Source organism: Castor canadensis, chromosome 1, assembly GCF_047511655.1.
Source record: "Castor canadensis chromosome 1, mCasCan1.hap1v2, whole genome shotgun sequence".
In the NCBI taxonomy this organism is placed as follows: domain Eukaryota; kingdom Metazoa; phylum Chordata; class Mammalia; order Rodentia; family Castoridae; genus Castor; species Castor canadensis.
In genome coordinates, this window is record NC_133386.1 from 135,415,036 (window position 1) to 135,487,124 (window position 72,089).

Consider the following 72,089-nt stretch of genomic DNA (forward strand, 5'->3'; position numbering starts at 1 on the left):
GTAGTATTTTGACAGAGTTTTTGAGGTCTCTTAGGTATAGGATCATATCATCTGCAAAGAGTGATAGTTTGACTTCTTCCTTCCCTATTTGAATCCCTCTTATTTATTGATCTTGTCTTATTGCTATGGCTAGGAATTCCAAATCTATATTGAATAGGAGTGGGGAAAGTGGAAGGCCCTGTCTTGCAGCTGACTTTAAGGGGAACTTGTTCAGTTGTTCTCCATTTAGTATGAAGTTGTCTTTAGGTTTGTCATACATATCCTTTACTATGTTGAGCAACATTCCTTCTATTCCTACTTTCTTCAGTGCTTTTATCATGAAAGGTTGTAGGATTTTGTCAAAGGCTTTTTCTGCGTCTATTGAGAGGATCATGTGGTTTGGGTCCTTGCTTCTGCTTATGTACTGTATTACATTTATGGATTTATGTATGTTGAACCATCCTTGCATCCCTGGAAAGAAACTGACTTGGTCATGGTGTATGACCATTTTGATGTGTTGTTGAATTCTGTTTGCCAATATTTTGTTGATAATCTATGCATCTACATTCAGTAAAGATGTCAGTCTAAAATTCTCTTCCTGGTTACGTCTTCATTTGCTTTCAGAATGAGTGTAATGCTGGCTTCATAGAATTAGTTTAGTAGTGTTCTTTCCCTTTCTATTTCCAGAAATGTTTGAGAACTATTGATGTCAGTTCTTCTTTAAAGGTTTGGTAAAATTTGGGCATGAATCCGTCAGGTTTGGGGCTCTTCTTTGTAGGGAGACTTTTTTTACTACTTCAATTTCATTGCATGTAATGGGATTATTTAGGTAGTTAAGTGCTTCTTGGTTTAATTTTGGTTGGTTATATGCATCTTGGAATTTATCCACTTTGTCTAGCTATTCCAGTTTTCTTGAGTATAAGTTATCAAAGTAGTAACTAATGATTGTCTGGATTTTGTTTTTATTTGTCATTATGACTCCTTTTTCACCTCTGATTTTATTAATTTGGATGTTCCCTCTGTTCCATTTTGTCTTCTTGGCTAAGGGTTTGTCAACCTTATTAATCTTTTCCAAGAACCAAATTTTTGTTTCATTGAATCTTTGTGTAGTTTGTTTGGTTCCAATTTCATTAATCTCAGTGCTGATCTTTATTATTTCTCTCTATCTACTGGCTTTCAGTTTGGTTTGTTCTTGTTTTTCTAGGATCTTAAAGTACATCATTAGATTGTTTATTTGAGAGGTCTTGTTTTTTTAATGTAGGCACTTATAGCTATAAACTTTCCCCATAGCACTGCCTATACTGTGTCCCAGATTCTAGTAGGTTGTATTTTCATTTTCTTTGGATTCTAGGAAATTTTGATTTCTTTCTTTATCACTTCAGTTATCCATCAGTTTTTTAGCACTGTGTTGTTCAGTCTCCATGTGTCTGAATACTTTCTAGAGTTTCTTTTGTTTTTAAGGTCCAGTTTTATTTAGCTGTGATCTGATATAATGCAGGGAGTTATTTTGATTTTCTTGAATTTGTTAAGACTTGCTTTGTGTCCTAAAATATGATCTATTTTGGAGAAAATTCCATGAGCTGCAGAAAAGAATGTGTATTGCCTAGATGTTGGGTGGAATACTCTGTAGAAATCAATCATGTGTATTTGATCTAATGTATGGAGTAGCTCTGAAGCTTCTTTGCTGATTTTTGTCTGGATGACCTATCAGTTGGTGACAGTGGAGTATTTAGGTCTCCCATTATCACTATGTTAGTGTCTGTCTGTGCTCTTAGGGTCAGTAGAGTTTTTTTATGTCATTGGGTGCCCCTGAGTTTGTTGCATATATGTTAAGGATTGATATTCCCTTTTGATGATTTTTCCTTCCATTAATATGAAGTGACCATCATTGTCTCTTCTTACTGATTTTAGTCTGAGGTTGACTTTGTCAGATATGAGTTAGCTACACCTATTTTTTTTATGAGATCTATTTGCTTGGAGAACATTTTTCCACCCTTTGACTCTAAGCCAGTGTTTATTTTTCCCATTAGATGAGTTTCTTGCAAGCAACATATGGTTGGGTCCTGTTTTTCAATCTAATTTGCCAGTCTATGTCTCTTGATTGGGGTATTGAGACCATTTATATTCAGTGTTTATATTGAGAGATACTTGTTGTTCCCAGTTATTTTTACTCCACTGTTGTTTTATCTATTCCTTGTTTACTGGTCTCCTTTCTCAAAAGGGTTTATTCTTTCTTCAGTATACCTGTCTCACTCTAGTTTCTTCTTCTATACATAAAAATTCTTTAAGTATTTTCTGTAGTGCTGACTTGGTGATTACAAAGTTCTTTAGTTTTTCCTTGTGGTAGAAGGTTTTAGTTTCTTCTTCTCTACATAAAAATCCTTTAAATATCTTCTGTAGTGCTGGCTTGGTGGTCACAAAGTCCTTTAGTTTTTCCTTGTGGTAGAAGGTTTTAGTTTCTCCTGCAATTAGAAAGGACAGTTTTTCTAGATAGACTAATCTAGGTTGACAAATACTTTCTCTCAGGGCCTGAATTATGTTTTCCATGGCCTTCTTGCACGTAGAGTTTGAGTTGAGATATCTGCTGTTATTTTAACATGTTTACCTTGATATGGACTTGTCTTTTCTCTTTTACAGCTTTCAGAATTCTTTCTTTGTTCTGTGTGCTGAATGTTGATTATAATGTGTCTGGGGGTGTTTCTCTTTTGATTCTGACAGTTCAGTGTTCTGTAAGCTTCCTGTACCTGGGTGACTCTCTTTCTTGAGGTTAGGGAAGTTTTCTGCTATTATTCTATTAAACAAGTTGTCAGTACCTTTAGTTTGTATCTTCTCTTCTCCTTCTACTCCCATGATTCATAGGTTTGTTTTTTTTCATGGCATCTCAGATATCATACATGTTCCATTAATATATTCTTAGCATTCTTACATGGTCTTTTACTATTGGTCTAATTCCTCTACTTTGTCTTCTGTTCCTCATACTCTAATTTCAACTTGCTCCGCTCTGTTCACCAAACTTTCAGTTGCGATAGTTATTTGGGATATTGAGTTGTTTACTTCAAATTGATTATTTTTCAGTGTTTCCATATCTTTATTGATTTTCTTCTTTTACATCTTAGATTATCTTAATTTCATTCATCTGTTTGTATTTTCTTTGAGGTCATTTAATTGTTTACTCATGTCCTCTTTGAGGTCAAACACTAACATTTTTGTTTCTTCTTTGAGGTAGTTAATCATTTTTGGTATTGTTTTTTGAAATTTATTATTTGATAGCTCTTCTATGAAGGTGTTTGGATGCTTAGTGGTGGAATTGGCTTTTAATGGAGAACACTTGTCTTGCTGTTTCATTCTGTGTTGGGATTTACTGATCTGGAGATATTTTTGGTTATAGTTTTAATCTCTTGTGTCCCTTCAATTGGTGTTTTGTGATTATTTTTGGGTTTTGTTTTTTTTTTCTGCTGGAGTTCCACCAGTGTTCCTCAGAGAAGGGTATGCTGGATATGTTACCCTTTATAGGGTTCTTATTGTGGTGCCAGTTACCTCCTTTCTCCCCTCAGTGAGGGGAATGGAATTTCAGCTCTTTTATAGGGGTAAAGGGGCTCTCTTGCAGTTGCAATAGGAAGCACTGGGGCTCTGCATTGTGGAACACATGGACAGGAGAGTAGTAACTGTCCTGCAGGAAGGTGCAGTGTAAAGTGCTGGGCTTCTGTGTTCCTTTGGGGAACAGAGCTTCTGGTGCCACTTGCAGAGTAGCAGATTACAGCTTTCTTCCCCTCAGTGGGGAATCTCAGTGGGGCATTCTCACTCTTTGATAGGGGAGCAAGGGCTGTCTTCCTGTCAGGGACAGTGGGGAGTTCTGGGCCTCTGTACACTATGGGGATTGAAACCTCCTGGTACCAGCAGATTTGCAAGGTCTGGAAACTGGTTTCACTTGGGTGTGTGGTGGCAGTCTCCTGGCACTCTGTGACAACTTGAGGGTTCCCCTGGGGCAGCAAGGCCAGCAGGTTTGAATCATATAGTGCCCACCATGGAGCAGGGACCCAGGAGTCTACTCTCCTTGGGGCATGAGCTTCCAGGATCCACAGCAGATGCTTCAAGCATCAGATAACAAAGACTGAGGGCAGTGAGAGTTTTGGGGTCTGATTTCCCACAGGGGCTTCAGGGAGTACAGTCCTGTGACACTGCTGCTGACAGGAGAGCCAAGACTGTGGGTAGCAGGAGTTTTGGGGCCCAATTTCCTGTAAGGGCTTCAGGAAGTTCAGTCCCATGGTGCTCTTGCCAGCTCAGGAGAACAAAGCCTGAGGGCATTGGGAGTTGCCCAGTCTAATCTCCTGCACAGGCTTCAGGGAACTCAGCTCTATGGTACTGTCACCAAGGGAACAGAGCCTGCTAGCTTGCATCTTCTGTTACCTGTGGAGCAGTGGGAACTGTGGTACCTGCTTCCACAAGGTTGCCAGTCTCCCTGGCATTTCAAGGTGAATGTAGTAGGTCCTATATTGGGGAAGTGTGAAGCTTCAAGTTCCTGTATGTGCCAAGAAGCAGGACAGCTGAGTAATGGAGCCTGGTGACTTCAGGGTTGGGGATCATGAGTGTTGAGGTGAGAGTCATTCTTCCCATTCTTCCCATGGTTAGTTGTTTATCTATTTGTGTATTTGGAGAGAGCTTTGCTTCTTGCTGCTTATGAAACCCAGTGGGTGCCTTTTGGGGTCCTCTGATCTTCCCTTTTCAGGATACTTGGTCACTGCTGGGCTGTAAGAATGTCAACACTCCATAGTCTTGTCCCTTCTTCTCATTACATCTTAAACTATGCCAACATGGATCCTGACAGCTCTGTATTAAAAAAGTTTCACTATTTTAAAATCACCTCCACACAATTAAATCCAATGGTGAGATCTCATATTTCATTTCAGTTGATCCATGAACTATACTAGGAACAGCTGACCATCCTTTCTTCCTGATACACTTTATGTACTCACTTTGCAATTTATTTTGGTTTTTTTTTTTTTTTTTTGGTTTTCACAAGTCATTCTCTGATATTATTTTTTGTGAGTCTGTTTTTTCTTCCTGACTTTTTAAGTATGTAGCACCCTATGATCTAAGATACATGGATGATGTCAAAAATATACCATCTTTCTCCTCCTCCCCTCAAATGTTGTTAATATTACCATATTACACTTCTGTAACATAGCAGTGGAAGATTAAAAGTAGAAAAAATCTCTTAGCACATGGAAGAGATTGTATTTGAAAATAATATGCTAGTCAAGTTTTTTTTAATATTTCTTATTTTTTTTCAATTTTCTTACTGTGAAATGGGAGTGTATTTACAATAAGAGATGAATATTTGATAGATTTTCATGTTCATAGGTTATTTTTCTTTGAAATCAGTGAAGTTTTCTGTTACATACTCTGAAGAAAATTTAGTAAATATGTAGTTGTATAAAATATGAAACAGGTAAATAACCTTACCTCAAGAGGGATCAAAAGACCAGTGATGTCTCATTCCTGAAAAATTCCAAACCAAAATTAAAATATTGAAATTTGTGGTTCTTGTTATTGATTAAATAAGTAAAGCCAACAATGCAGTAATCTGTAGACTATTGAAAACAGAACAAAATAATAGACCAAAATAATTAAAAAATTTTTATTAATGCATAAGACTTATACTTACAATAGAATTAATTTTGATGTTTGTTCATATGCATAAATATTCACCCATTATATGCAGCCACTAGATATATACTAGTGTGCTTCATTTATACAGAACCACTTTCCACTCTTGTTTTCCTTCCCTCTTCAGTCCCTAGTAACCAATATTCTACATTTGGGTCATTTTCAATTTATTTTCAGTTTCTATGTATGAGGAAGAATATATCATAAACTTGTCTTTCTTAATCTGGCCTATTTTGTCTAATGTGATATCCCTTAGTTCTATCTATTTTGGGGGCAAATGGCAGGATCTTATTATTCTTTATGCCTGATTAATATTCCATTGTATATATACCCAGTGTTTTCTTCACCCATTTATCATAATGTTAGTTGTGTATTTTCTATATAAAGCCTTTTTTATATTAGTGTATGACTCTTCTAAATCTGATTTATTTATGAATTATTTCATAAAGTGATGTTTCATTTTTAAAATGCTTTTTTTTGCATACATTGAGATAATCATGTGATATTTATCTATCATTTTGCTTATGTCATATATTAATTTATTGGTTTGTGTATATTAAATCACCTTTGCATCCATGGCATGAAACCAGTTTGATAATGGTATATGATTTTTTTCATATGTTGATGATTTTTGCCTATCATTATTATAGAAGTTCATCAGAGATATTGGTCTAGAAGTTTTGTGGTGTTTTTTTGTGTGTGTGAGCCTATATGTGTATATTCATGTGTGTGTGTGTGTGTGTGTATGTTAGTGTTTGTATGATATGGTGCCTAGTCAAATTTTGTTAACAAAGTAATGACAATCTCTTCAAATGAGTTTAGAAGTTTTACCTCCTTTTTAACTGTGTGGATTAATTTGAGAAGCATTGCTGTCATTTCACCTTTAAAGACTTGGCAATTTCAGCAATGAACTCTTTTTATTACTGTCACTTATATTTGTTTTTGGTACATTGGATTCTTCATACCCTCTTGTTTAAATTATGGTGTGTCATATTTGTCCAGAAACTTGTCTATTTTTTTCTAGATTTGCCTATTTATCAGCATATGGCTCTTTAGAATAATCCTTAATTAGCCTTTTAGTTTTTGTGGTATCACTCTTTATCATCTTAGATTGTACCTGGGTCTTTTTTGTTGTTGTTGTTTTTGTTAGTCTAGGTGAATTTGCAAATTTTGTTTCTCTTCTCAAAACACAACTGTTTATTTTGTTGACTTTATGTATTTTTGGATCTGATATTGTATTTTTTCCTTCTACTAAATTTGAATTTTGGTTGTACCTACTTTTTTAAGTTCTACAGATACATCCTTAGGTCATATATTTCAAATATTTTCTGTGCATTATGCATGCATTCATTGTAAACTTCTCTTAGTACAGCTTTTGCTGTAATCACAGGTTTGCTATGTTGTGAAGAAAAAAGAAAAAAATATATATATCTTAATGAGCATTAGCAAACATTCCCAAGGCGGGAAAAGTTTCTACAATCAAAATGACAGAGTTCCTTGGAAGAAACTTAGGATTTTTATTGAAGGTTAAAGTAGATTGCTACAGACATCCACGTAGGTTTCTAAAATCTTAATGTTCCACAGAGTGATGTAAAGGAGTCCAGAAGGAGAACCCGATTCATGCTGTTGGTCTCATTATCAGGCACTTTGAGAATATTCAAGGAGCACCCTCAATATGTAAACACAGAAAAGACATTGAGATGATCTTTTGCAGCTATCACAATGGTTAACTCATAAGAGTAACTCAGTAGTTTGCAGAGTGACTATGTCAGATACAGTTTTTGCTGTATTACAAACTTAGACAATTATCATTGCATTTTATCTATTTGAGAACTAATTTTCAGATATTGGAAAATGAATTCATGTCCTTTCAGAAAATATATAGTAGGCCAAGTCTAATAGTAAAGCAGGACCTCAGAGAGATAAGCAAGTTATATGCAGCTGTACTTCCCTTGGAATCTTTTGTTTAAAATGATCAGCTACACATTTAATGGATAAATGGATACATAATGAAATGGTGAAGTTAAAGATCACCATAGCTTCTGATGGGCCTGGATAGAGACCTAGACAGAGGCACACAGGTGTAAATGTATAGGGGATAGATCACAAAATTCTCAATGTGAAATGTAGTTGTGTCTCATTCCATGGACCAGTGTTATAATAAGTCTGGAGTTTTTATGATAGTTGTACTGCAGACCTTTGTTTTAAATGCTTATTGGAAACAAATAAAATATCTTGAAAAATATTAAATCATTATAGATCTCAACTTATTTCCACATGTGTTTTATAAGGTAATATGCAATACATAAACAAGTATGTTAAAGTATATGAAAGTCATGTGAAACAAGATATAACTGCCATAACTAGAATTATTTAAAATAACTTGTAAATTAACCACATATTCTATGAATGAGAGGTTTATTAAAATAAAAACTCATAGGAAATGAAAACAATAATATTTAATAATTTACCATTGTGAGTTTCCTTGTAAAGGAACTAAACACAGTATTAATATATAGTAAATGAAACTGAGAATTCAGCAAATAGTTTTAATAGCTAATTGCCCACAGTTGAAGAGAGAAGTAATCTATTATAAAATTTATCAATGGGAAAATAGAATAAAACAGAATAAGGTGAAAAATGTTAACAAAAAAACAAAGCAAAGGACATAGATGATTTAATACTTACATATATTTTTAATCAGGGAAAGGGTAATATTAGACAAAAATGCAGGAAAAAATAATAACTGAAAACATCATGGGTGAGAATTTTCCTGACCTAAAGGAGGATACCAATCCACATTATGCATGCATGAGAGAAAAAGTTCTAAACAAAGAAAACAAAAAGTACATCAGAAGACAAAAAGTAACCAACAGAAGGAATTCTGCAAATAGTAGTGATTTGACAGGCATCTGACTTCCAATGAGCAAACACAGATGTCAGATTGTATGAAATACCAATTCATGAAGTCTATATCCAGTATAAATGTTATTTAAGAGCTAAAATGTAGTCAAATTCTTTTTAATAAAATGTGATTTCAGAGATTGTGTCCAAAATATGCCAACATTGATATAATTTTTTCATGCTATATACTTCTAGAGATGTTAATAGAATTTCTATTATAACACAGAAACAAAATACATACTTTATTGAATACATCTGTCAATGGCCTACTAGTAATATATGTGCAATATGAATTTCAAGGTAGGAAGAAAACATAATTATAAAATATTCAATGAAAAGGGTAAAAAATATAGACTATAGACAGTATGAAACTGGATATTATATTTATAGAACAAGAAAAAGAAAAAACAGGTGCACAAAAGTGGTGATTTTTCATGAATTTCATAAGGTTCTTACATTAAATCTAGAATGTAGAAGGTTCTTACATTAAACATAGAAAACTTTGAATTGTAAATTGATCATGAGATGTTTGTTGTATTTTTCTAAGCTCACAAAGTCAACATATTCAAATTTCCCATATGATTTGGTGGTTTAAATTAATTATATTCTTTTCTTCAAATTGTCTTGTTTGTAACTCATGATAATACCCAGTCAAGATTCTCTGGGGCCTGACTCTCCAAGGTCATTTAGTTAAGATATAAAATAGACATGATGCCTAAATATGATGTCTGAGACTAACTCAACTTCATAGAACATATATGCTGCTCATGATTTTCTTTTATAATAGCAAAAATTTTCATTCTACATTTAGTGGCATGTATTTTGAATGAAACTCCCACTGCCTAATTACAACGTAGAAAAATTTGTTTAAAATAACTTCATTCTTGAGAAATTTTTTTAAGCTAATTTATCGAATTGATCAAAAGTGTCATTATAAATGATTCTGTAAAGGGTATCCGGGCTCAGCAGCCATGGCTTATGCTTGTAATCCTAGCTACTCAGAAGGCAGAGTTCAGGATAATCGAGGATTGAAGATTGCCCAGGCAAATAGTTCGTGAGACCCTATCTTGAATAAAACTATCACAAAAAAGGGCTGGTGGAGTGGCTCAAGAGGTAAGCCGTGAGTTCAAATCCCAGTGCCCCTGAAAAGTATGTCTGGCTTATATTGAATTAATAGTCTGAATGTTAAATTTTAATTCTCTGGTGGAAAACTCTGAAATCAGAAATACAATATTTTTTGTCAAAGAAACACCTCTGTGAACCTAGTGATAGTTGCATACATTATTTTCACCCAAGAATAAGAATACAATGTATTGCATTCTGTTTCCCACATTTTCAATAACTTTGGTGTGATTTTGTCTTTCAACTTTATTTGTATACATTAACGATATCTAAGAATCCAACTGAATATCAAAGTAAGATTAATCATCCTCAATTTTTAAATATCATTTAAGGAATGATTAAAGTTATAAAACTTAGAGAAATATAGGCTTAGTATAATAATTTTTATTTTAAAACCATATACATGGAAATAAGGAAGAACAGTACATTTTGACATGTGAATTCATGACCCTAGCTTTCTGGAAGAGTGTGTCCAGGAACTAGGCACTAACAGGTTAGATGGTGCTTAGAATTAGAGTGAAAAAACATGTCATGTTACCTGGAAGAGACATGTGATGAGGGTGTGGTGTTAAATGTTGAAAGAATATGTTTTATGCATGAAAGATTGAAAAAGCTGTTAGTGAATAGAAGGAAAGCTGTGGAATGTAGATGTATCTACCTAACAATGTGTTAGGTTCACCAACATACTAAAATAAAATAAAATAATCTGGTAGAGTGGGAGTAGACAAGCCAATTCAAGGTCCACTGATTTTAGATGAATAAATATACTATGGTTCAAGAATAAAGATAGAAGTGTGTTTTGAATATTTCCTTTGTTTTTTCCCTAATTTGCTTTACTCACAACGTGAAGCTGAGATGCAAAGGGAATTTGGGGGAGCCAGACAAAGACAAGGCAAAGAAAGGAGAAAATTTTTTAAAAAGTTCTAATGGTTTGAGAGATTAGAGATGTTTAGCTGAGAACAAATGACCAGTTAGAATATAATAAAAAAGAACAGTGTTTTTTTCTGCCAATTTTTCCTTATTTCTTGTTCTCTATTTGTAACAGCCATGATTTCTAAACTAATAAGTATATAAGGTTTTTTATATACTTTCAATTATAAGTAGATTCATTAACACAGAATTACAAATAGGAGAAAGAACCTAATTTCTGTGGTCATTCAAAACAATGTAAAATAAAGAATGAGATGTTTTAAAATACCTAATTTGAGATACAATTTATACATAATGATATTTTAATAATTGTGTTAGTAGTAACAATAATAATGATGGTAATGATAATGATTTAATACTTACTGAATCATTTCTCTGGAAAGGTTGAACATCTTGTGAGAGTCACATATGAGTATTCTGTTTAAGGAGAAATTAAAGATAGGCTAAACTGTTCTGAAGTCTAAGATATTTCAAAATTCATATTCTCACCAAAACAAATTAAGTAATCCATTAATAAGGCTTCACTATTTGGAAAAATCATTTTCAGTATTTGAAATGATGTTTGTCTGGTGGAAGAATGTTGAGTTTATAATAAACTAAATAATGAACATTCATCTAGACAAAAAAGTCAAATAGTCTTGAAAAATATGATGATTCAATCACTATTATAAGTGCAATACAAAAAAGAAATCAATGCTAGCAACTTATAAAGCTAAAATTGTGCTTTGTCAAAAATTCAATGCTCCTATACTGGAGTTTTCAATTATAGGCAGTAGAAGAGAAAGGTTTAGCTCTGTTTTCCAATTTAACATTAATTATCATATTTAATTATAAGTGTGGTTTTATAGGGAAGAATATTGGTTGAGGGTCATGATGTAGCTCAAACAGGCCATAGTGCACAATTATGTCTTAATAGATATTAAGAATTAAAGTTGTTCCAGAAGAATTAGTAATCTATGTATATTGATTTGGATTTGTGAGAAAATAGTAGGAAATACAGGAATATTTAGACGGGAAAAGGTAATAGTAATAAATATTTATTATTTGAAATAAAATAGAGGCCACACTATCAGAACCTTTTCCTGCAAAAATTCAAAGGATAGAACTCTGAAGACATGTGCTTTAATTTAAGAAACAAGAAGAAGAAACATGGACTAAGTCCATGTTTGCCTAGCCAAACCTCTAATTCAGTGCCCAGCACTAGAAAAAAAAAAAAAAAAAAAAAAAAAAACGACAAAGAAGGGAAAATACAATTGCTTAAACTCATTATGAGACACACAATAAAACAGGATCACTGTTCTTTCTTCCTACCTTAGTACTTATTGTAACCTTTGCTCAGAGACTTCAGCTTCTTGAGTTATTTGAAAATTAGCCTGCAATTATATTTTTAATGAAATTCTAGTGCTGAGTTGTATATTCATCTCAGATTTATGTGACTTCCTCATAGAAATAATAGTTTCTATTTCAGTGTTTCTAATCTGAACATTTCCCCCAAATAAAGCAAAATAAACTTCTGTATTTAATGAAAATCTTTTTTCCCAACTATGATAATATAGGATGTTAAAAATGAGACAAACAATGCTGTTCGTATTGGGGAGCTCTGTGTAAGAAAAATTAGCTGTTGTCAGTTATCTAGAAGCTCTTGATCTTGTACATTTGTCATGTTAGTAGAATATAGGGTCTTTCTTATTCCAGTTATACTTGAAATTACCCCAGTTTTCAGATGTGAAAATGATAGGATATTTGTGTCCCCAACTAAGTTTTAAAGCCCAAGACTTATTAAATTGTGTTTTATCGATGTATTTTATATTATGTATTGTTCACTGTTACACCCAGCATGGAAATGTTACTTTAAGTTTTTTAGAGTTTATTTCTATCATTTCTTACTGTTGCACATTATTTTTCGTCATTGATGATAAATAAAAGTTGGTATTGCTCTTTAAAGATATGTATGGATGATTAGGAAGACAGACAGATACATAGATTTAAAGAGTAGAAATAAATTATTACTACATCAGCCCAAAAAAATGCTAAGGCTTTAAAAACTCAATGAAAACTCTCACATTCTGATTTAGAAGGGAATTATGTGAGATTTTTAGAGCCTTTACAAGCAACGGCATCATAAGAATGCCATTGAAAATTTTAATTATTGATGTTTTCTAACTTGAACTGTGAGAGTCCACATGGAAAATTCCCTGCAACTTTGACTAAATATTTCTCGATTCATAACAGTAAAATGTTTATGTTGAATTGGTTATGGCTTCTCTGTACTATTTTATTTATTTTTTAACTGAATAAATGCTCTCCTGGTCTCTTCTATTGGGTAGAAACCTATTGTTAATTTCCATGATGGAGGATCTTTTTTTTTCTTTTGATCCATACATTTTTTATATGTACTAATGCTAGGAACTTAGATGTGTTCTGTGTTTTTCTTTCATAATACCCATTGTATGTGCTGTCAATAATGATGACTCATGATGAATGCTTTGATTTTCTCCAACAGAACCAAACTGCAGGATGGGAGAAATCAAAGTGCTGAAGTAATTTTTGAGTTCTCGGGCTTTTCAGAATTTCCAAAGAACCAGATGCCATTGTTTCTGGTGCTCTTCACTGTCTACATTGTTTCTGTGTTAGAAAACCTAAGTATGACTTGATCATCAGGATTAATCCTAAACTCCACACTCCTATGTACTTTCTTCCTCAGCTATTTATCCTTCGTTTATTTTTTGTTCGCCACTGTAACTGCGCTGATATTGATAGACATCTTTCTTGGAGAAAACAAAATTATCTTCTTGTGTGGATGGATGGTACAATTTTGCTTCAGATGTGCATTTGTGGTTATATGAATGCTTATGCTAGCAGTGATGGCCTATGACCGGTTTGTCTGTGTGTAATCCACTGCTCTACACTCTGTTCTAAGCTCTGTTCTCTCCTGGTTACTGTGAGTTATTTGGGGGATATAGTTTGTGCTTTGACACGGACTATTTTCTTTCAAAACTCTCTTATTGTGGATATAGCCTGTTAAATCACTTTTGCTGTAAGATGTCTGCCATCCTTAATGCAGCCTGTACTGATACCTCCTTCATGCAGCTGAGGAGGTATCAGTGAAGATCGCGGTATCCTTATCATCCTTATCGCCTAAATTGTCATATTTGTCACTATTATCAGTATTCCATCTAAGGGAGCATTCATAAAAGCACTTTCTTCCTGTGCCTCCCACCTGACTGCCATCTGCTTCTGCTATGAGGTCATTCTTGTTCTCAACTTTGTGCAGAGATCTAAAAGTTCATTGATTACTGTCAAAATATCAACTCTATTTTATAGCATGGTGATTGCCATGGTAAACTGCTTACCTACAGCCTAAGAAAAAAAGATGTAAAGGAGACTGTAAGGAATTTAATCAATATCAAGGTCCTTTGTCAATCATTTTAGTCACACAAACACACTTACACAAGCATAGCCATAGTCATTTAAAAATATATATAAAATATATATATATATATATATACCTTACACATCACATTTTTCAATTTTCTTCAATACTGGTACAAAATTGTTCAGAGAATTAGTTGGATAATTTATACACATTTATATAGATTAATTGCCTTGTGGTTTAATTTTGAGTGAAAGAGGAAAAACAGGAAGAAAATTATGTTTTTGTCCCTTCTGGAATCTAGTGGACTAAATAATGGACCCTCTAGTGATGTCTGCATTCCATTCCTTGGAACTTGTAAATAAGTCTTCCTTTTATTTTATCCTTCTCTTCCCTTCCTCTCCTTTCTCGTCCCTGAAATCTCTTTCTAAATTTATTGTTCCCTCTCTTTCTTTCTCTCTCTGATCTTTCTAATAGACCCTTATAATGAGTACTTTCAAAAAATTATAGTCCTCTGTGTTTAGTTTTTCCAAAAAAGTAATAGTAAATATCAAGAATACCATGAACACATAAGACATTTTGAATTCACTATGCCATTCCTGCACAGCTAGATGTGAGATGCATTGTGGTGATTGTGTCATTCATAATTTTTAATTTTAACTAACACCCTATATGCAGTTTCTGAGAGTATGAATTTTAACTTTGTCTGCATTTGAAATTCATTTAAATGAAATCATTAAGTATACTTTAGATTGTTTCTATATTCTTTTTTTATAGGATTTTGTTTTGAAGCTATATTTAAATCATCAAGTGTAAGAGTGGCTCATTTTTAATTGGTTGTGAATATTCCATCAAATAAATGTACCACAATCTGCTCATCCATACAATGTCTTCTACATGCTTTCTTTTTGGTATCTTATAGAGATGTGGGTGACAACATTCTTGCAAAGATCTTCTGTTATTTGACAGTAGTTTATCTCAGTCTGTTAGAAAATGTAGTTGTGGAAGTCAGAAACATCTGCTTCAAAAGATGCATCCAGCAAATCTTTGTATGCATCTTCTTGATGACAGAAACATTCATCATGATGGACTCTGATTGATTTCTGGCATTTGTGACCCACTTCCCTACACAAATGCAATGTCCTGGATGTTTTGCTCTTTGTAGGCAGCTACATCATGCACATGTGCTTCCATGTGTTCTAAAATACTTGGATATTTTTAATTACCCAATCCTTGGTGGGACTGCATTTATAAATAAATTTGTCTCTGAGCATTGTGCTGTTGTTTCTGTGTCCTGTTTGTTTGTCTCTGCCTTATTTAAGGAAACAAATAGCATGATGAATTTTCTTACTTCCTATGATTTCACTTTCATCACTGTCATGAAAATGTTTTAACTGGGAAAGTTACAAAATCTTCTCCATATGGGGTTGCTATCTAACTACCATGGTTATTTCTTTGGAATTACCTTTTCTCTATGATGTGTTTATACCTCCAAAATTTTCCTGGTTTGTGATCAAGTTATGCTCTGTCTTTTGTGCAGCGAGTATCCTCATTCTTTACCCACTGATCTACAGCATCAGGAATGCAGATGTGAAGTAGATAATCAGGGCAGTAACAAACACCCAATTAGAATAGCATAGCTCATGGTATTAGGCATACTACTTTTGAGAGTAATGGTGCTGTCGATAACATCAAATCAGCTCATGAATCTATGATGGCACTGCAGTTAGCATTCCCATACCTGTTCACCCTATAGTTTAGTGAAATAACTTTTAAATTACAAAAATTATCATGTATGGGCACTCAGATCACTTAAACTGAATCTTTGATTTAGATATTGTATTAATATGTAATGTATAATATGTATGTAATAATATTCCATATTATTGCTCAAGTCAATATTTAGTTAAAAAGCAAGGGGGGTAGGGAGCAGCAGAAGGGGGCAGGGGCCGGTGGGGGAGAAATGGCCCAAACAATCTATGTACATATGAAAAAATGAATAAACAAATTAAAACATAAAAAGATTAAATCTTTTGAGGTAAAATTTTAGAGATATTCTTCAATAATTAAAGTTTAAAGAGGATAGAATATCAAGTTAGTATATAAAGAACTATTCTTAAAACACTAAATTTTTAAAACGTATTTACATTTGGTCCTAAAATGGCATTTTGACATTAACAATTAACATTCAAACAAAAATAAATACGAAATCTATCTCTCTTAAAAATTTGAGATTGTGGCATTTTAAATTATATTTTTTCTCTACATACCAGCACAAGAAAATACAATATGCTTTGTAAATATATGTTCATCTCTCTGTACCATTTCTTTTGATATGGTCATACATCATTTTTATTATGTTTTGATATATTGGAATAATTTTAGATTCATTTTCATTCATATGAAAACATTTAGAATGGATTAGAAGACTCAAGTGGTAGAATGCTTCCTGTGTAAGTGTGAAGTCCTGATTTCGAATCCCAGTCCAACCAAAAAACAAAACAAAGCAGAAAAAAAAATGTTTAAAGATATCAATTGTTTTTATCCAATGTCATCCAGGCTTATACAATATAAGTTATTTATATAGGAAAAAAGAAAAATCCCAATGATATATAAAAAGCAATGATTTCCATGACTACTGTAATAGCTTTGCTGAGTGGAGTTACTTGGGAATTGAGACAGGGCTTCACTTCCTCGATGAGCTCACCTTTATTCTTCAGACCTGAGTCTGATCTTTCTGGGACTGTTTGGCTACTGATCTTTACTCAGTATAGACACAATACAGCTTACCTTTAATAAAAATGTACTTGAAATCTCTGACTGATTCTCACTTGTTAACATTGTGTGAATCAGAGAAAATCACATGGTTTAGCCCAAAATCAAGGGATGAGAAAAATCAACTACCTTTTGAGGAAAAAGTTGTAAGTTGGCAGTCATGGGAGAAGGGAGATGTGAAGAATTAAGCTCAAACTCTATACAAAATTTATGAAAACTTATACATTTCTGAACATATTTTCTCTTAATAATGCTAGAAAACTATTATGAATAAGAGATAAAACATGATTGTAATGATATACTGAGGTTTTCTAATAATTTTAGGTCACTTTATTAACCCAAATCACTAGTTAATGTTTAATATAAGGAATTAACTTATATTTTTTATCTTGTTATTAATGATAAAGTTTATAATCAGAGAGTATAGAGCTATCCTTATGTTGCAATTTCAGTCCAAGCTAAGAAATGTTACTCATTTTTCCCCCAAGGCTTTTTTACCAAATAGAAATTTATTTTTAATGTAATGCTTTTTACTAAAACATGTACCATATACAATTTACTGTTTTTGGATATGCACCAATATTTTCCGCACAAAGTGTACCATATAAAATTTAATCTAACATTTATTATTTTCTAATTTATTTATTTATTCAATTTGAGGATTGAATTCTAGGCTGTTCTCATACTAAGCACAATCTCTGTCACTACAATCAACCCCCAGTCCTTCTGTAAGTTTTTAGTTATCATGGGAGACATTCCAGATTATTATTTTAAAACTTGTATGTGTGAATTGTGCATGTGTGAGTATGTGTTCATATCTAAATGAGTATGTTCTTAAATTACTTATTATTAATGTAAAAATGAATACATATTTGTGGTGTAGAGTGTAATGTTTCAATTTACATATTCCTTGTGTAATGATAAAATCAAGATAATTAAAATATCCATGACCTCATATACTCGTCATCTCCAAGATCCAATAGCCTTCATTGCAGGGGCTCAGTGGGTAGTCATCCCAAAAATCAGCTTTGGCCAGGGAGAATGACTGTGATGCAAATGCTGAGAATTCTACACAGTAAGAAAGCACAGACTACAATAAGGAGGGGAGTACATTTTTCCTGGTTATTAGCAATTTGCAAGACCCAGTGTCAAAATGAGTGGGGGTAGAGGAAGGAGAGAGTGGTGTGGTTTCATGAAGTACCCTAATTTGCGATATTTACTGGATTCCTTTCTTATTATTTTTGATTTGTATATTGTAAATTGTTTGCTTTGTGCTTAGCATGAGGCTTATAAAACTATCTTTTAAGGTTAAGAAGTTATTTCGATATAATGCCAACACAACCTGATCACAAATATAAGACCAGAACAAAAAAAGAAAGGAAAATATACTGATAAAAATTTAAACTTACACTGCATGTCTTCTCGTGATCAAATTCTTGGATATCCCATTTTGGTTATTGCTGTATTACCTAACTCATAAGACAGTAATGTGATTATCATTTTAAAATTGTATCATATTTTGTCTTTGTACTAAATGTATATTTATGCATTAATGTATAAATGTATTTTATGTACTATGCTTACAGTATCTGAGCATTCTTATATGCAATGTGTAATCCTGAGCTTGGCCCCTGAATTCTAACTTCAGGAGCATTAGGTTTGTGGCTTATTACTAAACCATGAGCAAATTTTATCATGGTAGTAAGTTGAACTACTCTGCTCACATAATTAACTACAAGTTCCAAGTTATTTGATATGTTACAAGCAAAAGCAGTTGCTTGAATTCATTCCCTCTTTCCCGGATATGTACCTCATGGATTCTTGATCTAGTTCCTTGTACTGATATCAGCTCAAGAAGCATAGACTTAAAAAAAGAAGACATATACAAAGAATTTTGAGTACAAATGCTGAATTTTTTACCAGTGCTAGAAAATAAATGTAAAATTATTGAACAAGAAGTAAAAGTGTTTACTAAGAATAAAGCAAGAGGATTAGTGAATTGACTTGAAATATTTGAAAATCTATGTTATGAGAGGGGATAAAGCAATATTGTTTGTTTTTCAGATAATCAAAAGGAATTCTGTTAAGACCTGAATGTTATGAGAAAAGCCAGTAGTAATAAATGATATCTTAAAACAAGATATCCTTAAAAACAAGACATCCTAAAAAACAGAATTGACTACAATTATTAATGCAATAGTTTGCTTCAATGACAAGGATTAAAGAGTTATTAGATGTGAGAAAAGGGGTTTTAGTGTAAAACATTGACAGTAAAAATATTGTTAATAAAACTGAATACAAATCATGCTAAAATTGTCAGGAATTCTTCCCTTTAAAAAACCATCGTGTCTTGTTTTCATCTTGGCATAAAGATTTTTAGGACAGTAATTTAGTTACTATTTGGCTGAGTATACTTTAACTATTCCAGAATTATTTCTCTAAGCTAAATTGTAAACAAGTTTATTAATATAGTCATTTGCATTAGTAGCACAATATGTATAAAAAGTCTTAATGTGTGTGGTTTTGTCCATTACAAGTAAATGACTTTTGAATATGAAAAGAATTATTTTCCCAAGATTTGTGACCAACATTCACAAAAGTTTGCCTAATCTCCTACAGAAGAGTGTGATTTTGTAGCTGATGCTCTGTGCCTAAGACTAGTTGTGGCAAGTTTCATGGGAGCCTCAGTTGTACCAGGCAAGGCTAAAATTCATGTCAGTTCTCAGGTGTGTTCATGATGGTCAATCATATTCATTAGGTCTCTTCATCCATTTCCATAATCTATCATGTATTTAAATATTAATCACGTGAAATTTCCCAAACTCAGATTTCTCAGTATTCAGACTCCTTTTTAGAAAAGCAGAAAGTTTTTATCAGTAAGTCTTACATATTTCTTTCATTCTTATTTGGGCAACACTCCTAAGTTTGCTACAGGAAGAAAGTATTTTTTTACTTATTTTGCAAGATGTGCTACATTTCACAGTACTATAGTTTAATAGATATTAGCTACTGGTTATTTTTTCATATTTAATACAATATGTACTAGAAACAGAATACATAGCAAGGAGAAGATAGTCAATATGGAATGCTTAAGATTATCTCCATATACTTCTTTATAAGATCATGTCCTTTTGAACATTTTAAGTTTTGAAGATTGCCATGTGGTAGAAAAAATAATTGCAACAAAATAATCAGTGGATTCTCATATGACCAACTTAAAGTAATCATATATAAATATGATCACATATATAAATGATCATATATAAATCATATATAAATGCTTTATGATCCTTCACAATAGGATATACCAATTATAGGTAAATATTCTTTATACCCACACAGAAATGTGAACAACTGATTCAAGACATGTCCCCCAAATAATTTGACAGTCATTTATACATTAATGATATTAATCTTCAGAAACATTACCATGATGTGAAGTTTAGACAAAAGGACTATGGTAAATGTTTGCTTGATTTTACTACAAGTCTACTATGTGGTAGTATAATTACATATTAATATGGGGAATTCTACTTATAAACATTTAGAGGTAATTTACATAAAATAATATTGATAGCTATTACATTTTTATTCACAATAAGCAAACTATAGTCAAATAGGCAAATTTAGCTATCTATAATCAAATATTCAAAGTGCAGATGAAATAAGAATAAAATGTTAAGCACAACAGTCCTGAGTACAAGGTGACCATACTTGTTTGTATTCATTGGTTTATGTTGAACCACACCTGTGTTATTGCCAAGTGAAATTCCCATGTTTCTAGTCTATGGTGTTATGATGCTTGATTTGGGAAACTACAGCTCTATGACCACATTTTTGCTTTTGGGATTCTCAGTATACCCACACCTACAGATACCTTCTTCCTCATGTTCTTTTCCATCTCTTTATTTATTCTGGTGGAAAACTTGGGCATATGTGTTGTCAAAAGTATCACTCTCAAGCTTTATATACCCATGTGCTTTTTCCTCAGCTCTCTTTCACCTTTTGATATTGTTATTCTATTGTATTTATACCAAAACTGTTAAAGATCTTATTTGTAGAAGACAGAATTCTCTCTTTTGAGTGATGCATGACCCTATTTGTTTTTGAATGCATATCTGTGATGACAGAAATGTTTCTGTTAGCATTGATTTCCTATAATGGATTTGTGACTCTTGGTAACCCTCTGCTATACATATATGTTCAGTGTCTTAAGCTCAGTGGTTTAGTTATAGCAGGAAATTTTAGATGGGATAGATTATGTTTCTTGACACACCCATAGAGTGTATGCTCTAACATTTAAATCTTCTAGACTTCTGAAAACTGGAAAACTCATGTATTTGGCCAAGGCCTTCTTTTTAACCAAACGCAATATAACTTTCAATGGTCTCTAACTTCTACATAGGACACTGTGAGTCTTCTTTCAGTAAAGAACTGACTCATTGATGTTTGCCCTCTAATTGGTCTGGCCCCTGCCCCGGTACACCTGGCATCTAATGAAGATATTACACCAAATGGTTAGCCCTTAACTGCCCACTCTAGTGGCAGTCAAAACAGTTAAAAATAGCTATAAGTATAAAAACCTATAGGAAAAGTAACCATAAGACTCTCTGTCATTTTTCAAAATAAAAAGTTGGATCTTTATCCTTTCTGCGGTACCTAGCATGGCCCCTTCTGATGCTCCTATCATTGTTAATATTTGGGTCATTCCTTCCAAGCCAGATTTATCTCTTCCAGAATAAAAGCCTTTTAAGTCTCAAATCACTTGGCAACAGAGCTATTCATCTGTATAGATGAAGGAGATCTCAATGAGCAACCTAGATCTCCATCACTTTGCAGGACAATCAGACACCCGGCTCCCAAATAATTAACCATGCTTGGCTCAGGAGCTGCCCTCACCTGGCTGGGTATCACCCATGCCTTTCCTCACTCATTGATTACTAGGTTGGAATCACCTGGTTCTCCACTTCCCATAACTTTCTGTATGTTTCAAAAGCACCTGAAGAGCAGAACAGAAGCACGCTGTCTTGGCTTCCAGCTTCCACCTGGGACCTACCATGCTCCCCTTTGTATTTCCCTTCCCTAAATTTAATAAACTGCATTTACACCCACATGTCCTGCCATGTATTTTTCCACAAAGGAACAAAGAATTTGGAAGTCTTCTGATCACAGACTGCACCAGTGCCATCAACAATTGTGCTTTAAATTGAGGAAATAATTACTGTTACAGTGGGAACAGATATTTCATTGAAGGTATTAAGTTATTGTATAAATAAATGCAAGGAATAACAATAGAGTACACATATGTATTAAATCACAAATTAACAAATATTGGTATTGAGACACAAGTGCTCACGTAGGAGGCACTCAAACTGCTTTGGCTGAAAAGCACTGAAACCTTCCTGGACCCACAAATAAGCTAATAACAGGAGAAAACTATGTCACCTGTCCTACATTTTGTATCTGTCTTTGCTCTAAGCCATCCTCTTTGCAGTCACTTTTAAATCACCTTGAATTTCAGGAAAGACATTTGATAACATGTCCATGACAAGGGACAGAAAGACATTCCTTTGCATTCACTACCTGCCTGTTTTCCAGATAACATCTCTGGAGTCTTTCCCAGAACAAGGACTGAGATAATGACCAGACCACACATGCGGCTCAACTGTTTAGCTATGATAACTTTTTTCACCTACCCCCCAGTTATTTTTGTCGATTTAAGCCGATAGCTTACGTCTATACCCCAGAACATGGCTGAAGATGAGCTGAGTGGTTACTCTGCCTCCTCCCGTGGCATGTCCTGAACTGTGTAATAAATCTCCTTTCTTTGCCTTCAGCATGCCTCTTTATTTGGCATTTAGGGGCTGGTGGCTGGACCCAGTTCATGGATCTCAGGTGTTTGCTTTGGGTCCAAAACTCTAATATTAGTACAAAAATAATTGAAAAAAAAAAAACAGAAAGAAAAGAAAAGGGATTTGGGGGGAGCCAGAGGAGACAGTGAAAAAAAAAAGAGGAAAAAATAATGTGCTGATTGTGACACTGAAAGAAATTTGGATGTGTGATCTAAGGAATTGTTAGAATGAAACCAAGGGAGAACATTACTATTAGGGTGAAATAAGACAGTTATGTTAGGACAGGAGTCCCCCCCACCTTGTAGGTAACTTACTAGAAACTCCCCATCCAGCCCTAAAGAATAACAAACATTCACTTTTAGTCTTTACTAGAAATTCCACACCCACACTTAAATCGTTATCTTGGGACAGTTAGAGAACCCATTGTGGATTTTCTACCCAGGGACCTTCTCCCATTAGCCTCCTACCCAATGAATTGAGTTGTCTCCTCACCTATCTATCTCTCCATGCCTATGTCAGTCTAATTATTACTTTTACCGTATCTCTGCCAAAATGTTTCTAGTCCTTGTTCCCTATTGAGCCAGTCATGATTTCTGAAATAATTGGTGCTTATACTAGATCTTTGCCCATATTATAAACTCTAAGAAAATTAATAAAAGAAATATTAGAGAATAAAAATAAACTGTTTTGTGACCATTATAATGTAGAATAAAGTTCCACATGCTCTAAAATTATCTACTTGAAATATCACTGGTTGCAGCTAATATCAGTAATTATATTAATGAATATTTAATATGGATAGGGTCACTATATTTGTGGAGATAAGGAGCTGAGGTGCAGAGCTTAACAACTTTTCAGAATTGCTTGTTAATAGATGACTGGGGCAAAATATCAACTCATGTTGACCTGATCCACGGTCAAGATCATTCCAAAGTATCTTATGCATCCTCTAGAAACATAGTAAATGACCTATAACAAAGCCTAACTACTTAGCAAAGTTGTTTTCACTATATTAGATTTATTTGTCTGATAGAAGGAGATTAACACTTGAATGAGCCAATTAAATGAAAAAAGGGGAAGGGGAAATATCCAAGACATAATAGTGCTTCGAATGCAATAGGAATAAATGTAAAACCTTAAAATCTTACAAAAGTAAAATGGCATTTTTTTGAAAATGCAATTCGTATATACTAGAATTCCCAACTGTAGGCAATTCTGGCTTAGATATGACAGTGAACTGAACATTACTTATTTCTCATACAGAATACAAGTGAGTTTATGTGAGGAAGAATATATTTGGTTCTGAAACCACATTTTAGTTCAAATAGGCCAGTGTACACAACAGACATTAAGAGTTTAAAGTCAGTCCAAATGAACTAGCAATCTTTTTATAGATTTGTGAGAAAGCAGTAGGTAGTCTAGGTATTCTAAGACTGTAAAAGATTAGAGGAATAAGTATTTTGTTCTTGGAAAAAAAATACTGGATGAATTATCATGTAAAGTGACAGGACCTTTTCTATGCAATCATAATGAATAGAATCCATACCAGTTAGATCTCTAAAAACATGAGGTTTATTATGAAACAAAAAGGTGAAATACCAATATGGAGGATTCAGTAAGACACTGAAGAACCATAAAGATTAGTCTAGATCTAAAGACTAAAAGCCAATTACTAAACCTTCCCAAACAAGATGAAAACTCTTTAAAAATTAAAGAAAATCCCTGACATTAACCTTAGAAGGGAATTGAGATTCTAGAGCCCTTACATGTGGTTGTATGGCAAAAGCATTATTGAGAAACTTCAAGATGACTGAAAGTTTTAGATGTCTAACTAAAGAATTCTATGCAGATTTGATTATAGCATATTTTAAAATAGTAACATTAAAATAATCTTACAAAATCAGGAATGACTTCACAGTATTGATTTAACTGGAGAAATGCACTACTATATTTTTCTCCTGATTTCAGAAATGCCTGGGTGGGAAGAAACTGTTAAGATAAAGGATGTCAGGCTCTTTCGAATCATCTGTCATGGTATGCCCTGCCATGAATTAAGATATGTTCCTCTCTCTCTCTCTGTCTCTCTCTTTTTCTTAACACCTATTTTTCTTCTTTACTCAGCCTCCAAGGAGGAATACTCTAATTTCGTCCAACAAGAAGAACCAAAAGCAGAATAAGAGAAATCAAAGTTAGGATTCACTTTTGTTCTTTTCAGATTCTGAGAATACTCACATCTACAGGTGCCTCAATTATTGGTGTTCTTGATCATTTATGATGTTTTTGTATTGGAAAACCTATATATGATTTTGATTATCAAGGTTGACACCAAATTTCACACTTCCATGTACTTCTTCCCCAGTCATTTATCCTTTGTTGACTTTTGATATACATCTGTAATTGCACCAAAATTGCTAGACCTGTGCTAGTGGAAGACAGTTCTATGTCCTTCAAAGGATGCAGTACCCAATTTTTTTTATGGCTTCATATGTGTGATTACACAAATGTTTATGTTAGCAGTTATGGCCTATGACAGATTTCTAGCTCTGTGTAACCCCCTTTTCTACACAGTTGCTATGTCTCTTAAGCTCTGTGATCTCCCAGAAGTTATCTGTGGGGTGGACTCTCTTCCTTGAAGCTCACATATTTTATTTTGGTACTATATTACTGTGGTTCTGGCATCAATATTCACTTTTGCTGTGAGTCTTCTGCCATCCTTTCTGCAGCCTGCTCTCATACCTTTTCCAGTCAGCTGGCCTGTTTAATCATATATACATTGAGTGAGACTTGTAGCCATTTCATCATCACTGCCTCCTATACTGTAATATTTGTCACTGTCATCAGGATCCCTTCTAAGGGGGTGCTCCAAAAAGCTTTATCCACCTGTGCTTCCCACCTGACTGACTTCTGCTTCTGCATGAGGTCATCTTTCTCCTCCACTGTGTGCTTACATCTAAAAGTTCATTGCTCCTGACCAAAGTAGATACTGTGTTTTACAGCATGGTGGTCCCAACACTAAGTCCTCTTATCTACAGCCTAAGAAACAAGGACAAAGGAGAGCATCAGAAGGTTAATCCACATGAAGTTGCTTTCTCACTTATTTTAGACACATATACACACACTCAAACACACACGTACATATACACACAAACACATACTTCACTCTCAGTTTGTAAAAATATAATTTACACATTGTTTTAATGATTTTTATGTTTGTTGTCAAAAAATTATTCATAGAATTAGTGAGATAATGTAGATACATATACGATTATTAAATCATATTATGCCTTTAAAATAACTTGTGAGTAAAATGCAAAAAAAGGAAAGGTCTGTTCTTGTCCCAGCTTCACTTGTGAAGAACCCCATTGCGGGACATGTCATAACTTTTCCCTTTTAGCTATATTCTCTATGTATAGATTCCAAGAGAATACATTTTAATTTTCTCTATGTCTGAAATTCATACATAAGTGCTGAACCTTATAGTTTTCATTTTATTGTTTCTGAGTTTCTTTTCAGGATTTTGTTCCAACAACATTTATGTTATCTATAAAAAATGGTTTTATATTGCTCTTGAGGGTTCCATCAAATGAATATAGCACAACATGCATGCAGATAGTAGTTATAGTGCTAATTCCTTCTTGCACGACTGCTTTTTGGAAATATGACTATGTACATTTTTGTAGATGTCTTCTATTGATACCTGTTTCAACATAGCAATTAAAACATTAAATGTACTTAGAGAAATATGATGTTTTTGCTAGTTTGTGATAAAGATAGTTATACAGGGAGATTCCTTGTGTGGTTTCCATGCATATATATATTACAATCTCAACTGGTTCATCTCTACCAGTCCTCTTCACTCTCCCCTAGTCCCCTTCCCATGGTGACGCTGGCCAGTTTAAGATTTCTATATTCAGTCCTGTACAGTGAGCACATCAAACACATTCAAGTTTTTAGTTTCCTTCCCTTGCCCTATCCCTCTTAAGTGACCCATGTCGCATAATACCACTGCATTTGTTGTAGGTCTATAATCTGCATATGAAGGAGAACATGCAGCTTTTGGCCTTCTGAGCCTGACTAATGTGACTTAAAATAATGTTCTTCAGTTCCATTCATTTACCTGTGAATGATGAAATTTCATTCTTCTTCATAGCTGACTAAAATTCCATTGTGTATAAGTACCACATTTTCTTACTCAATTTGTCAGTACTGGGGCATCTTTGCTTTGATTCATGGCAAAATTTTTCTTTAGTGCATGTTGGTGATTATACAAATGCTTATGTTAACAGTGATGGATTATGATTGGTTTGTGGTCATTTGCAACCCTCTGTTCTATACAGCTGCTAGGTTTTATAAGCTCTGTGCTCTCCTGGTAGCTGGAATCTACAAATGGGATAGAATGTGTTCCTCGACACTCACATATTTTCTTGGTCAACACTCACTTTTGCTATGAGCACTCTGACATATTCTCTGTAATCTGCTCTGATGCCACTTTCTATCACCTGGCATGCTTAATCATTTCCATATTCAATGAATTTTGTAGCCACCTGACCATCCTTACTTCTTATCTCTTCATAGTTGTCCCTGTCATCAAGATGTCCTTTAAGGGAGCACTCTAAAAATCCCTCTCATCTTTATCTCCTACCTGGTCAACATCTGCATCTTCCACAGGGTCATTTTTCTACTTTAATAGGTGCTCAAATCTATAAGCTCTTTGCTCCTTGTCAAAGTAGCCACTATGCACTGTTTTACAGCACTGTTATCCCCATGTTACATTCCCACCTATAGTGTAAGAAATAATGATATTGGGGAGACCACCAGAAAGTTAACCTCCATAAGTTTTTTCTCATTCAATATATCATTCACAGCCACACATACAAAATTCATTTTTTAAAATCTATAATCTGTACATGTCCTTGACTTGTGACTAATAGACATTTCTCCAAATAATTAGTCAAAATTTATTAAGATTAGTTGCACATAATTCTCTGGTAAATGGATGGAATTGGAGAACATCATTCTGAGTGAGGTTAGCCTGGCCCAAAAGACCAAAAATCATATGTTCTCCCTCATATGTGGACATTAGATCAAGGGAAAACACAACAAGGGGATTGGACTTTGAGCACATGATAAAAGCGAGAGCACACAAGGGAGGGGTGAGAATAGGTAAGACACCTAAAAAATTAGCTAGCATTTGTTGCCCTTAACGCAGAGAAACTAAAGCAGATACCTTAAAAGCAACTGAGGCTAATAGGAAAAGGGGACCAGGAACTAGAGAAAAGTTTAAATAAAAAAGAATTAACATAGAAGGTAACACACACGCACAGGAAATTAATGTGAGTCAACTCCCTGTATAGCTATCCTTATCTCAACCAGCAAAAACCCTTGTTCCTTCCTATTATTGCTTATACTCTCTCTTCAACAAAATTAGAGATAAGGGCAAAATAGTTTCTGCTGGGCATTGAGGGGGTGGGGAGGAGAGGGAAGGGGCAGAGTGGGTGGTAAGGGAGAGGGTGGGGCAGGGGGGAGAAATGACCCAAGCCTTGTATACACATATGAATAATAAAACAATAAAAAAAAGATTAGTTGCACAATTTATATATATATCTGCTTTTATTAAATGTCCATCTGTAAATAATATGGAAAAAGGGAAAGAATATTTTCTTATGTTTCTCCCAGAATGTAGTAGATTAAGTAATAATATGAATTTTGATATGATCTGAAGAATTATATATTCTAATGAACTACCTGACTTCATCATTTTCATTAGCACATAAAGAGATGCTCACTCAAAAACACTGAATACGTAAAAAGACCATCATTTTACATCTGTTTAATTCTACATAGACTAGTTTGCTGTTGAAAACTGTACACAGCAAATAAGAAACATACAAGAAGTATATCTGTCCTTTAAAGTATGGAATCTGATATAATTTATTAATTACATTTTCTCTCTGTTTTATAACAATAATATGTTACATTTGTAAGTGAAATTCATTTGTACTTTACTTAGGTTAACATGAACTACAAAACTGATTTTCTTCACTAAAAATAAGAGTAATATTTTCTGCATCATTTCTAAATAACCACAAGGCATTTATTTTTGTACATTTGCTTAGATATCAAGATAAGGGAGGAAATATGACCAGGAAAAAAATAGAAAGAAATCAGACAAGTCAGTCATTTGCACAGATGGTCTCTGGTTCTGTCTTTGCCATGAAGCAAAATGTTTAACATTTACTTGCTGAAAAGGTTACAAAAAGTTAGGTTCAACAAAGGAATATAAAGGACATGCAAATAAGGAGCAACATGCCAGGCTCTTCTACTCAAACTTGAGCTGTAATTTGAGAATGTTAGATTCATTTCTTTTTGCAGAAATAATAGAGATAGACGTGAATTGTCTTATCCAGTTTATTCTAAGATTATATAATACAACAAGATGGACATTGATACTGATATAACACAAAGAATTTATTTTGCCATTAGTTATTTATACATTAAAAAGAATCACTCATAAACTCGAGTGGTATACATCAATGAATTGACCCTGGTGAACCAGTTGTGCTGCTCAGGCTTGGAGACTAGGCTAACTTGGTTAGCTGATCTTCTGTCTAGGCCTGTGTGTCTCTCATTTTGGTGAACCATTGCCTTCTGGTTGAGCCACAAATCAAGAGAAAAGAAATTATCTTCCTCTTGTAGAATTACAGTCACAAGTCAACTGTTATTGGTGCAGAAAGAAGTGAAGTATAAATCTTAAAATCTGTACAGTACTGATGAAAACAATCATATATATGTATGTATATATATATATATATATATGAATATATACACCTTCCATAACCATCAATTTTAATTGTCTTGCAGTAATTAGAATTAATATGATCATTTTTTGTTGCTTGCAAGACCATGGGTTTAATTTACCAGCACACATAATAAAAGGAAAAGAAATATTTTGGCAGGCAATGAAGACGAAGTTTCCTCTAATTATTTTTTTTTAGCTCAGGTTTCTTCAGGCTTGGTGTCCCCAGAGTCAAGCAATTACATACAAGACAAACAACATGATCATAGAACATAATTTCAATGTATGACTAGTCCTCAAGAGGTCTCTCCTCCTTCTGAATTTTTCACAGTAGATAAAGATGCCATTTGTTGGTTCTTTTACTGAGTTCTATTTTCAAAGTTCTTCACTGCTTTTAAAGGAGTGGGAAAATTTATACGAACATTTTAATTTTGTGGTTGACTGTACACCATATTATTAGTATAAGCAAGGAAGCCATCAATTAAAAACCTGTACATCATAAAATTTGACCACTTTTGACTTGCTTCACTGATGGATAGCTTTTCATTTTTATATGGAGTATCCTAAAATTCAGAAAACTTTTGTGAGCAAAAATCCTGTTAACATGGTAGAGTCACAGATACAGAGTTGAGATAATAGTGCATATACAAGGTGGCAAACTGTACTTTCCCTGCTCTTGCAATCATTTTACTAAACTTGAAATTATGTCCTTAAATATTATGCTGCATATAATAGAGGCTCGAAATGAAAAGTTAAATGTAGTTTTATCCTCATAAAATGTAATGAATTCAGGAAAGATGTATAACACACACTTAAATATACACATAAGAGAGCAAAATATGACAGTTTTGTAAAGCTATTGTGATAATACAGATGCAAGAAAAATTAGTGATCTATGTGTACTCAAAAAATTTTTTTTCAAAGAGCTATGTTAGTAATTTAACACAGCAATAGGATATGGCTCAAAATAATAAAGGAAGAATGGATGTATTAAAAAGAATCAGAAAAAATAAGAAAAGTGACTGGAGGCACGGCTCATGCAGTACAGTGCCTGCTTTGCAAGTGTGAAGTCCTTAGTTCAAATCCCAGTCTCACTAAATGAAAAACAAAAACAAAAACCTCATGAGCACCAATATATTGAGGGTAGAGTCAGATTTGGATACTGGCTATTAACTTAGTGTGTTAAACTCCTAGAAGAAAAAACGCTGACCTTATTCACTGGCTATGGGCCTCATGGTAGAGTTATCTAATTAGTGGCATATTTCAGATAAATAAAGAAGAAATAAATGAGTGTACTTATAGGATAAAACTTTTTAATACTAATATAAATTACCCATTATATTTAGTAACAAATAATTTATTACTTGATGTAAATATTGTAGGAACCCATGTAAAATAGTTTCAATTTTATGCATTTGTAAGTGTTCAAAAACACTTGTTGTATTCAAGAATAAAGTAGAAATGGATTAAATAGCTTCATGGACTCTAAATGATAGCAAGTGACAGTAGAAATGAAGAAGAAGCATTTTGAAATTTCTCTGTTTTAAACTTTCCTAATTTGCTTTACAGTTTTTAATACCCTGAGATCATGAAAATATAAGTAGAAAGCACTAGACACTGATGGAAAAACAATGGGAAAATGAAGATTACTAATCACTGGAAACAGATCAGAATGACAGAAAAAATTAAAACTGAGTTTTAAATCAAAAACTACAAACTCCAGAATGTAAAGTCCAGGGACATTTTTTTCCTAATACAATGAGCAGAGATTATTCATAGAATCCCAGTAATGTTCCAGGTGCTTAGATGAGATCCAATCAACACCATGGCCATTTTCACAAAATCACCATTGTAACATTATTTTTTGCAGTTAATTGTCTTGCGGGAACTTTATCACTATGTGTTTCATTTGAAAACCACAAAGTATACAATGCAATCAAAATGATAAGGAAGCAACAGGCTTAAGTCTCCTGAATCCTTCGACATTGCTATGGCTCCCGGTACTTATTGCACTAAATTTATATGATAAAAAACAACATAGGTATTCTTCTAGAATTAAAATAAAATAATGTTTAATTGTGGTTTAACAGACTGGCCAAATCACAGTTTAATGTCATACTTAATGTACAATTCCAAATTTTGTGCTAAAAAATTAGCCATGTAACAGGAGTTTGTGGGTTTAGCAATAAACTATGGACAAAGTTTGGCATAGTAGTGAATTCAGATAACAAGCTCCAATGATAGTCACAAGTTCTAAGTTGTTAGAGATAGAGCAAGTAACAGCACCTTCCTGACCTCATCCACTGTATTCTGCACAGATATCCTTGGACTAGAGGGTCTAGTTATTTTAGGATTGTCATGTGTTCAGGAAGGTTAATGTTGTATTAACAATGATGAGGAGAACTTCTGAATATTTTTCAATCAGAGTGATAAGTAAATGAAAAAGCAAACCAGTAAGTGAGGAAATGAGTAAAAATATCACCCATGCAAAAGCAAGAAAAATATCAGGAAATAGTTTATACAATATATTGTGATAGAGAATAAATAGACAGTATTTTTTATTTGAATTCCAGAGATAGAAATATATCTATTGCAAAATAAAAATCAGAAAACGACCTACAACAATTGTTTAAATATAAAATTGACCTGCTGATTAGCAGGATGGTTTCTTTCAATGACTAGGTTAATAGAGGGGTGATTAGATGTGAGTACAGGAGATTTGGTGTAAGATAAGTACTGTTGAAATATTGCTAATGAAGACTGGGCACAGGCATGTAAACGCAATCACAAACTTGCTTCGTTTGAAAGTGCCAAGTGTTTCAATCTTGGTTTCCTGTGTCTTCATGGTTGTCACTATCATCAGATGCCTTCTAATGATGGGCTGCCCAAACAGTCTTGTCCACCTGTGCCTCCCAACTGACTGCCTTGAGCATCATTTTTGGGGTCATCCTCCTCTATTGTGTGCCCAATTCCAAAAGTTCATGGCTTCTGGTCAAAGTAGCAACTATGCTTGATATCATCATGATCCCCATACTGAATCCCCTCATTAACAGCTTTAGGAACAAAGGTGTGAGGAGACAGTCAGAAGGCTCATTAACTCCAATCTGCATCCTCACTCAATGTAATTCACATAAATAGCCATATCCAACTTTTCAAGTACATAATTGATTATATTTAGCTTAAGCGAATACATGTTTTAAATCAGTTCATTGTTGACTATGCAATGGTTTTTACTGTTCAGAATTGCTCTTTTTTCTAAATTTACACAAATGAAAAGCTCTTTCATCCATTTTATGTGAATATTTTAATGTTTTTAATTTTACTAAAAAAACACATAAAATTTACACATATTAATAGAGTACTATGTACCATTAGATATGTGTATATATTGCATAGTATGTACCACCTGCATCATTACTGTAATAAAGTTGGTCTTTGTCCGTTAATGCAAAATAAACCTAATTCCCTTTCTTTTAAACCTAATTTAAGTAATTATGTAGTAGGGAGGAGGAGACGGCATGGTAGGAAACTGAAACTTAAGAAGCTAGACATGAGAATGGTCACATAGCACATCACTTTAGGGGAGCAGTCTGGTTTTCATAAAATGATTGATCCTTCTCTGGGTTTCATCATCATTGTCTTCATTTCTGAGATGGTTTCATTATGGAATTCTCTGTCCTGCCAGGGTCATTTGTGGCTTGGGGTAAATTTCAGTCCCTTGTCATAAAGCTGTTATTGACCATTCCTGGAATCCAAACTAACTGCAGAGCAGAGTGACTTTGGAGGAGAAATATTTGAAGAAGGAAAATAAAGCAAAAAGGGGCACACAATGGAATTAGGCTAGTGACTGTTAACTCTCCTTCAAAGGGACTAGCAACCTCAGATAGCAATATTTACATGTGTTGCTCCCAGAGTCTTTCACTCTTAGCTTTCCTGCCCTGGAGATAAAGGGAAAATGGGTATAATCCCTGCTTCCTTGGAACTCATTTTTGTTTCCTGCCGGGATGGCAGAAGTCAGGGCAGGAATGAACAAGACAAGACACATAGCGAGAGGGCCAGCAGGCTGATGACCAACTGGCAAAATTCTATTTTTCTCAGCCAGTTTTATACAAAAGAGAAGAGACTTAAACATCAAAAACACTCTGACCTAGTTACAGCCTTTCTGTGTTTTCCACCCTGCACTCTTACTCACAGTGTCCTTGACTAAGTATAAACTTCTTTTTAGTAAAGGCTTTTTAGTAAAGGGAAGCCATTTAGCATTCCTTCCCACCTTTGTAGAGACATGGTACACCTGCAGATTCCCATATTGTCGAAATGCTGCTAAGCCACGGCGACTTTGTCAGACTGTAGCTTTTGGTTCCCAACAGTTTCCCCTTTTGAGCCAGTGTCAATGGCTCTTTGCTGTTTTTGGGTCTGGGGAATCAGAAGACATCACCCATGAAAGCACTGTGAGCCCCATATCCTGTAAAGGGACAGGAGGCTTCACAAGTCATGGCCTCTTGGGGATGTCTCAAAATGCCACAAGGCAGATAAACAGGAGGCATTCATGTACATGTTGCTGCAGAGATATGTTAAAAGACCACTCCCCTCTCACTCCTAACACTCATCCCCAACAAAAAGGGTTAAATTAAAAAAAAAAAAACACTTTGTAAATGACAGGGAGCTACTGATTTTCTGGGCTCCCTGTCTGTTTCTAGGAGCGGCTTTTCCTTTCTTACTAATAAATCCTACTTTGTGTGCTGACCTTGTCATCCCATGAGTCAATTCATTGCCTCACAATCAAATTCTTTGGCCTATGAAGGGAAGAACTCTTGAACCCAGACTGCAACATTTCTGGTGACTGCACAAAAGGACACCTCCCCTGTACCAAGGTTAGTATGACTGAGTGCCAAACCAGTAGGATTTTGCTTAAGATGTGACCTTGAGCTTCTGGCACAGCACCCTGCTGTATACTCCTGCTGGGGGAAATCTCCTGCTGAGGACTAACCAAAAGTAGACTTCCCTGTGCCACTCCCCATGCCTCTCTCTCTGTTTCTGTCATCCTGAGGGACTTACCTGTAACAGTAACAGATCAACAACTCCTAACCAACTTTGGCCTCACATTGATTCCTGCTCTGGGGGGAATCTCTGCTCCCTTCCTGTGAGTCAAGACCAAGCCAGGGGTTGGTCTTATGCTACCTTGGAGGAGGCCTGTTTGATTTCCCACCTGACAATCTTCTTCTCCCACCTGTCAATACCCCCTTCTGCCAGAGGCAGCAATCCAAGACAAGAGATTTTGTGTGGCTGACAGTATTCCAGTACCATCTAGTTGGAGCGACCTGAAAGCACACATAATTGTTAATTTTCCAAGTTTGTGTCGCATCTCTAGGCTCTGTTCCTTCTCCCTCACCTAGGATGTTATGTCACCCCTTCTGTCCTCATGAGAGGTGGCGAATTTCTTCCCAGATCTTTGGGAACAGACTCTTCCTGTCACTGCTTCTTAAGTCATCTCAGTCCTCCACTCCCTCCCCAAACCTGTCTTTATTGTGACCCCACATTCCCATGGGGAATATGCTCTCAGTCTTTTAATGACCTCTTTGACTTCCATTGCCCTTTACTCTACCACAATCTTTGGCCCAGGGGTCATAATTGTGTGATGATTAGGGAAGAGCCTGGGGAATTTGGTATTGTCACAGTGGCCCGGCCTTTGCTCTGGGCTTGTTTGGGGAATGCTCCTGGGAGGAAGCAGGTACCCCCTCCACCCTTTTAAGTATAATGTTCCCTTTTGAGGCCCTCCTGGATAATACCTCCCCAGAGAAAAGAAGACATGTTATGAACCCTCTCCCTTCATGTACAGAGCCTTTGTGGTGGTTATCAGTCCTTTTACTCATAGGGTCCTATTTGAATTGGCTTGCTTCTTTTGGTGGAAGCTTCTCAAATGCTTGGGATATAAGGTAAGGAGACAAGGAACCTCATCAGTTGGTGGCTTCAATACAGTGCTGGAATCCAAGTCACAGTTTTATTTCCTTTGGTCCTAGCCATGGGTGGCAGAAGGCAGTCACAACATGACAGGGATGCACACTGTCATTCAGTCAGCCCCCATTGGGACACCAATAAAGGGGGTATTCTGAATGTGAGGTTTTTGGTCTTGTTAGATGGGACCTGCTCTTTCCAGTTTTCCACCCTTGGTGCCTAAAAGATTCCCACTGGCTTACCTATTGAAATACTGGAAGGAACTAGACCCCAAAAACATTAAGAAGAAGATCCTCACCTTTCTCTGTACCAAGGCATGGCCCAAATATCCTTTGGGAGATGAAGAGAGTTGGTCCCCTGAGGGCTGTATACATTATAATACTGTCCTACAATTAGATCTTTTCTCTAAGAGGGAGGAAAAATGGACCAAAATTCCCTATGCCCAGCTTTTCTTTTCCCTTGAGACCATCCAGAGTAGCTCAATAAGTGCCATTTGGACACCTAGATCATGGCTATGGTCTACAGCCTCCAACCACCTAAGGAAACTCAGGGCCAAAACCCTTTGCAAACAACCCAAAGCCAAATATGAGAGATCAAAAGATCCACCTCAATTAACAGCCACAGCCTCTCCCTTGCTGCCTAGCCACCCTGTGCCTCCGCATGGGTGCTATCCCTTACAACAGGAAGTGACAGGGAGAGGTAGGATCTATGTTTCATTCCAACTGTCAGAACTAAAAGAGATGAAAATGAACCTGGGCAACTATACAGATAATCTAGACCTTTATCATCATAATCCAAACCTGTTAATTGGCCTAGAAGGACGTCATGCTCCTACTGGACCAAACCCTTACCTCCCTTGAAAAGCAGCGAGTTTTGGTCCAGGCCGCCCAAATGGGAGGTGATTTCCACCTCCAATGGGCCCCTATCACCCCATCCCATGGAATGAGGGAAGAAGATACCAACCTGGGCACAAGCAGTTCCCCAAGCACACTCCTGCTGGGACACAAATGATCTGGGGGACAAATGGAAGAGGTATAACTTTATCTACCTAGTAGTGGTGGGACTAAAAAGGGCCAAGGTCAAGCCACTAAACTATTCCCAGGTGACTACTGTACAAAAGGGCCTTGATGAATCTCCCTCTGCCTTTTTACAGTATTTTAAGGATGCAATTCAAAGACATACCACTGTGGACCCAGAGTCACAGATGGGGGAAGTTCTCCTCAAGGACAAATTTGAACTCAATTGGCACCTGACATCCATAGAAAACTTCAAAAAGTGGTAGCCAAAGGAGAAAGATCTTTGGACTAACTGGTGCAGCTTGCCACCTGTGTGTATTACAACCTGGACCTAACTAAAAGAGAGATAAGGATAAAAAAAACACAAGGACATTATCACTGTGCTCAAGGAGCTCCCCACCTGATGGAGCCCCACTCCCAGGACATGGTACCAATGCAGACAGGAAGGACACTTATGTAGAGAGTGTCAAAGAGGGGTGCAGCCCAGGAGACAGCCCCAGTCCCCTCTAGAACAATGCCCCATATGTAAGGGCGACCTTTGGAGGTCTAAATCCCCCTGTCTCTGGACAGAAGGTGGGATGTCACCTCTCTTGAATTGGTGGGTTCTGGGGTCTCCTGTCCAGGCTCCACTCCTTGATATCAAAATAGAAGAGGTTTAGGTTGCAATCATCATTGAGAAGTGAAAGGTCATTTTCCTCCTGGACCAGGAGCCCACTGCTCTGTCCTCTTTTTCTTTCCAGGGCCCAGGTCCAGAGATAAACTAGTATTCAGGGCATATCTGGGCATTCTCTTGAGCATTATTTCACCTGGCCACTGGCCTGCTTCTTGGGGAAACTCTACTTCTGTCACTCTTTACTTGTGGTCCCTGACACTCCAACACCCCTCTTGAGGTGAGACATATTATTTTACCTTACAGTCCAAATTCTACTTTCCCCTGGGAATACTTCTGTATCCCCCTTATTGAAAAACAAGTATATCCCACAGTTTGGAATGACAGTACAACTGTCAGTATAATAAAAACTGTTCTTCCTGTACAAATAAAGCTAAAAGACTCCCTTCAGTTCTCTCATCAAAAGCAATATCACCTAAAGCCTGAAGGACAACAGGGTATATTGGCCATTATTAACTTCTAAAGCAACAGGGACTTTTAGTGGAATACTCAAGCCCCTATAGCACTACTATTTTTGCTGTCCATAAGGGGCCAAATAAATGCAGGTTGGTTCAGGACCTCTTATCCATTAATGAGGCTGTCTTTCCCCTTCATCCAATTGTCCCCAACTGTTATACTTTATTGGCCCAAGTACCCTCAAAAGCTCAATACTACTCTATGTTAGATCTAAAGGATGCCTTCTTCTACATTCCTTTACATCCTGATAGCCAGACCTTGTTTGGTTGAAGACCCCACCAATCCCTCACAACAGCTGACACTGATGGAATTGCCTCAGGGCTTCAGAGACAGCCTCCACACTTTTGGGGATGCCCTAACCAAAGACTTACTGGACTGGTAACACCCAGGGGTCACCCTTCTCCAGTATGTTGATGACCTACTCTTCTGTGGGTCCACTGAGCCTCTTGTTTCCAGAGCAACTGAATCCCTTCCAAACTTTTTGGCCTCTCAAAGCTACCAGATCTTGAGAAAAAAATCCCAACTATGCCTTCCTAGGGTTACCTAAGTTAGCATGGTTCTGGAGGAACAAACCTTTTCCTTAAGTCCTGAATGGATTAAGCCAATTTTGGGGTGTCTCTTGCCCCAGACCTTGCACCAGCTGTAAGCCTTTTTGGGGGTCACTGGGTTCTGTTGGATTTGGATTTGGGGATATGCAGACTTAGCCAGGCCCTTACATCAGCTTCTTAAAGAGGCTCAACAAAACTCTAAGTCCTATCTTGAATGGTATCAAGAGAGCAAAAAAGCTTTCCAAATTCTCAAACAGGCACTCCAAACAGCTCTGGCCCTGTGTTTGCCTACCAAGGACCATTTCCAGCTCTATGTATATGAAAAGGGAACTCTAGCCCTTGGGATACTTACTCAGACCTGAGGGCCAACACTACAGCCAGTGGGAATCTGAGTAAGGAAATAGACAATGTGGCCAAGGGATGACCTGGATACTTAAGAGTCTTGGCAGTAGTCTGTCTCTTAATCCCAGAAACCCCAAAACTAATTCTTGGCATAACTTTGACCATACATATTCCTCATAATTAGGGAGGACTCCTAATCTCAAAAGGGAAAGTATGGCTGCCAGATAACAGACTGCTCAAATACCAGGCCCAGCTCTTAGAATGTCCAGCTATAAGCCTCCACCATCTTTTCTCCCCATAGAGGAGGGCCCAATTACACACTCATGTGAGGAAGTACTAGCCAAATGCTATTGGGTTAGGCCTGAACTCCTTGATCAACGACTTTGAGATCCAGACCTCACCCTCTTCACTGATGGGAGCTCATCAGTCCAAGAGGGGATTAGATGGGCAGAGACAGCTGTGGTGTCTATCACTCAGACCCTATGGGCTATGCCCCTGCCTCCTTCCACTAGTGCCCAATTGGCTGAATTGATAGTTCTCACCAAGGCATTACAACTATCTCAAGGGAAAAAGTGCCAATATTTGTGCAAACTCTAAGTATGCCTTCCTGGTCCTCCATTCCCATGTGGCTTTTTGGAAAGAATGATTACTATGTACAACAGGATCTCCCATTCAGCACTCTCAAGCAATCCTAGACCTCCTAGGGTCAGTCCTACTCCCAAAGCTGTGGCAGTAATTCATTGCCCTGGGCACCAATGATCTGGGGACAAAATAACAGAAGGAAACAATAGAGCTAACATGGTAACAAAAGAGGCAGACCAAAAACCTTATGTTCAAGTCCCCTTTGTAAGGGAAGGATCACTTTTCTCCCATAATTGTTCTCAATACTTGCCACTGAACACCAACAGGCCTCTGAGCAGAATTATCACCTTGACCATAGGGGATGGAGGATAACTCTTGAAGACAGGCTATTTCTTCCACAAAGTAGCCAATGAAATGTCCTCAAAACCTTACACCAATCTTATCACTTAGGGATTCATAAGACACTCTCATTGGCTAGTCAATTATTTATAGGGATAACACTCAAAGATACCCTCCAAGATATTATCAGCAGATGTGAAATTTGCCAGTGTAACAATCCCTGCAACTCTGCCCTGCCTATCCCTGGGATCCAGAGACAAGGCACATATCCTGGGGAAGACTGGCAACTTGAGTTCAGTCACCTGCCAGGAGACCCAACCTCTAGATTACTCCTACTCTTGGTAGATACATTTACTGGATAGGTAGAAGCATTCCCCTGTTCCTCTGAAAGGGCCCAGGAGGTAATTAAGTTCCTAATTAATGAGATAATCCCTAGATTTGGACTTCTCCAGACTCTCCAGAAGGACAATGGGCCATCCTTCTGAGCCAAAGTCACCCAGGAGATCTCTAAGGCTTTGGGAATCAAATACCACCTCCATTGTGCCTGGAGATCCCAATCCTCTGGTAAGGTGGAATGGGCCAATGGACTACTTAAGAAACATTTGTTTAAGTTGGCTCAAGAAACTCACCTCCCCTGGCCAAGGATGTAACCACTGGCCCAGACCTGAGTCAGAAATACCCCAAACTCATTGGGTCTGACACCATTTGAGGCACATTTTATGGGAGTCCATTTCTTCAAAATGATCTCCTCCTGGACACTGAGACTACCAATTTGGTGCCCACACCACCCAGCTAGACAAATTCCAACAGATTTTTTTCTGAGCTGAGATAAGATAAGCCAAGGGGGGACTCTTCCCCACTGTTTTGTCCAGGTGACATGGTCTTAGTAAAACTTCCTCATGCTTCTCATGGCCTCTCTGAAGTTCCCTTGGAGGGGTTGTACCTGGTTCTGCTATTTACTCTCACAGGAATTAAGGTTGCTGGACTGGATTCCTGGATTCACATCTCCTGAGCCAAACGTTGGACACTGGAGCCTCATGAGCTCACCCCAAAACCTCACTCAGCTCTGCTAGCCTGCTCCTGTAAACCAGTGAAAGACCTCAAATACCTCTTCAAAAGAACCACATGAGATATATGACTTACGTTCTCTCTCTCTCTCTCTCTCTCTCTTTCTGTGGGTTGTTTAAATTATTGTTCCCCTTATCTTGAGTGTTTGTTTGTGGGTGACCTCTCCCTCTGAGTGGACACGGCTCCAGTGACTGGTCTTAAGTAGTGGATACCTTGTCCTGTCTGCCCTGTTTCTCATGCTCCACTTCCTCTCATAATCTGTGCCTTACTAGGCCCTGTAACAATGGATTCCTACCCCTCCCCCCACCGTGCAGATGCAAAGTATATTGTCCCCTTACTTGGGGCAATCAACTTGATTTATGTGTCAAACAAGGACCTACTTTCTGCCTCCATGAGGGACAAGCCTACATAATGGGGTCTCCTAGCAATTTGGTTCTGGACCCTGTCCCTCTTAATCCACATATAATGACCCTCCCTTCTCCTCTAGTTAGAGCCATACCTCTTGATAACATGAGTCCAGCCCTTGTAGACCCACTACTGCCACAATGTCCCTGAACCTCTGCCTATCCCCACAGGCCACAAGATTTTACAAAACAGGTAGAGTCCTTTCCTGTTATACCAATGGAAAAAATATTCAATTAAAAATTTAACAACTAACAGCTATTGGGGTTATGCAGATCCTTTTTGCCCTATGGTAACTGGCCCTGTCTGCTGGATATCTAACTAAACAACCAGCTTGAAAGCCTTCTTCAGCGCAATAGGATTTATGACTTAGACCTCCAGATATGCAGACTACTTAATTCTACCTATCATCTCCTAAACTATACAAATCCCTCTTTAGCTGAAAACTGGCTGTGCCTCCCCCCAGGTCTCTCACAGGTATTGGCGACTACCACAGAATTACTTGGGACTTCGCCAGATAAAATATTGGGCCTTCACTTAACAAGACCCAATATTGCCAAGGTAAAACTGACCCATCCAGCCCCCCAGTGCCTCCAAAGCCTACATGGGTTGATTCCACTGGAAAAAATTCCTAAAGAGCTTTGTGTTAAGATAATACTGCCAACTGATCTAACAGTTCATCCTTTTGAGGACCTCATTTTGTTTGTGGAACTTCAGCCTATGCTTCCCTGCTTCCCTATTGGAGGGGAATATGCACTCTAGCCCTTCCAGCCCCACAAATCAATATTATCCCTAACAACCAATCTGTCCCTATTTCTCTAACAGCCTACACTCAATCAAAGAGAGCCATTCAAATTATCCCCTACTAGTAGCCATGGAGATCACAACTGGAATAGGTGCTGGCATCAGGGACATGAGCACATCAGTCCATACTTATTAAAAATTATAAAAAAAATTTTTCTGATGGCATACAGCAAGTTACACAGTCCTTAGAGGCTTTACAAGACCAAGTAGACAGGCATGTTCTTGACCTATTAACTGCTGAAAAAGGTAGAACATGCCTCTTCCTAGATGAAGAGTGTTGCTTTTATACTAACAAATCTGGAGTAGCCAGAGACATGGCCCAATAATTACAAGAATACATTATGAAAAGGACCCAAGAATTAGCCAATTATTAGTCCTTTTGGAACAACATGTGGAGCTGGGCTCCCTGTGTATTACCTGTAGTTGGTCTCCTCTTTATGCTTACTCTGGCACTCCTATTTGGGCCTTGTATAATAAATGCTCTTTCCAAGTTTATATCTTCACAGGTGCAAAAGATAAAATTCCAGCTCTTAGTCAGGGAATACTCACTTCTGCCTACCATGCACCCTCCATCCAGTTCTTTTGGAGTTCCCTGGAGACCACATGGGTCAACCCCTGAGCCAAATGCCCCTACACCTCCCCTCCGTCTTCTACCCCACTGCCAGGAGGAATTAGCCAGATGAGATGCTGCACTTTTTCCCCAACAGCAGTTGGGTACTCATCTTAGATGGGGGATTTGTTGGGTCTAGGGGTCAGAAGACAAAATGATCCAGTGCCCCCAAGAGCACTGGATCCTGTAAAGCTCTATATCCTGTAAAGGGCCAGGTGGTTTCACAAGTTATGGCCCTCTGGGAATGTCTCAAAAACAGTAGGCTTTTGCAGAACTGTGTATATGTTCCTACAGAGATATGTTAAAAGACCACTCCACCCTTGACTCCTAACACCTCTCCCCAACAAAAAGGACCAAAAAAACCAAACCAAAACAAAAAAACACCTGTATAAACCACAGGGAGCTACAGATTTTCCAGCTCCCTGTCTGTCTCTAGTGGCAGCTTTTCCTTTCTCTCTAATAAATGCTACTTTGTGTGCTGACCTTGTCATCCCATGAGTCAATTCAGTGCCTCACGAGCCAATTCTTTGGCCTGTGAAGGGAAGAACTCTTGATACCAGCTCACAAGACTGCCTTTGATGAAATCATGAAATGAAAGCTTTGGAATCTATAGGCCAACATTTTGTATCCCCCATAAACTCACACATACTCTACCTCATCCTAGTTTTTTCCTTGCCATTTGTCACTTTCTTATGAGTCAATGTTGGGCTTAATGTGAACTAAGTTTGTCATTCTCTTTTGGTTGGGGTTCTTCTCCAGCCAATTTTCTGAAAAGGAATTTTGGGTTTGGATTCTTTGTTTTTGGGCTTTTAGCACCAATTTGAGAGATTAAAGGACATAAAGAATCAGGTCTGTTGAAAATATCTATTGTGATTTGCATGAGAATGGAAAATGCTAATGATATAGGATGTTTGTATGGAACTCAAAGCCTCCATTCAAACTTGCTGGCCATGTTTAGCCACAGGGAGGGTCAAGTTCTGGGTTCTTATCTCACACAGCAAGAATGAACTTCACAGAAAACAAGGTAAGCATAAGAGTTAGGGAAGTTCATTAAGCAACAGAATGAAATGTGTCACAGGAAAGGAGTGTACTTAGGGTGGGTTGACAATAATTGGGGTGTTAACAGGACTTTATTCACCAGAGTAAGGAATTACCAATTTCACATGCTAAATAGGTGTTGAACTAATGCAGGTTGATTGGTTCCTTTTATGGTCATGTCCTGATTGAACAACTGGATTTGGAGGGATTGGTTTTCAAACTACTCCTCCTGCCCCTTGCCTTGCCTTGTGTATAAGTGAGTCTTAGGTCATTCTTGTTTTGCTGCCCCTTTCTACAACACTTTCTTTATGGTGAAACAGGCATGAAAAGCATTTTGTGACTGCCTTTCTTTTTTGTTTTATTGTGTGACTTTCTGTTAGTTGTTGGACCTTTTCCCTACCTACCTGCCTGGCTTGTTCCTGACCCCTAATCTCTCAGTAATTCTATCTCAGAGCTCCCTAGAGAAACTTTGATACCTATTAAGAGGTTAAGATCTAGAAAAATTAGTCAGTAAGGAAATGGGCCCACAGTAATAGGTAAAAGGCAGTCACAAGACCAAAGTCAGTATACCATAAATTAAGAAACAAAGATTGACCAACATTGGACAACTGGACCAAGGAGGAGAGAAAGCAGCAGTATGGGCCTGATTGAAGAGTGTCTGCAGGACATCCACGGGATTACTAACCTAGCCTCCCACAAGACTACAGATCATTAAGAGTCAGGCTATAGTAAAGATCCAATAAAAACTATGTGGTCCCAAGGCCTGATTAGTATACCTGATTGAGCAGCACTGTCTTCAACTGAGTAAATACCCTTAGACCACGCATGCTCTCCAGCAACCCATTCATGTCCCTTCCCTTTCCCATGACAGCTTTGTGCTTTTGTTTAATAAACCTTTCTAACTTTCTGCTCACCCTTTGTTGTCCATGAAGGTCATTCTCTGGCTTCATGAGACAAAGAATTCAGTGTGAATCTGGAGCTCCCTGATGCTGAACTAAAAATCCTGTAACATAGGAAGCACAGAACCCTCAGTCTAACAAGAAGACTCAGTGTCATCTTAACCCAGATTCTTAAGCCAGCAAGGTTGACAGAAGGATTTTGGTCCTGCACAAATCTACGTTTCATTATAACTTTGAACAATAATTGTATTTTTGTGGCACCACATTCCATATGTAACTGAAAGTCCACTCAGAGTTGTTTTATATAGTCTCTATTAATTGGGCAACTATGTTAAATAACAGGGTATAATATCCAGTGCTACTCCATTTTTTCCCTTTTTGAGTTCATATGTCTGATTTCCCTTCCCATGAATTCACTTTTGAATTCTGTGTGCTTAAATTAAAATATTTTTTGAAGACTTTTGCTGTCTGTCTATCTGGTATTTTCTGCTAATATAACCTGATGTTCAGAATTACCTGAAGGATTGTTACTATGCCAGTTCCATATGGACTGTAGATATCTAAAGAATTAACTTTCAGAGTGTTTGGGACATAAAGAAAAAAAGGTTAATTTTTTTTGACTTTTGTTAATTGAAACAAAACTTTAAGCCAAATTACTGCTATATAAAAAAATTCAAGGTTTATAGGGCTTGTAAACCTTAAGGTTTAGTCATATAACCAAGTGGCCTCAACCTGTATTTTTGTCATAAATATGATTTGGATCTTAAATGCCTATATAGATCTGCTAAATTTTTACTGCTATGTTACTTTGTCTTATGACTAAAACTTTGGTAGCAGTTGGTCTCAAGTGATGGATGAAACAGGATAGATGGATAGGGGAAATTATATTATTTTAATAAATATTAAAAGAGCCAGAATTAGACATTGATGTTAGAAAGTAGTAACTAAAAAGCCAGAACAGCTAAGCATCCCCTCCCATTTTCCTTTTAGATGCTAACAAGGAGACTTAAAGAACTGTATGCATCTGCCTTCCTCTTTGAGATGTTAACAAGCTGCAAACCTCCTTGGTAGAGCAGCATAAAGTATGAGAGGCATGTATAGCAAAAGAAAGTTCTAAAGCATACCTACTGGCCCTGTGATTTGAGTAGGCTTGTATGACACCTCCCTGTTTTATAGCCATCTTTAGCACCAGATCCAATAATTTAATGACCATGTATATTCCCTCAACTAGGAAAGTATAAGACTATAGATAAGGACCACCATTTTGAGTCATTCCTGCATGGGGAGCAGGAAATGTTTCTCCTCTTTACCCTATTTCTTCCCACTTTTATCCTATTATAATAAATTCCTAATAAAGTTTACTATTACTTTTTCCACTTTTTCATGTTCTTGTCTGAATTCTCTTACTCAACGCAAGAACCAAGGCATACACCAGTGCTAAATTCCAATAACAATTTTGACATAATAAATAGGTCACAGAAAAATTGGGAAATTTAAATTAGATGTAAGATATAATAGAAGTGTATTCAGAACTATTAACATATATTTTGCCTCTTTTCAATAAGGATGTTTTCGAGTTTTAAGATCCAATATGAACTGCTTTCTATGTAACCACTACAACAAATTTTAATGTTTTTCATTTGACACAGATGAAACATAAAGTATTAATTATGCTTTTCTGCTATTTTGAATATTATGGGCAATCTAGATAGGACTGTTTAAAGGAAATTGGGGAAAATGTAAAATGTGATATTTGTAAATGTGTATGGTAGAGGTAAAACATTTGAGTCATTTGTAAATAAGTTAAATACTAAAATGTCATGTACTAAGTATGAATTCAAGTGAAAAGAATATATTTGGGATTATTAAATGAGCTACATGAACAAGTCATTTATGAAAACACTTGTGATGTACTATTCTTACCAGAATCTAAAGTGCATACTGCTCTACACACACTCCAAAAAAACTGAGAGATAGAAATTAGTGGAAGTACATAGTTTTATTCAAGGTCAACCCTGAGGAAAGTAAAGGAGACTTTTCTGTCTCAAGTCTCCATCTTGGAAAGGTGTGTTTGGAGATCAGGGACATGAAGATCTTTTGTGGGATACAAAGTGTGGCTGTAATGATAAGGAAATTTTAGTGCTGGGGAAAATCTTTCCATGCTTCCTCCTCCTACTTCTCTTCTTTGAAAATAGATAAGGGCTGGGGACCTGGAATTCCTGAAGCCAGCATCTGTATTGGAAAATCATTTCAAATGCATCTAATGCATTTGTGAAAGTCAATTCAGCTAGGCAAAATAGAGGAGGAGGCTTAAATGATGTGTCTCTTTAGAATTTAGAATGTCATATGGAACAGATGGGTCATTAAAGGTTAAGGAAATTAAAGGTAACAGTTTCTTTGTGCTGTGTTACATGGTCAAGATAAATCAGACCTTATAATTGTTAGGACCCGGAATCCTATTCCCCTGAGAGACAGAGAGCCAGGCGTGAATGCAATCAACAAAGCAGAGTTTATTGGACTGGCTAGCCAGGGTCGAGCTCCCACACGGACACGCAGGACCGGTTAGGAAAGCAAGACCCTGAGCCTCTTAGGGGGAAATCTTATATAGACTGCAGTGGCGTGCATATTTTTGTTATCAACATTAGACAAGCAGGCAGAGCACATCCTGCACGTACTTCACATCTTGCTCGTACCTCACATCTTGCTCGTATCTCACATCTTGCATTCCTCACATTCTATATGCCCTAACTGAGCCCTGCCGCATTGCTTATCTTATCTACATGGGATGTTTGGTACTGGTTTCTCCAACAAGGGGGTTGGGGCCTGCTGAGACCTCATATTCCTTTCATTCCCCCCTTTCTTATGGCCTAAATTGAGGAATCATCCTCAAGAGGATGAAGAGCCTGATATTGTTGGCGGAGGACCAGAAGTTGGATAGTATTAATTCGACTTTTGACAAAAGTCATAAGTCGGTTTAGAATCCAGGGTCCTATGGTAACAAGCAGTAGGATGATTATTATTGGCCCTGCCAGTGCAGATAAAAGGGTAGCCAACCATGGGGACTGGTTAAACCAAGACTCGAACCAGCTTTCCCCTGCCTCTTTTTCTCGTTTTCTTTGTTCCAGGCTCTTTCGGAGTTTAGACATGGAGTCACGAACAACTCCGGTATGGTCAGCGTAAAAACAACATTCTTCCCCTAGAGCAACGCATAGTCCCCCTTTTTGGAGGAACAAGTCCAGACCTCGTCGGTTTTGAAGTACTACCTCAGACAGAGAAGTGAGGGATTTTTCTAGGTGGCTAATGGAGGTTTCTATTCTCTCTATATCTTCGTCTATGGCTGCGCGCAGCGAAGACATCCCTTTATGTTGAGTAGCCAGGGAGGCTATGCCGGTCCCTGCCCCAGCCACCCCTAGGCTAAGTAGGGTAGCAATGGTTAGTGTAGAAATAGGCTCTCTCTTCTTTCTCTCACCTGTTCCTATATTCCAGTATGAATATAGACTTTCCTCCGAATGATAGAGGATGCGGGGCAGCACAACCACTATAACACAGAATTCTTTAGAGCTGTTAAACACCTTAGTTGATAGGCATGGGGTGAGTCCGGACCGCGAGCATAGCCACCACCCATTGTCCTTTGGAATTACCCATTTAATAGCATTTCCCCAGGTAGAACTGGCGTTAATAACAGTACATAAGTCCCGTCTGTTCTTTGGCACTTTTCCTAAGCAGGTTCCTTGGCCGTTTACCTGCTGTATGGTCAGACCTCTCTTACGGTCTCCCCAGGAACATTGAGTAGGGTTTTCCTCAGATGAGGTATCGTGAGTGGTGTTTAGCCCTATTGCCTCATAGAATGGGGGCCTCACATCATAACATAACCAACAGGAGTTAGTCATGTTAGGGTTGGTGTGGTTTAACGTCAGGAAGGCAGCACCCACTAGCTCCCAGAGGGGGTCTTTAGATGCGGTCATGAGACTGGGCCTCACCAGGGGAGGGCTGGTTTCTGCGAGGCTCCCGCTCTGGGCATTGAGCAAGATCAGAGCGATCAGCCACCCCATCTGTGGCTGCTCCTGAAGGCTCTGCATGTTCCCGGGGCCACAAAAGCTTTAGCTTTAATGGGTTGTCTGGGTGCCGCCGTACAGTCCACTCCTTGACCCCTTCTTGTTTTTGATGATTGGCTCGACGCACGTGGGAGTGGTGGATCCAAGGTCCGATGCCATCAACCTTGAGGGCGGTAGGGGTAGTAAACAGTACAACATAAGGTCCTTTCCATCTAGGCTCTAGGGTTTTGGACTGATGCCTTTTAACCCATACCATGTCACCCGGGACTATGCCATGTTCCGGAGCCGGGTCCCTCTTAACAGCGTGGTATGCTTGAATTAAGGGCCAAATCCGTTGTTGCACTTTAGCTAAAGCCTGCAACATGGTCAGGTAATTTGGGGCCAGATCACCTAGTTCTGGGCTTAAGGTCCTCTGAATGATGGGGGGTGGAGCCCCATACAGGATCTCAAAGGGAGTTAGCCCATGGACATAGGGGGAGTTCCGGACTCGGAAGATGGCCAAGGGAAGGAGCGTCACCCAATCACCGCCAGTCTCCAGGGCCAATTTGGCTAAAGTCTCCTTTAGTGTCCTATTCATCCTTTCTACTTGCCCTGAGCTCTGGGGGTTATATTCACAATGTAGCTTCCAATTGGCCCCCATAGTCTGGGCTAGTCCCTGCAGGACCTTACTAACAAAAGCCGGACCGTTATCTGACCCAATTGCCTCGGGCACCCCATATCTGGGTATGATTTCCTCTAGCAAAGCCTTTGCCACTACCTGACTCGTCTCCTTCTTTGTAGGAAAAGCCTCCACCCAGCCTGAAAAGGTATCTATGAATACCAGCAAATATTTGTACCCAAACTTTCCCGGTTTTACCTCAGTAAAATCCACTTCCCAACTTCTTCCCGGAGCCCTCCCCCGTTCCCGAGTACCTGTATGGTGCCCCTCCCTTCGTCCTGGTTTCATGATTGTGCAGCTGGCACAATCTTCCACAATTTGGCGTACTGCTATGGTCTGGTTCGGAAATCGGAGCTGCGCAGATGTCAACAAGTCTAGTAATTTTCTCCGCCCCAAATGGGTGGACTTATGTAAGTTAGCCAACAGGAATCGTCCGAGTTTTTCAGGCAGAATTAACTTGCCTTCCAAGTCGCTTTTCCATCCGTCTTCCCCTTCTCTAAAGGGGGAGTGGGCTCTCATCCAAGTGAAATCCTCTGTGGAGTATTCTGGTCGGGGGGGTAGCGGAGGGAGCTCTGGGACCGGCACGTCTATCGCCGCAACCGTGGAAGGTTGCCCTGTCTCCATGGGAGGACTCACCATTGCTACTCTCTTTGCTTCTTGATCTGCTCTGTTGTTACCGACAGCTTCCGGCGTCTTGGCAGACTGGTGGCCTGGGACATACATCACTGCCACTGCCTTCGGTTTTTCCACTGCCATTAATAGACGCTGGACTTCGGCTAGGTTCTTTAGATGTTTTCCTTCTGCTGTGCGGAATCCTCTTTCGCGATAGATGGCCCCGTGGACATGGATGGTACCGAAAGCATAGCGGCTATCGGTGTAGATATTGACTCGCTTTCCTTTTGCCCTCTCCAGGGCCTCTGCCAAGACAATTAATTCCGCTTTTTGGGCTGATGTTCCGGGTGGGAGGGCGCTGCTCCATACCGTATTTCCTTCTTGGTCGACTACAGCTGCCCCTGCCCTTCGGGCTCCATCTTGGAAAAAACTGCTTCCATCCGTGTACCAGTTTAATTTGCAGCCGGACAGGGGGGTATCCTTTAGGTCAGCCCGTACCTGTGTAACTTCGGAGAGGAATTCTTTGCAGTTATGGACAGGTGTCTGCAGTTCCGGGTTAGGCAACAAGGTGGCAGGGTTCAGGATTACGGGATCTGTGAATGTGATCCGAGGGGAATCCAACAAGAGCCCCTGGTAATGGGTGAGCCTGGCATTCGTCATCCATTTCCCAGGGGGTTGTTTAAGGATTCCCTCCACCGGGTGAGGGGCCGTTACCCAGAGGGCCTGTCCAAAGGTTAGTTTATCGGCTTCTCTCACCAGCACGGCAATGGCCGCTATGATGCGGAGGCAGGGGGGCCATCCTGCCGCTACTGCGTCTAATTTCTTGGAAAAGTATGCCACTGGTCTCTTCCAGGGACCTAGCTGTTGGGTCAAGACTCCTTTGGCTACGCCCTTTTTCTCATCTACAAACAGAGTGAATGGTCTTGTAGGATCTGGCAAGGCTAAGGCAGGGGCCTGCAAAAGAGCGTCTTTTAGCTGATCAAAGGCCTGTTGTTCTCTCTCTCCCCAACTCCAATCTGGAGCTTCTTTGGTGGCCTCATATAGGGGTCTGGCTATTTCCTCAAATCCTGGAATCCAGAGTCTACAGAACCCCGCGGAGCCCAGGAATTCTCTCACCCCCCTAGTGGATGTCGGGGATGGGATAGCCAGAATAGTCTGTTTCATGGCATCAGTCAGCCACCTTGCCCCATCTGCAATCCGATAACCCAAATACGTCACTGACCTTTTACAGATGTGAGTTTTCTTGGCACTTGCCCGATACCCCAGCTCACCTAATTCCGTTAGCAGGTGTTCAGTAGCCTTGATGCACTCCTCTCGGGTTTCTGCCGCTAACAGTAAGTCATCAACATACTGTAATAGAGTGACTCGTGGGTGGCTCCGACGAAAAGGTTCCAGGTCCTGGCTCAGGGCCTCATTAAACAGGGTGGGAGAGTTTTTAAATCCTTGCGGCAGTCTGGTCCAAGTGAGCTGTCCGGATTGGCCCCCATCTTCTTGCCATTCGAAAGCAAATAGCGGCTGACTAATTTCTGACAATGGAATGCTGAAGAAAGCATCTTTCAAATCAAGGGTTGTATACCATACTTGCGAGGGGGGTAGGTGGCTGAGCAAGGTATAGGGATTCGGAACGGTGGGATGAATGTCCTCCGTCCTCTCGTTTACCTTTCGTAGGTCTTGCACAGGCCTATAGTCCCCGCTTCCCGGCTTTCGGACGGGGAGCAGAGGAGTATTCCAGGCAGACTGACAAGGTCGCAGTACTCCTTCCTTTATTAGCCTGTGGATATGAGGGGCTATGCCTCTTCGGGCCTCCTCAGGCATAGGATACTGTTTCACCCGAATGGGGAGAGCAGAAGCCTTCAATTGTATAACTACGGGCGGGAGGTGTTTGGCGAGGCCGGTTCCCGCAGTCTCCGCCCAGGCCGTGGGAAATCTTTTTACCCAATGAGTCATGTCCCCTCCTGGTTCCTGTTGACTCTCAAACAGACGATGCTCGTCAGCCAATGATAGGGACAAGACATGAATCGGGCTCCCTTCTCGATCAGTCACAATTATTCCATCTGGTTCAAAATGGATATGGGCCCCTATTTTGGTGAGTAGGTCCCGTCCGAGCAGGGGAGCGGGGCTCTCAGGGACGACCAAGAAGGAGTGTGTGACCTGGTGCTTTCCTAAGTTCACCTTTCTTTTGGTAGTCCATGTACATAACTGCGTACCGGTGGCCCCCTGAACAACACTTGTTCGTGCCTTGTTCAAAGGTCCATGTGCCTTGTTTAAAACCGAATATTGGGCGCCGGTATCCACCATGAACCCCATCGGCTTCCCCTCCACATGCATTGTTACCCAGGACTCGGGGAGGGGGTCTGAGCCCCGTCTCCTTCAGTCCTCTTCTCCGGCTAGTAGGACTCTGGCCTGCTCTACTGCTCGTTCCCTTTCCCTGTTTTCCCCCGGTCTCCTTCCAAACCCTCTTCTTCCCTTTAACTTAGGACATTCTCTCTTTCAATGCCCCGTTTCCTTACAGTAAAAACAGTGTTCCTTATCCGGGGTCCTGGCGTGGCCCCCTCCTCTGGGTTGGTCCCGGACACCCGCTAGGAAAATACGAGCCATTTCTCTCTGTTGCTTTCGGTTTTCCTTAGCCTGGAACTCCCGGTCCTCCTTTCTCAATTTCTCCTGGGCTTCCCTGTCTTCCTTTCTCTGTCTTTCCTCCCTTTCTTCTGGAGTTTCCCTAGCGGTAAAGACCTTTTCTGCTACCTGTAGCATTTCCCTTATAGTCATCTCCCCTAAGTTTTCCTGTTTATTGAGTTTTCTCCTAATGTCTGGGGCTGCCTGATTAATGAATGAGAGTACCACAGCAGACCGGTGGAGGTCCGCCTCAGGGTCAATCGGGGTGTACTGACGGTATGCCTCATGGAGGCGCTCTAAGAAACCGGCTGGGCTTTCGTTTTCCCCTTGAATGACTGCTTTTACTTTTGCAAAATTGGTGGGCCTTCTAGCGGCCGCTCGGAGACCGGCCATAAGAGTCTGGCGGTAGATCCGAAGACGCTCCCTACCTTCTGCGGTCCCGAAATCCCAATCAGGGCGGCGTAGGGGAAAAGCCTCGTCTATGGCCGGTTGGAGAGTTGTGGGTCTCCCATTATCCCCCAAGACGTTCTTCCTCGCTTCGTTGAGGATGCGCTCTCGTTCCTCCATCGTAAAAAGAGTATTGAGCAGCTGATGACAGTCATCCCAAGTGGGGCGGTGTGTATGCATGATGGACTCCAGGAGATCTATGAGACACTTGGGGTCTTCAGAAAAGGGCGGGTTCTGCGTCCTCCAGTTATATAGATCACTGGAGGAGAAGGGCCAGTACTGAAACTGTTGCCCTCCTCCCGGTCCCCCTTGGCCCACCATCCGGACTGGAAGTGTAGGGACAGTTTCCTCCCCCTGTGTTGATGAGGGGGGCCCGTCTTCCCCCTCCCTTTCCCGGATCCCTCGGGGGCGAAGTCTTCGACCCATTCCTCCTCCTGCTGCCAGTCCTGTTGAGGAGGATGAGGAAATTTCCTCCTCCGGGGCACTGGCTTGGCCAGGGGGAGTCACGTATGGAGGCGGCCGATCTTCCTCTGCCCCTGCGAGGGATGGGTAAAGGGGGGAACTCTCTGGTAAGACCGGAGATGGTGAAGGAGATGCCCTAATTTGAGGACCGGTCAAGGTGGGAAGAGGAAGTTTTTCCTCCTCCTTTATGACCAAGGCGGGCGTGACTGGGGTTTTAGCCCCGGGGGCCGAACTGGAGGGGTGGGTCAGAAAAACTGTTAACCAAGGGGGAGGGTTCCTCACCAGATCCTCCCAAACCAAAATGTAAGGAACTTGGTCTGGATGGCCTCGATTGTCTGGCTGAAAAATGACTGCTTTAACCTTAGTGATCAGGTCTAGGGAGAGGGAACCTTGAATGGGCCACCCGACTCCAAAGGTGGGCCACTCTGCAGAACAAAAGGTGTCGAACTTACCTTTCTTGATGACCAGACCCGCATTTAAGGCCCTTTCTTTAACTTCTGGAAAGTGAGAAAGGATCAGAGACTTTGGGGTTGTTTGTCCCTGTCCCATTGTGGAAGGAGACTCAAACACCAAGAGAGATAGAACAAAAAGGGTAAAGGCAACAATAATTCCACACACACACAACACTCTCCAGCACTCGCTCGGACCGGTCCTTCTCTCACACTGGTGCGCACCCCATTCAACCTCCTCACCGTCCAACTGGGATATCAGGCCGAAAGGCGTCCACTTGACGGGTGGTCGGTCGACTAGCTCAATTAGTTCTTCACCTGGCGCCAGGGTTCCTAAAATGCTCGAGCCCAAATGAGAGGAAAGCCTCTCCCAATAGGACCCTGTGGTCCTCCTTGCAAGATTCCCAGAATGAATCTCCCTGGGGATTGGCCGAATCCCCGCCGCGGCCCAAATGGAACACTCAAGTTCCTCCAAATGAGGGTCTGGGATCCCCTTCCAACGCCTAGGACTTGGGATCGCCCCTGCTTTCTCGCAGGCAGGTTCTGTCTCTCGAGAAAATGAAATCTCGGTGGAACCTCCAAATGTTAGGACCCGGAATCCTATTCCCCCGAGAGACAGAGAGCCAGGCGTGAATGCAATCAACAAAGCAGAGTTTATTGGACTGGCTAGCCAGGGTCGAGCTCCCACACGGACACGCAGGACCGGTTAGGAAAGCAAGACCCTGAGCCTCTTAGGGGGAAATCTTATATAGACTGCAGTGGCGTGCATATTTTTGTTATCAACATTAGACAAGCAGGCAGAGCACATCCTGCACGTACTTCACATCTTGCTCGTACCTCACATCTTGCTCGTATCTCACATCTTGCATTCCTCACATTCTATATGCCCTAACTGAGCCCTGCCGCATTGCTTATCTTATCTACATGGGATGTTTGGTACTGGTTTCTCCAACAAGGGGGTTGGGGCCTGCTGAGACCTCATATTCCTTTCAATAATATGTTTGAGAGCAACTATTCTAGAAACAAAGACTTTAAAGACTTGTCATTTTCAGACGTTCATCATGTTTGGGAAATTGAGCCAAACTCAGCCATTTCCAATACACTAAAGCTGCAGTGTGCCCCAGAATTCATTACGGTCTTCTTCTTTATCCATATGACTACCCCATTTTCAGGTACTGTTCACCAAAAAAACATTTCTGTCTGTGTTATTTTAAAATATCAACTTTGTCATAAAAAGTGTCCACACATGTGTATATCAGGGCTACTCTAGGCTATTGCCACAATAACTGTTCAAAACCATCCCATACTCAATGGCTTAAAAGTCTAATTATTTATTTCCTAAAACCTACAGGTAATCTGCTTAAAGTATACCAGCTTCATTTTTTTTTAACACAAGGAGTTTTGAATTCAGAACTTTGAATAGTAAATCTTCACAAAATACATTAAAAGCGAACAATGTAAAAAAAAATCAAGAAAAATAGAGTACAATAGCCTTAATGATTACAATTTTTGGAATCATGGTCTAAATCAATCATTCATTGTATGACTAATAAAATAAAATAATTACTGGAAAAAACTGGGTATCTGGGAACTGAGTAATTTGCAATATGCTTTTATTTTTTTCAAGACAATTTCTTCTTTTTTATTGTTGTGCTGGGAGGAGGTACATTGTGACATTTACAAAAGTTCTTACAATATGCCAAATGTATCATACTTGTATTCACCCCCTACACCAATATCATTTATCCCTCATCTTCCAATATTCCTGGAATAGTTTCAACCGGTGTCAACTTTCCATTTACATCCAAATGTACACAGTATTTTTACTATATTCACCCTTCCACAATATGGTTTTCTTTAAAAAGAGAAATAAAATAGAAATTATATTAAAATATAGCTTTAGAAATTAAGAAGTACATGAAAAATTTAATAATTGACAAAACAGAGTTAAAGACAGAAACAGTACTTAAGACTTATCTGAGATGAAAATAAAATACAAAGTGAGTCCAAAAATGGGACATGTATGTAAGGCAAGATATCAAAATGGTTCAATTCTTTGGCTAACATATTTAATGGGAGATAGTGTAATGGCAGACAGAGAGAAATAACACTTAAAGAGAATTCATGAAAATGTTCCTAAACTAAAAGAAGACACCAATGTATCATTGCATATAGCTAAACTACAGAAAATAAAAGAAGAGAAAATTGAAATGACATTAAAAGAACTAAAATAAATTAATGCAAGTTATTATTGAAAGAGCTGGTGACTTGATGGGTAGTAGATTTCCTATTAGCAGAAACAGAAGACAGATCATGAAAGATATCTTTGGTGGATTGAGAGGATATAACTTCAAATCTTAATATTTGGACCTAGCCTAAATATTATTTTAGAAGTAAAGTAAAACTTTATTTCACAAAAATATGACTTAAGAGAGTTTACCCAAATATACCAACATTAACATATGTCTTTTTAATTATTTTAGTTAGCTATACAAAGGAGTTTCATTGTGGTATTTACATAAATGCATATATTGAATTTTGATCAAATTCATCCCCTTTATTCTTCTTTCTCATCTTTCTCACTGCTGTTTAAAAGTTTCTAGTGGGTTTTATTGTGCTATTTCCATAAAATGCACACACACTCACATACACACATATATGTAATGTTCTTTACTCATATTCACCCCCATTATCCTTGGCTGTCCCAGTGGCACTCCCAAAAAGCAATCCACCTTTTTCAATCATGACATATTATTTTTTTAGATGTAGATTGCACATAAAATTGATTACATGCTATATTTGTCTTTCTAAACTTGACTAGCTCAACATGGTGATCTCCAGTTCCATCCATTTTTTTTCTCCAAACAACATTTCATTGTTTTTTGCTGAATGATACTCCATTCCACATTTTCTTTATACATTCATTGTTTATTAGTAACCTAGGTTTATTCCATAACTTGGCTATTTTGAATAGTGCTGCAATAAACACATGTGTACAGATGTCTGTATTGTATTTCACTTTGCATTCCTTTGGATATATGCTGAAGAGTGGAATAGTAGGATCATATGGTAGTTGTTCTTGTAGTGATTCCCATAGCAGCTCAACTAATACATTTCCACCAACAGTATATATAAAACTTTATGAGTATTTCCTCTTAGAATTACTGCTAGTATTTCTTCAACAACAATAACAACAAAGAACAATAAAACATATATTCAACAATTAATTGCACCTTTGGAAATATACATAATTTTTAACAGTTCAGGGAAATATTAGGGACAAATGGCAAACAAAATATCAGATTCACATGTGGCATGATGCTAAATATGTAAATTACAATGCCCCACAAAAACAGATATAAAATATCCAATTTGGATGTGAGTTAATTTTGGTAAATTTTAGAAGTTCCTGTTTTCAAATTGTGTTTAAAAGTTGATCATATTTTTTCAAGGACCAGAAGACATATTCTACTTTCCACTTGGTTTACAGACTTAAAATTAATTATATCTGGAATTAGAAAGAAGAATTTTTCTCCAAATTTTCTTGTCTGTAGCTCATGGCAAACACCAGCCAAGATTCTCTAGGGTTGGAGTCCCAAGGTAATGCAATTACACGTAAGATACACAACACAATGCCTAAATTTTTTCTCTGTTTCTGATTCCCCCATGAGAAACTTAGTATACTCCTCATGATTATCTTTTATAATTAGAAAAAAATAACTTTCTTGGCACCTTTAGTGGCCTATACTTGAATAAAACTCATATTATCTAATTACAAATGTGATGAGTTTGTATATAGTCTTATATTTTTAAGAAGTAGTTATAAAGATTTTACTAATGAATGCCTTCAATAAATAAACCTATACAGTGTGCCTGGCTTCTAGTGAGCTATTGATCTAAATATTTTATTCTAATTCTGATGTGGGCAACTCTGAAATCAGGAACATAATGCTTTTTTGCTGGAGAAAAACCTCTGTGAACCCAGTGGCAGTGATATGGAAATCATTCAACTGAGAAAAAGAAAAAAACAAGGTATGGATCTCTCCTTCCTAGGTTATTACACACCTTAATATGATTGTATCTTTGGACCTCATTTGTAGAATTTAAGGATGTTTTCACCTTGGTGACTATAAAGATAACATTAATTGTTCACTCTTATTTTAAGTAAGAATGAAAAATACACAGGAATAATACTTTAATTCACAAGAACAATACTTTATAGTATAAAACTCTGCTTTGCATAATAACTTTTATTGAAAAGCCATGTAGGAGTAAGCAAATTGGAGAATCATAACCTGGATTAATCAAGGATTTCTGGAAGACTGTACCTAAAATTTGAGATTACAAGGTGACAGTGCTTGCAATTTGAAGGGAAATACTTTGTTATTTTTGCAAGAGATACATTGATGAAACTAATAAGTGATAAGAGAACATTTTGGGGACTTGAATTGAATGTGCTGTAGGAGGAAATTGCAGAATTAGCTGCACTGTGTGGATGGATGCCAAAATTAGAATATGAAGAAACTGAGACAAAAGTATTTAAATTCAGGTATTTTATTTTTAAAAAGTCACTTTGAAAATGTGTGAGAATTGGAGCTCCATACTAAAAAGTTTTTAAAGGAAGTTAATGAATCAGGGTTGAGTAGGTAAGTCAACTGGAGATCTATCATTATTTACCTAGTGTCTGAGGTTTGTGAGTAGGAAAAAGACAGGGTCATTTTGAATTGTTCTTTAATTTTGTCCTCAATTGACTTCCTGACATCCTGAAACTGAAATGAATAGGCAGTTTGGAGCCAGAAAAGCAAATGGAAATATCAAAGAAAGGAAGAAAAAAAGTAAAGATAATATAGTAAAGGTTGAGATAGTGGAAGAAAATTGTATCTAAAACAGAAAGAAAAATTGGAATGGAATCCTGAAATAGGGCTGTTTTTACTTTGACCCTGCCAAATTTTTTCACTTACTATTTCCTGTATGCAATAAAATGAATTTCTAAACTTATAACTGATAGTAGTTGTAGGATATTTTGTGTTCATATTTTTATACTCTAAATAAGTTAATTTAATATAATGTTAGAAATAGGAGAATTAAAAAAAACATATTTTTGTGGGCATTCACAACAATGTAGAATATAGTCTTATATCCTTTAAGATTATTATCTGAGGTCCAGGCTCTGGTGGCTCATGTCTGTAATCCTAGCTGCTCAGGAGGTGGGATCACCATCCAACGCCAGCACCTGGCAAATAGTTTGAGACACCCTATCCTGAAAAAAATCCATCACAATAAAAGGGATGGTAGAGTGGCTCTAGCAGTAGGAGTGCCTGATTTAGGATATCACATATACATAATGATATTACCATAACAGTGGCATTTGAAGGAATGCTATTAATAATTAATGCTTGCAAAATTAATATATTTCTATAGATAAGGGCATGAAGTACAGCATTTCAACTCCTTGCCAAAGTCTCACAGGAATACGTGGCTGAGGCAGAATTTCAACTGAGGTTGATAGGATCCTATACATTGTCAGACATAATCTCAAGGAGATGCTACAAATGACCTATTAACAATAAGTGCTATTGACAAAATAATTATCAGTATATGAAGCAAGGCTTGTCTGATTGTACTGTGTTGTGAACAAGCCAATTTAAGAATGTGTTCATGCAGAGAGAAAGGGAAGAGCTAAGATAAATGAAGATTCAAACAATGCTTCAAATGCAATAGGAATAAATGTTAAAATGTTATCAAGATAAGATTTTATTTTGTCACTAATGCAATTCATAGTACTAAAGATGTAGCTTACCAGCAAAAGGGCTAAGGAATATCAGTCAACTAAACACAACTTAATTGTCATATTTGTTTGTATGAAGAAGAATATATTTAGATCTGTTATCACATTCTAGATCCAATAGTATAGGACATACAACAGATAATAAAAGTTTAGAGATAGCTGAAATATTTAGTAATTTATGTTTAGAGATTTGCATTGTGAGAAACTTCTAAGAAATATGGAGATATTTAGATTGATGAGAGCATTAAAATATAACCTTATTTTGAAATATTGGGTGGAATACATGTATAGTCATGGATCTTTTTCTACCCAAAGTGGATTTAATCAGGACCAGATGGAACTCAGATTATGTGGGCTTTAATTTAAGAAACAAGAAGGGAGAATAATGCTGTTGATGACTCAATATGAAGCACAAAAACATAAGATTCAGCATGCATTTCACTTACTCTAGTAGAAAGAAACACCAATAACTTTAGTTGTTAAAAATAAAATACTGCTTATTTCAGGTGATGCTACAAATTGTAGCATTTTTCAATGTGTAAATATGACGGGATCATATGTGCTTGTGCCAGTCCAAACTCATTTTGAAAGTTCACCATTTCTCATGCTGTGCCTGTGTTATTTTATTTTATATTGCACCTAGTGGACTATTATTCTAACATAAGGAAAATTTTCTTTTTGTTATATTAAGTTATTCTTAAAGTGCTTATATTGTATATACATTATCATAATTTTAAATAAATATAATATTTTACATATTAAAACACATACATCCCAAAACTGATATTAGCTTCAGATTTTAAGACAGTCCAGATGTGTTTCCTGAAGAAGAAATGAAATGACATTTTGTAGACTTTGCAGATGTCACATGATAAGAGCATCATCCAGTACTATCAATAGTATTTGACTGGATAGTTCGATATTTGAGCTGCTTAAATAGAATATTGCATGCAGCGTTGTCTCTAGGATACTCCTTGACATTCCAACACTAAGAGGCTCATACAGAATTGGGATGACTATTCAGTGTCACTTTAATGTAAGAAATGTAGTACTGCCACTTTCTCCTAACTGAAATAATCAAGTGGAAACATACTATTAATATGTCTACTGTCAGACTCTGTTAACCATCTCTGCTATCATACGCTCTATTTCCTTAAGTAACAGGTGTTCCCTGTTTTCCTCTTAGTTCTTATATCTCCTTTAAAAATTGATTTTAAGGTGAATCTAGGTAATAATTAATATTTTCTTAACTTTTAAAGTTCAGGTTATAAAATCTGTTCAATTATAGCTTTCAGTATGTATATATATGTATATAATGTATAAAAGAATTCTATGAGGTAACCTCTTCATATTTTTTTTTTTTAATAGATGAGGAGAGTCACTGATGGGTCAAAGAATACTCCACATTCAAATAGAAAGTGGGACATGACTGAGTTGAGGAGGAAATGTGTCAAACAAGGAAGCATTAATAAATATATGAAACTTGACACTTGCTTTGTTCATCATTGAGAAGTTGCTTCATACCCACTCCCTCTCTACTGTACTCAATTTTTGCTCAAGATGAACTCTCTGATTTCCTCCAACTGGAGCCAAATGCAGAATGAGAGAAATCAGAATACTGGAGTCACTTTCACACTTTTAGGCTTCTCAGAATATCCAGACATCCAACTGCTGCTTTTTCTGGTGTTCTTGACCATCTACACAGTTTCTGTGTTGGAAAACCTAGGTATGATTTTGATCATCAGGATTAATTGCAAACTCCACACTCCTATGTACTTTTTCCTCAGCCACTTACCCTTTGTTGATTTTTGTTACACTTCTGTAATTGCACCAAAGCTATTAAACCTTTTGCTTGTGGAAGACAAAACTATCTCCTTCAAAGGTTGCATGGCACAATATTTCTTTGGATACACATTTGTGATTACAGAGATGTTTATGTTAGCAGTGATGGCCTATGACCGCTTTGTGGCTGTGTGTAAGCCCTTGCTCTATACAACTGCTATGTCTCATAAGCTGTGTGCTTTTCTGGTGGCCTTAACTTACATATGGGCTGGAATCTTTTCCTCAACACTCACATGTATTCTTTGGCAACTGTCCTACTGTGGCTCTAACATTATAAACCACTTCTGCTGTGAGTACTCTGCCCTGCTCTCTGTATCCTGCTCTGATACTTCCTTCAGCCAGATGGCATGTTTAGTCATTTCTATGTTTAATGAAGCTTGCTGCTTCCTGATCATTATGACTTCCTATGTCTTCATAGTTGTCACTGTCATCAAGATTCCTTCTAAGGGTGGACTCCAAAAAGCCTTTTCTACCTGTGCCTCTCACCTGACTGCCATCTGCATCTGCCATGGGATAGTCCTTGTCCTCTACTGAGTGCATAAATCTAAAAGCTCATTGTTTCTGGTCAAAGTAGCTATTGTGTTTCACAGCATGGTGATTCCTACGTTGAATCCCCTTATTTATAGTCTCAGAAATAAAGATGTGAAAGAGACCATCAGGAAGTTAATCTACATAAAACTTATTTATATTTTCACTCAACATAGTTAAGCACAATCCAGAAGACACACTCTTCCTTAGTTTCACAAGTATGCTTTCTTATGTGTCATTGATTGATTTCTATCGTATTTTCTCTTAATGATAGAATACACTCAGAATAATTAGGTAGATAATTTTTATATATTTGTGATAACTAAATTTCAGTGTGCTTTAAAAATCACCTGTGTTTTAGAAAAGTAAAAGAGAAAGAAAATTTGGTTAATATCCTCCACAGAAGGAAGTACACTAGTGTGTGGATTTTGAAATGACTTCTAATTAATAACACAGTTGCATAATATAAATTAGTGCATGAAGAGATGTTTAGAGAAAAATACTAAATATCTAAAAAATGCTTACATTCAATTCCTAGTAGACCACTTTAGCATTGAAAAATTTATAGGATATTAAAAATAATTAAGACATATGTCTGCTTTTCAATACGTATTAAATCTGGCCTTATAAATTAGTTATTCTTTCCTATATTACAAAAATGTCACATGATTTAAAACTATATCTCCATCTTTCCAGTTTTGTTATTTATAACAATGTAGTTGTGCATTGGTTATTTATACTTACTGAAAATTTGGTTGAGATTATTTCAGATTCATTTTTCTTTGTAAAAAAGATATTAATAGGTATCAATGGTTTGTTGCCCAGTTTGTTCTACAATATGACAAAGGATATTGATATTAATATAACACAGAGATTTTATTCAAGCATCAGTTATTTATAGATGAAAAACAAATAATCATAAATTCCAGTGATATGCAACAGAGTTGGCAGTGACTTGACAGAGCCACATGTGTTTCTGGCTGGGCTCTGTGGCCAAATCACCTTCAGTTTCCAGGCTTAAATGTACATCACTCTTTTGGAAGATTTGGCTATTGGTCTTTTTTGAAAGTAGAGTTTCAATTGAGCATTCTAACAATAGAGGCACACTTGACTGATTCAGTCTCAACTGTTAACATGTCAGGAGTTAGGAAATCACACAGCTAAACCCAAACCTCAGGGTTGAAATCCAGAAAATTTTTGTGAGCAAATGTGGTGGTTACAGTAGTTTATTTCTTGGTCTTCCTAATCTGCCAATATTCCCCAAATAAAGCAAAGTAAGTTTTTGTATTTAAATAGAAGATTTGGACTTGGGATGTGGCTCAATGTCAGAGTGCTTGCTTAGTATGTACAAAGTCTTGAGTTCAATCCCCAGCTTCACAAAATATATTACAGTTCATTTAACAGTGTTGAAATAGTGCTAATATGAAGAAAAGAATCACTTCTAATGATACATATCTATTATTGAGTGACAAAATACCATAGTTATTAAATTGCTCCTTTGATCAGGAATTTTCATGGCAAACTGATCTGATTCTTATCAATAACTGAAATCTACATCTACTTAATTGCTTAAAAATAAGATAATGTATATTCTTCCCAGTCCTTCTCAAATATCTGTCAGTTTGTCTTTGATTTATAGCTCTAAAGTAGATTATTTCATTTTGCATTTGCTCTCAGAGACATAAATATAGTAAAGTTGATCTTGAGTAGTTAATTGAAAATAAACCTTTTTTATAACATTTTATAAGTAAATAGTCATAAAATGTCCATTTTTGTGGTGCTGAGGTTTGAACTCAGCACCTCACAGCAATTACTGTTTTTAATTATAGTGTAAATTTATTTCCCTCCCCAAGTTAAGATTTTTTATGATTTTCTATTATATGTGTGTGTAATTATAATTAATCTGAAAAAAAATTAGTATTTCCCTAATGCTTTGATGTCATGATCTAAATTTAAATTTATTGAAAAATACTTTTTACAAAAAAAATTTAACTCCATAAGAGAGCATATATAATTACCAGTACCCCAAAAGCCAATAACTAGCACTTTCTTCCTACTGTCTGCAATAGCTAAAATAAAACTTTTATAATAATGATGTGCTTGTTTTCTATAGAGATTCACTGTCTAAAAATATCTATCACAAAATACCAATTAATATTCCATTTTCAGGCTTTATCAGAATAAAAATGATGTGGTACTTATTCCACATATCATACTTTTAAATTGCCAAAATGAATTTACAAAATATTCAGGCTTTTGCATGTATTGAGAGTACATTTATTTCTGTGTTTATCTTTCATTTTTACTGATACAGCACATAAAATTGCAGTTATTAATGTGCAACCATGTAATTTTCAGTGGACCTCCTTGTATACTTGTGTAATGTAAATCATATCAAATATACTAATCTCTTCAATGTTTATCAATTGTGGTGAAAACTTTCTAAATCCTTTATTATACTTTTTTGAAATATACTACACATAATTGTTATCAGTCTTACCATAATTGCAAATTATGCCAGAACATCCTGTCCCTATTTTACTCTAACTCACTACTTACTTATCGAAAATTCCCTGTCATCACACACATTCCTATCCTCTGGCAGCCATCATTCTACCCTCAACTTCTATGGGATCAACTTTTTTAGATTACACACATGCATGAAATTATGTGATGCTTGTCTTTCTTTGCCTGACTTTTTTCACATAATATAATGATCTGTTGCATCCAAGTTATGATAAATTGCAAGATTTCACTATTTTCATGGATGCATATTAATCCTTGTACCACATTTTCTTTGTGTTTTCACTAATTGATGGACACTTAGATTGTTTTCATCTACTTTTAAAAATATTTTTATTCATTTTTAATAGCTATACAGGGGATTTTGTTGTGATATTTTCATATATGCATACAGTATATCCCAGTTTGATTCATCCCCCTCATTATTCTCACTCTTCCCCCTCTCCCTTCTTAAAATGGATTCAACAGGTTTTAGGTTCTATACTCATACATGTATAGAGAATATATCGACCATATTCACCCTCTTTACCCTTTTCTTTTACCACCTCCTCCTGTTGTTATCCTCCCCTTATCATGAACTGTATTACATTCCTGTCCTTTATGGTGTGTCTGTTAATTGTTCAGTGGAGTTTTGCTTTGGTATTTTACTTGTAAATATATCGCACTGGCTATCATAAATAGGAGGGAGGGCAGATATTTCTTTGACATACTTACAGTTCATTTGGATATATACTCATCAGTGGTATAGCTAGGTCATATAGTGATTTGATTTTTGGTGTTTTGAGGAACTCTTGTACTCTATTCCATAATGTTTGTACTAATTTATATCCCTACTAACAATATGCAAGTGTTTCCTTTCTCTATATCCTTGGCAGCACTTGTTAACTTTGGTCTTTTTGATATCAACTATTCTTACCAGTGTGAAGTGACTTGTCATTGTTGTTCTGTTATGAATTCCAATGATGATTAGTGAGGCTGAACATTTTTTCAGGTACATGTTGCCCAGTTGTATCCCTTCTTTTAAAAAAAATATGTTTAGATCTATTTACAGTTTTTTATCAAGTTGTTTTTTGTTATTGAGTTTTAGAGTTCCATTTATGTTCTGGATATCAAAATCTCATGGGATGCATACATTTCAAATATTTTCTCCCATTCTGCGGGTTTTTCTGCATTCTGTTACCTGTTTCCTTTGATGTGGAGGAGTAATGTGTGCGAGTTCTGTGTCCATCACCGTGTGGTACTAAAGGCTGTCTTCCCTGTGTTCACATCTTCAGGTCTCATTTTGTTGTGAGGGTGCTTGAGGCAGAGAGAGTGAGCAGACCCAGAAACCCTGCCAAGAAACAAGTTCCTTAGTGTTAATTGGCATCTGGAAAACACCCAAGACCAGAAGGCAGAGGCCCAAACCTCCAACTCACACCTCCCTCCTTGTGACAATTCAGAGAAGATATCATCCATAGCATGTCTGTAGAGCAGACACAGAGCACTTCCCACACAGCCTCATGAAAGAGGCCCTGAGCTCCCAGTTTGTAGAGCTCAGAGGTCCCTTGTCTGCCAGGAAGCAACTGGTGGGGTAAGATCCAAGCCTGTGCATGGTGCCCCAGAACACCCTCCCAGTGCACTTGTCAGGAAGATCCTAGAGAAGCCATGGGAACTGATCCTTCTGACTCCTGGGGATTCTTATGTCCACAGGCAGCAGGCACAAGTGCTCAGGGGCACACTGGCAACTGGGCATTTGTGCAGTGTGTGTGTGTGTGTGTGTGTGTGTGTGTGTGTGTGTGTGTTTGCTTTTCAACTACAAAAGTCTTTCCAGCTAGACCCAGTTATATTACTGAGGACAAGGAACTTTATTTTTACTGAAGCCAGGAGGAACTTTTAGCCTGTGGAGAGCACACCTGTTTTGTTACCAGGCAGTGGAAAGAAAGAAAGAAATGACCTCTCATTTTAGGATAATAAAAAATAAGCTGAAACTTAGGGATATGGACCAATTTTCAGGCCGTTATCAGTTTCTTTCTTTAACTATTTATTAAATCTGCTTAATGGGTGGACTTCATGGATCCTGGTGTTTACTTCTGGTCCACCACAGTTTCAGTCCTAGGAACTGGACTCTCTCAAATGCCCATGGATAGTTAGACAAGTGAGAAAGTCACAGCAACTTCATGCAATAGACTATCACACAGTGAGAGTACCAACCTGGATTGCAGGTACACCTCAGATGAAGGCTGGATCTGACAGCTGTTGGGTGAAGGAAACCAGATAAGAATACAGATGCTACAGTCTATCTGTGGAACAAAAGTTATGATAGGGTATCAGAAGTCAGGAACATGGCTAGCTTTGCAGAGGTATTGGGTGGGGACCAGTTGTCTTGGTTGATTGTGGTGTCTGTGTTTTGATCCCTATAAATACCACATCAGCAGCTGGTAAGCCTTGTAGTTGATCTGCTAGCTATGTGGAATGGACTTGAGTAAAACCCATGAGCTCCCTGTGTGTCTTATGCTTTAAAAAATTTTTAAGTGAATGTTAAAACCAAGCAAAGAAGATCACAGTGTGAGTCAATAGTGGTAGACAGTCTAGAAGGTCATATGTACCCTCTGTAACTGGTCTCCAGCCCCAGATTCTTTGGTGTGGTTTTTGTTCTCAACTGAGCAAGGCAGATGGTGGTGTCCACGTGGGAGGCTGTTCTGAGAACTGGAAGGAGCAACTGTAGGGACTAGGAGCCAAGGTCTAGCATGGTGGAAGGCTCTCTCAAGGCTAGTGCTTGTTTTTAGGCTGGACAGTTGGACTTCTCTCTCAGTTTTTGAGTTCTGGGCACCAGAGGAGATGAGTATAGCTGGCAAAATAATGTTTACACCTACCACAGATGTCCACTTCTTAATTCTTCCCATCTTTGCATGAACGGTCTAACATAGCCAAAGGGACTTTTGTAGATGTGCTATAGTTAAGGATTCTGCAATGGGAGATTATCTAGATTATCTGGGAGAACAAATGTGAACACAGGAAGTTTGGATAAGAAAGAAGGAAAGGATCTGTCAGAGAGAAAGAGATGTGACTATGGAAGCAGAAGTTGGAGTAAGTTAGGGATGTGAGCCTAGGAACACAAAAGCCTCTAGTAGTTGAAAATACATGGAACCAATTCTCCTCAGAGCCTTCTGGAGGGCCAGTTCTGTCCATACCTTGACATTAATGCAGTGATCCAGCTCAGATCTCTCATATCCAACTTGTGAGAGAAGACATTTGTGTTATTTAAGCCAGTACTTCATAGTTATTTATAAAAGCAGCCCCAGGAGACATAAGCTGAGCATGCTACATCTTTATCTCCAGGAGCCTCTATCCTGCCTACCAGGACTTCCAACAACATGCTGAATGAAAGTAGTCAAAGTGAGTATCCTTGTCTTGCTCCAGGTTTAGAGAAAAGACCTTCAGGTTTTTCCCATTCAATATACTATTAAGCATTGTCTCATAAATGTCCTTTATTAGGTTGAGTATGATCCTTATTTGCCCAATTTGTTCAGTGTTTTTGTCAAAAACGAATGTTGATTTTTATCAAATGCCTTTTATGGATCAATTGAGATGGTCATGTATTCTTGACATTCATTCTGTTGATATGGTGCATAATATTTATTGATTTGCATATATTGAACTATGCTTTCATCTCTGGGATGAATCCTAGTTGGTCATAATGAATAATCTTTTTTAATTTTCTGTTGGATTTAACTTGATTATAATTAGTTGAAGAGTTTTGTGCTTGTGTTCATCAAGAATATTGGCCACTGGTTTTCCTTTTCTTATGTCTTACCTGGTTGTGGTAATTTTTTTATTGTTGTATCCTTATGTGTTTTGGTATCAGCATAATACAGGCCTCACAGAATTTCCTTGGAAGAATTTCTTCCTATTTTAGTTTTTGGAACCAATTAAGGAGAATTTGTATTAGTTCTTCTTTAAATATTTGGTAGAATTTTAAAGTGAAGTCATCTGGCTTGGGCTTTTCTTTGATGGAGGTTTTTTAATTACTGACTCAATCGCATTATCTGTTATTAGTCTATTCAGTTCTTCATGATTCATTCTCGGTAAGTTATACTTATGTGTTTACCTCAATTTCTCTTATATAATTCAATTTTCTAGCCTGTAGCTATTCACATAACTTTAGTATGTCTATGGTTCAGTTGCAATGTTTCTTTTTTCATCTTTGCGTTTTGTTTGAGTTTTCTCTCTCTTCTTAGTCTAGATAGGGGTTTGTTTACTTTAAAAAATCTTATTCACACAATATATACAGTCCTGATGCACCAAGGTGAAACCCCTTGGACTGTCATTATACACTTAAAAAAATAAAGAACAGGAGGGAACAATAGATCTTTTTTGGCTGTGGGTACCAGTGCAAGGGGAATGGGCATAAGGAAAGGGTGAAAGAGGGCAAACATGGTGGATGTATGTTGTTCGTAGATTAAAATAAAGAAGTGAAACCTGTTGAAATTGTTCTACGATTAGAAGGAGGGGGGAAGAGGGAGAATAATGAAAGGGGTTATTCAGTATATTCTAAAATATACTGTAAACACATATGTAAATATCATAGTGTATCCCCCTGTACAACTATTATATGCAAATAAGTCAAAAATATGCTTTAAAGAACTTGAATAACTTGCTCTTTTTCTATTGATCATTAGTATTTTTTGCTCTGATTGTCATTTTTTTTTTCTATTAATTTTGGGTTTTAGTTTCTTTTGTTTTATGCTGGTTTCTTTCAATGGAAAGTGGTATATTTTAGATATCTCTACTTTTCTGATTGCTATAAACTTCTCTCTTAATACTGATTTTGCTTTATTCCATAGGTTTTGGTATGATAGCTCTCCATTTTCACTTGTTTAAATACTTTTCATTTCCTTATTAATTGGTTATTCAAAAATAAGTTGTTTAATCTCTGTATGCTTGTACATTTTCCAAGAGTTTTCTTGCTATCAACTAAATAGCTTTCTTCTTTGTGGCCAGAAAATGTATTTGATGTGATTTCAATTTTTGAAAATTTATCTTTTCTTGTTTCATAGTCTATGATATGATCTATCTCAGAATAATGTTCCCTGTTTTGGTAAGAAAAATGTATATTCAACTTCTATTGGATGAAAAGTTCTGTTGCTATCGGATAAGGTGATTTTTGTCCAGATTTAAAATTAACTCTGATATTTCTATAATGGATTGCTAACGTATAGCATTTGCATGTAGTAAGTTATTAAAATCAGCAGGTATTATTGCATTAATGTCTTCCTCCACTTTTAGGCCTATTAATACTATTATATATGTTGGTGGTCCAATATTGAGTACATCTATATTGAGACTTGTTATTTCCTCTTCACAAAATAACCCTTTCATCAGAACATAATGACTTCCCTTCTACATTCCTGTGATTTCCATTCACATGGGATATCTTATTCCATCTCTTATTCTACCCCATTACTTTCATTCTATCTGTGTCCCTAGAGATGAAGTATATTTTTTGTAAGCAACACACAATTGGATCTTTTTTTGTCTATTCAGTCATTCCACATCCTTATTGAAACATAAGTTCTTACTAACGTCATTATCTAACTTGTTTTCTAGTTTCATTGTGGTTTCTCTCTCCATTTCGTTGTCTCTCTCTTCTTCATATTCTGTCTCTTATTTTTCATTGATGGTTAAGCAAATTATGTTCATAATATGCTCTGAGTCTTTCATTCATATTTTTGTGTTTTCTATTGTAAATTATTACTTTGCATTAACATGAAGCTTATAATGTTATTTGATTGTAGTAAGTTAGTCTGGAATGATAGCAACTTAATGTGATCATAAAGATAAGAACACAAACAGATGAACAAAAGAGCAAGAGAAAATACATTCATAAGAAATCTTTCCAATTGCATTTTACTTCTCCTCACATTTTTTTTTTTTTACTGAGTGAACCAAAGACTATTTTTTGAAAGCAGATAACACCAAAGTACTATGTGGTATTCATAATTCACTTCCAAAATAATGACTGGCTTTTTAGAAACATGAAAGTTATCGTTGAATCAATGGCTATAACCATCTTTAATTTTCATCCAATACACAAACTTTCATTCAAGGTAGGGATTTGATTTCTACACAGTATAATTCACAGAAATTAACTGTGCTGATTTAGGATGGAAATGGGGTTCCCTGAGAGGCAAATTAGTCTCTCTTTTCATTTTAAAGATGACTTAACAGCCACTGTAGAACACTGGCCTGTCCTAGAAATCATGTTGATGTCATATAATGAACTTCATATGTGAAAAATAGAACCAGACTTTAGATTCCTTTGACACAAGAACCAGCCCCATGGCACCCCATCAGGCTCAACTGGGGTTTCTTCATCTCTCTGGCTCATGCCGGCAGAACTGCAAAAGTTTTTAAAAAACACACCAAATCCATGTTAAAGCCATAGATGAAAGCACACATTTTATTTTCTGTTCAAGAAAAAAAAAAGAGCCAGTCACTGTGGCACTGCCTGCAGTCCCGCTATTCAGGAGACTGAGGCAAAAGGATAACTTGAAGCCCAAGAGTTCAAGGTCAATCTGGGTAACATAGCACACTGGCAAATTGGAAGGAAAGTGATGTCCATTATATCCTTACAGAAAATGATTCTATAAATCCCTCCTTTCAAAGGAGGTCATATGAACAGTGAATATAATTATTGTGTGGTAAAAATATCTCTTCATGTAAAATGATGGTGTCAAGCAAGAAGAGTTGGCAAAACAATAAGAAAACCCAGCACTATTTTTATTTTATTTTACATTATGACCGCACAGATGTGCATAGTGAGTGTTAATATCCCTTCCATGCACTTAAAAATATTAAGAAGTTAATGTCTTCTCAGATTTGAGATGTCCACCAGGAAGATCCACTAAAGCAGAAAAAGAAGCCAGTCAATGGAAATCACTTATGATATGCAAATGGGAAGTCTGAATGACTCTGGGGTCACAGGTGGGCAACGGGAAACTCTTAAAACTACACTCTGGGTCAATGTTTTTGAATGTCCCATGAATGACTTCAAGCAGCAATTTCTGGAGTTTGGAGATGTGTTACTGTTGTGACATTTTCCCTCCAAAAGAAGACATGAGGTGGAACCCCTGGAGAGACAAGGTCACCAGAGTGGATCCTCTCTGGGATGGCTCGGTGATGGTCGGGTGACCACCTGCAGTGCGAGCCTCAGCATGTGTCTGATTCCTACAAGCCTTGTAGGTGCCCAGTAGGGCTTTACAATTGGGGCAATATTGGTCCATGTCTGCAGGGCATCCACGCAGAAGGGGATGAAGCAGCAACCCACGATGCACTCCAGAGGCACAGTTTCCAACTGGACATCCAGGTGAGGGTGCTGGCATTTTAAGACAGCTGGGTCACCATCATCTTGTTGCAGGAAGGGCAGCACATCTGAACCAGACCCTGGCACAAGGCTGGGTATAATACGCAGGTGGATTCATACCTTTCCCATCTGGACCTGTCTCCAGCCCAGTGGCTAGCTTGGCATGGGTGCAGGGGGTATTGGGTAGTAACTGCTAACACCCACCTTCTCTGCATAAGACAGAGGGTGGTGGGCAAGGAGGAAGGCTCTATAGCTGCCTGGTAACGTCTAGGAAGTGACATTTTATCTTAGCCTGTCAAGCTGGGAGGGCTTACATTCCTATCACTTAATATATTGACATAATTGTAATTATTTTACTTATCATGTTCAATTTGCATTCTGAAATTACAAATGGTTTATGCACCACACCTATGATATCACTGCATTATGAATTTGTGTAATTTGTATAAGGTATAATTCCCTTGTTTTCTTTTTATTCAAAAAAGTGCCTTTCTTTTAGTTTGAAAAAAAAAAAACCTTTAACATTTCTTGTACAACTCTGGTAGAGATACATTCTTTCAGCTCATGCATGTGTGCAAAGTCTTTTTATCTCCCTCATTTCTAATAAGCAGTTTTGGTCAGTACACTGTTCTTAGTTGGCAGCATT

The 72,089-nt window shown here is 37.5% G+C and overlaps 1 protein-coding gene and 3 pseudogenes across 1 annotated transcript; 3 read left to right on the top strand and 1 right to left on the bottom strand.

Annotated features, from left to right (window-relative positions):
* Positions 1–9,521: 9,521 nt before the first annotated feature.
* Positions 9,522–25,705, top strand: LOC109676597 (olfactory receptor 1165-like; annotated as a pseudogene).
* A 4,829-nt stretch (positions 25,706–30,534) lies between these two features.
* LOC141416544 (small nucleolar RNA SNORA3/SNORA45 family) lies at positions 30,535–30,673 on the top strand (annotated as a pseudogene).
* Positions 30,674–60,978: 30,305 nt separating this feature from the next.
* LOC109676591 (olfactory receptor 1165-like) lies at positions 60,979–61,584 on the top strand. The gene has a single exon (XM_074066293.1). It carries the CDS (start codon positions 60,979–60,981, stop codon positions 61,582–61,584), a length of 606 nt encoding a protein of 201 aa, XP_073922394.1.
* A 9,578-nt stretch (positions 61,585–71,162) lies between these two features.
* LOC109676588 (lipopolysaccharide-induced tumor necrosis factor-alpha factor homolog pseudogene) lies at positions 71,163–71,724 on the bottom strand (annotated as a pseudogene).
* Between the last annotated feature and the right edge of the window lie 365 nt (positions 71,725–72,089).

Coding starts and splice junctions, on each gene's coding strand:
- LOC109676591 (XM_074066293.1), top strand. CDS start 60,979: ATGTACTTTTTCCTCAGCCACTTACCCTTTGTTGATTTTTGTTACACT.